Genomic DNA, 68,960 nt, shown 5'->3' with positions numbered 1-68,960 from the left:
CCCTGAGGCTCACAGGATTGGGAACCACATCCAGCTGGATGCAGGATCCACATCGGCACAGGGTCACGTGTGCATGTGAACACATAGACACACAACTCCAACATGCAGACATGTATACCTTAATTCCATCTTCCAGAGATGTCCCTTGGGTGCTGCTCCCATCCCTCTGTCTGGGGACCGAACTGAGCAATCCCAGTGTCCCTGACATGGATGTAAATAAATAAATAAATAACCGAATGAATGCAGGCGCCTTTCGCATTTCAAAGCTGGGAGATTTTTCTTTTCCCTTCTTTTTTTTTTTTTTTTTCCTCCCCTCCTTCGGAATGGCTTATCTCCATGAAATTAGTAATTGGCATTTCTTTCTGAAGCCGGGGAAAGCGCCAGCAGCCGGTAACACCCACGCGACACTCCATTCTCTGCGAGAGGCCCCGCAGCCAAAGCAGCGAGGCTAATAAAAATAATAACAAGGAATTAAAGGGGAGGGGGGGAGAAAAGAGGCAGAAAGTGCTGAAATCAGATTTTACTTTCCCTTTTGCCTCCCTGGTGTTTTTCGGGCGTGTGAAGCTGGGTCGGGTCGGGCCGGGCAGCCGAGGGCGGCGGGCGGGTTTCGGGCACCCTTCGGAGGAGGAGGTGAGTCAGGGCGCTGAGTGCTCCCTCCCGGCCCCGACCAGCCCTTCTCCAGCCCTGGGTGCAGACGCGGATTTACAAAACCCCGTTTCATCTGCGAAGCGCCCTCGGGGCATCCTCCTCCTCCCCCGGAGCTCCCGGCCCCGTCTGGCACGTCGGGGCGGCAACCCCGAGCCAAAACAGGTTTTGGCTGCTGATTTCCAGCTGCTCATTAGCGCTGGGTTCTTCTGGTTGGCTTCATTACGGTTTGTGTTTTTTTTTTCCATGTGTGCCAGCTCATCCTGCCCTGGTGCTGGTGCTTGGAGAGCCAAACCAGCGCCTAAAGGGGCTCCAGGAGAGCCGGAGAGGGACCTCGAACAAGTGACAGGACAAGGGGGAATGGCTTCCTACTGACAGAGGGCGGGGTTACACAGGGTATTGGGAAGGAATTCTTGGCTGTGAGGGTGGGGAGGCCCTGGCACAGGTTGCCCAGAGAAGCTGTGGCTGCCCTTGGATCCCTGGAAGTGTCCAAGGCCAGGTTGGATGGGGCTTGGAGCAATGTGGGCTAGTGGGAGGTGTCCCTGCCCATGGCAGGAGGTGGTGCCTTCTCACCCCAACTGTTCCATGATTCTATGAAATAACCCCAGCCTCCTGGGGTTGTCCTAAATTATCCCAGGTGGGTCTGGGGTCAGGAGTATCCAGAGCGACCCCCGGGCTGCTCCAGCATCCAGTGCCTTGTCTGGGGGAGCTGAGAATGGAGGAGCGGGGCCGTTCCCGGGCAGGGTGTGCCCGGTGCCTCACCGAGGGCTGCGGCAGATCCCTATCGTACATCCCAACCTCCCGAAAACCAACCCGGCCTGCCAGTGCCGGGCGAGCTCTGCGCGTCCCGGGATCCAGCGGCACTTCCCTGCTAATCCCCTTTGAGCTGCTGATGCCGACCGCGCCCTGGGCCGATGGTTATCACTGTGGGAGATCCTGGGTGCAGCCCCACGCCCCGGCCGTGCCGCAGCTTCCCCGTGTGCCTCCCGTCCCTATTGCTGTGTCCAAGGCTGCTGCAATCCCTGACGGAGGGGCGGGATGTCAGCCCTGTCCCGCTCGGCTGCTCCGCTCGGCTGCTCCAGTCCAGCGGCAGAGACACTGGGGTGGACTGGGGGGTTAGAGGAGGGGGCTGGAGCCTGCACCCCTCCTGATCCCGCTCCTCCGCGGGGTCCCGGCCCTGGCTCTGCTCCCCGGAGCGGTGATTCACTCGCGCTGCTCCCAGCGCAGCTCCCTGAGCGGGTTAATTACCTTAATAAATAGAAATTCCAGTGTGAATTAGAGCACGCTGTGGTTTCCAGCCCGGGCTTTAACCAGCGCCCCATTTACTGCTGGAACCCGCTGCTGACACTGCGGGGGGTGGATGGGGCTGGGCCTGGGCACGGGGGGGAACATCCTTGGGAAGGAGCCACAGACTCCCTGTGCCCTGCCCATGCTGCACACCCCCTTCCCATCCCCCCCATCCTTCTCCATCCCTCCCATTCTTCCCTATCTCTCTCCATCCTTCCCATCCCCCTCATCCCTCCTCATTCCTCCCATCCCTCCCACCCTGACATCCCTCCCATCCTTCCCCTCTCTCCCAGCCATACTGGGTGATGCAGGCACCCAACTCCCAATGCAAAGCATGGAACACCCATGGAAAAGTCATTAGGAATTTGGGTTTCATCCAGCTGAGTCCTGGGCCACGTGCACCCCCAGCTCTCAGGATCTGGGCAGAGGCTCGGTGGCATCCCGGCAGCATCCCAGTCCCCTCCACCATCCCGGCTCCCCGCAGGAGCCAGGCCCCGGCGAGCCACTGCCATTTCTATGGTTTTTTTATCCTTCTTTTCTCAGCAAAACCAAAAGCACAGAAATTGCGACGAATCGATCCCGGGCCCTGGAGTTTGGCCGGGTCCCATTTGCCGCAGTGTCGGTGCCCGGTGCTCGCGCCGGCACCTCCATCATCCCATTACACGGTGACACGGGGCCGGCACCGCCGAGGAGACACAAATTACCTCATAAATCACCTCTGGGATGGAGAGCGGACAGAGCTATTAGGCTGCTCCAGAGTGGGATAGAAAGAGCCAGGGATGGATCCGGGCTGGAAAGGCTGGAGAGGGCGGATCTGCACCCGGAGCTGTGTTGTTGCACTGGGCTTGGCTGTGCCTGGATGGTCCATGGACAGTGCCTGGGTTATCCCTGAGCTGTGCCTGGACACTCCATGGGCTGTGCCTGGATGTTCCATGGGTTCTGCACCGGCTCCATAACATTTATCTCCTCAAAGGCTCTGGAAGCCAATCCCCGGGCACGTGGGCTGGGAGGAGGTTAACGGGGCTGGGGGAGTTTTTATCTGCCTCTCCCTTTCCCCGAATCCTCCTTGCAAGTTCTCATGGCTTTAACGAGGAATTCCGAGGGCTCAGGAATGAGCCTGCTCCAAACCATCAGGTCTTTGCGGCCGTCCCTGCACAGCCCTGCTTTCGTTGTGGGATTATAATTAGCAACTACAATGCCATAATTATGCACCACTTAACTTCTTGGCTTTAATATCTGTGTGAGGCGGCTTGAAAGCAAGTGAGCAGGATCCCGGTGCTCCGTCGGGGAGGGGGGAATGGGGAGGGAAGGAGGCATTTCCAAGGGGTGTCATCCTGGCGTGCAGCTCCAGCTGCCCTCTCCCAGAGCCATCCCTATTGTTCTCGGTGAGAACGGAGCGGGGCCGCGGCCGGAGGAGCCCTCAGGCCGCGCCGGGGCGATGGGCAGAGGAACAAAAGAGGGCTGCAGGAAGGAAATGCTTCAGAACCTTCTAAAGGCTCCTCTCAGCAGCAGAAAGGCTTTTGATTTTTATCACTTTTGTTCTTTCAAATAACCTACCCTTAACCTTTTTGTGTTTCCCTTGCTGGGACAGCGAGATAGTGCTGGGGCTGCTCGAACTCTTGGCTCCAGGGTGCTGGTGGGGAAGCCTTGCATCTCTTTTTGGTGTCCCTTGCCTTGTGTCCCATCCGTCTCTTCACCTAGAGAAGAGTCATCTCCGCTGCACCATCCACATTTTTGGAGGCCCTGCCAGCCCAGGGTCCCCCCATGGTCCCCTGCCCTCCTCTGCCCCTGGGATAACTTGATTTTGGGTGGGTGCTCCTCTGAGTCCACCACGGCCATCGCCCCCCGTGTCATTTAACTCATCAAAAGCTGCCCTGCAACTCATTATTCTGGATGAATTAAATTGTTTGTAATTGATAAATTATGCAAAAGTGCCTGCCAATTCCGAAATGTAGAGCTGATATCAACCCACCCAGGGGGACTCGTTCTAATTTTATCTCAGCCCTGCATTGTGCCTTGCCTGCTTGATGTATGTTGTATTGATTTAACAAGGCTCCTGGGAATTAGGCTGATTTTCTAATTTTATCCTCTGGATGAAATGAATCAGATCTGAATACAATGAGGGCATTGTCTGCGGGGGGAGCGCGGCGGGCGAGCCAAGTGTCCCCTGGCCCCATGGTGGACTCTGCTCACCAAGGGGATCCTTGGGGCCTGTGCTCATCCCGGGGTCATCCCAGTCCATCTCCCAAGGACTAAACCCACCCTGGTCTCCCCTGGGTTGTTGCCCCCTCGCTGATGCCCTTCTGGATGTGTGGCCCCCCCATGGCAGATGCTCCCTGGGCTTTTCCTGCCCACCATCCCCCCAGAGCAGGAAATGTGAGATTTCTCCTCAAAATAGAATCCTGGAATCCTGGAATTGCTTGGGTGGGAAGGGACCTTAAAGCCCATCCAGTCCCACCCCCTGCCATGGGCAGGGACACCTTCCACCAGCCCAGGTTGCTCCAAGCCCCGTCCAACCTGGCCTTGGACACTTCCAGGGATCCAGGGGCAGCCACAGCTTCCCTGGGCAACCTGTGCCAGGGCCTGCCCACCCTCACAGGGAACAATTCCTTCCCAATATCCCACCTAAACCCCCTTCTTTCAGTTTAAGTAGCCCTGGTTTTCTAGCAGGGAGTGCTGCTGGAACCTCTGTGGTGCTCTGAGGATGACACTGGCCTGAGCAGTAATGTCAGCATTAAAAAGAAGCTCAGGAGAAGATTAAAGCTGTATTTTTTCCACGCTTATTCCACTCTACATGGTAATAGTCTATAAAGGGGATAATGGAAGAACCTGATCCATGGATCAGGTACATCTTTGCAATCTCCATCTTAGAAATTCTCATTACAGTGAATTCAAGGGTGTTCCCAGTTCCCTGGAGCCTCCCCAGGGCAGAGGGATGAGACTCAGCCCATTATCATCTCCCACTGGGAAGGCTTTCAAAAAGCAGCATCTGATGCCCAGCACAGCTGTGCTCTGCCAAGAATTCCCTGACCCGCCCTTTCCCCCCTCCACTTATCAGATAACTGGGACAATTAGGAGATCATGACCATAAATAATGTAGATTATGCAAGAAAAAACAGTGGTTGGGATAACACATCCTGATTCAAAAGGCTGGGAGAGACCTTTGGCTCCTGGACGTGGCTCAAAAGGCTGGGTTTGGAGGAGGTGGGTGGTTTGGAGGATGAAGCACCAGCCAAGGGCACAGGCTCTGGGGGCTTTGCTTTGTCCCTGGCTTCCTGCTGGGATTGTGGTTGAATCTCTTCAGGGCTTGGTTTTTGTAGATATTTACCAGAACTGGTGGAAAAAACCCAGGATATCTGGGTGTGGGGTCTGTGTTCAGGCCTTGCTGCAGCCCAGACTGTGGGACCATCCCCAGACTTCTCGCTCTGTGGCCCCTGTGGTGGTTTGGGCTGGAGGTGCCAGAAGCTGATTCCTGGCAAGCTGGATGGGAATGCTGCTCCCAGGCAGTGCTGGGGGGGAGCTGGGAGGTCCCATCATTGAAATACAGAATTTTTTAGGGCCCTCTTACCCCATCCCTGCTGGGGAGAGCAGAGCCAGAGCTCACGGAGCTGGGCAAGGTCCTGGTCTTTCTCCTATTGCTGAGCATTCCTGGGAAGGTTTTATCCCTGGGATAGCGGGTGCAGCCTGGAAACCTCTCTGGGATTCCTGGCTGGGAGCTGCCACCCAAGAGGAGCACTGGGAATTATAGAATCCTGGAATGGTTTAGGTTGGAAGGGACATTTAGAGGTCATTTAATCCGAGCCCTGCCGTGGGCAGGGACGCCTTCCACTGTCCCAGGTTGCTCCAAGCCCTGTCCAACCTTTTCCAGGGATGTGGCATCTACCAGCTGAGGAGTGTTCGGAGTTCTGAGTCGGGATGGCATCTGCACACTGGAGAGAATGTCAGGGAGTGCCAGCAGGGAACCAGCCTGGCAGTGGGAGGAGGAGGATCTCTGAGGTTCACCCACCCCTTCCCCTGCCCAGCCCAGGGGACAAACAGGGCCCCGTCCCCCTCTCGGGGCAGTCAGGGCTGTCCTGCAGTGTCCCCTCTCCCAGGCCAGGGAAGGGAAGGGGAGAGCTGGGCAGATTTTTCTGGTTGGGATGATAACCACGGAGGAGCCAGCGAGCACATTGTCTTGCAGGAATTCTGCATAACTTGTCTGTGCATATGGCACAGCGGCCCCGAGGCAGCCCAAATCAAATTAAAATTAATATATTTTTTTTTTAAACTCCTGTTTTAAATGAATATGCATGTTTTGCTTACAGCCAGGACCAGCTCTTCTCCCTCTCCTCCCTCCTGCCCTCCAAACCTTCGGGGCTTGTAACTGGCCTGTTGTTCATTATGTATTTCCAGAATATGGGAATATGCTAAGGCAAAAATACATATTCCAGTGGTGATTTGGCTGTTGGGAAAGGGGTTGGCAGCAGGAGGAAGACAGGTTTGATGCCTGGGTGGGGAAGTCCCCGAGGAGCTCCTGTTGGAGCTTCAGGAGGGTTTAATTCAGGAGGGATGGTGGTTCCCGCTCCCCATGGGAACGTTTGCTGAGTCAGGGACGGGTCCCAGGGATGTGGAGGGCACGGAGCTCCCCGTGCCCTGTGCTTCCCAGAACAGCTCTGTGCTGGAAACCTCTCTGCCCCCAGATCTGGAAGCCCTTCTCCCTCCACATGAGACCTCTGCTAAAGACCATGGATGGAGCAAGTGATGCTCCTACATCCCTGCAGGCCGGCCCTTCCCCTTCCCGACACAGCTCTCAACGTGCCATTAGGGAAACAAAAGTGCTTCTCCCGCTTGATAGCCGGCCTTTTATTTTTGGAACCGATCCTTGCAATCACAGGCACACGGTCCCAGCAATCAGGGAGAAAAGCACTTTTCTTTTGCAGGCCCAATTACCCATCCTATAATTGACATAATTATTATCTTTCGCTTTCCTAATAATATTTATTGAACACCACAAATCCTCCCTGGCAGTGGAGCTGCTCGGGGAGCTCAGCAATTTTCCAGTCCTAACAGGGTCCTTGCTGGAAGGAGGGATCAATATGGTGAAATATATGGAAGGAATTCTTGGCTGGGAGGGTGGGCAGGCCCTGGCACAGGTTGCCCAGAGAAGCTGTGGCTGCCCCTGGATCCCTGGAAGTGTCCAAGGCCAGGTTGGACGAGGCTTGGAACAACCTGGGATAGGGGAAGGTGTCCCTGCCCATGGCAGGGAGTGGAATGAGCTGAGCTTTAATATTGCTTCCAACCCAATTATTCCAGGGTTCCGTGGGGCCGTGGGGCTGGATTGGTGTGCTGGATGAGGGAGGCTCCCTCCTCCTTGCAGAGCCTGCCGGGGTGGCCCGTCACTCATGGCCAGGCACAATCCCCTGGTGCTTTGGGGCTTTTGTTTTTATTCCACGGTAAATAAAACTCTCTGTGATCCTGCTTGAAAGATGTCTGGGAGAAATTTCCGCGTGGTGGGAGGGGGGGGAAGGGAGCGGTGATTTATTCCCTCCTCTCCTGGTATAAAAGACACCGCGCTGGGCCTGCTGAGCTGGGAGTGTTTGTGTAAATCTGTCTGCTCCAAACACCTCCCAGAGCTGACTGACGGCCCCCTGGAATTCAGCACACAGCTCCAAATTTCAATCTTGCGTCCTGCTGGGAGCTGGGTACAGGATCTCCTGTGCCAGGGCTGGATTTTGGGGGTGTCTGTAACACAGTGGGGGCACTGCTGACCCCTGGGTGGCTTCTCCGGTATTCCCACGGGATGGAGGCACTGCCTGGCACGAGGGGTGTCTGGTGGAGCCTGGGGGTGCTCAGTGAGGGGCTCGTGGCCGTGGGGCAGCCTGAGGGGTGATGACCTTCTCCTCGGGGGGTGATTACGAGGCCAGTGGGTTCAGTGGACTCTGGGACATCCCAACGCTCTCCCGTGACCTCGGGGGAAGCCCAAGGGCTGGTGACCCTCCCCTCAGGCTGCCACGTTCCCCCAGGTAGGAGTGATTAAGGTGCCCGTGGGTTCAGGGTATCCCAGATCTCTGGGACATCCTGGTGTCCTCTACACAAGCTCCCGACTCCCAGCTGCCTTCCCACATCCCAGGGGCTGGTTTGGGGGCAGAGCAAGGCTGGTTGGCAGCCTGAGCTTGGGGCAGGATGCTCAGCCCGTCCCTCAGGGGCACGGGGTGCCACCGAGATACCCATCCCAAAAATCCACCCTCTCCCACCCCTGGATCAGCTGAGAGGGCACCGGCTCCCGGGACTTGCCCGGCTCCCATCCCATTCCCTTCTCCCCTTTCCCGTTCATCTCCCGCTGAATCCGTCTGCCACAGAGCCCATATGTTTGCCTGGAGACGACGAGGTTTATTTTTTTTTCCCCCTGAACTATAAATAGACGTTTCAGCACAACTCCTTGCTGCCAGTTATCCGTCTGCACATCAACATTAACATAATTACCGCCGTGAATCCCTAATCCCGGCAGCGGCGGCAGCAGCTCGTGCAGGTTCGAGCGGCGGATCCGCTTCCTAAACGGGGGTAATTTGGGTCTTTAGTGAAGTGACAAATCTGCGGGCGAATCACAGCGGCGGGTTGGGAACTTCCCCGAGTTCTGAGCCCTGATTGCTCCGGAGCAGAACGGTGACAAGTGAGATGGGAACAATGAATTACATCAGCCCCGGCTCCCAGAGGAGGGGATGGATCACAGCCGGGCGAGCGCTGTCAGGAGAGCCCGGCATCAAATCAATCTATCAATCCTTCATCTTCTTTGGTTTGTTTGCAAACGTCCCTGAAGGACGGGGCTGTAATTGGGCCGGGACTGGCAGGGGGATTTCTCTGCCGTGTTTTCCAGCTGCCAGCTCTGGCAGCGCTCTGGGGAGCTGGTTTGGAGCCTGGCACGTCCTGGGGGTGATGCCTGGCCACTCACCTGTCCCCAGGACACGCTGCCCAGAGCTGTGCTCACACCAGTGTTTGCAGGGCTTGAGCCTGTCCCCACATCACCTTCCCGAGGCAGGAGCCACCAGCAAAGCACCGCTGCAAACCCACAGCAAGCCCTCACCTCTCCCTGCCAAATCATGGAATAATTAAGGTTGGAAAAGCCCTCTAAGACCATTGAACCCAACCATCCCCCCAGCACTGCCACGCTCAGCCCTAAACCCTGTCCCCAAAAGCCACATCCACGTGTTTTTTTTGGAATGTGGTATTTCCAAGAGATGCACGTCCCCTTTTTCCCAGGGAAGGGGATGTGTTTGCTGTTTGCAGGGGCTGTCAGGGGAGAGCTGCCCCTCTGCAGCCCCTCTGATGCCCCTGGGGCAGGAGGCACTGACCTCCTCAGGACAGGAGGCTCCGTGCCTTGGCTTTTCAGTGCCAGGGATCCCACCAGCTTCCAGCTCTCCTTAGGGAAAAGAGTTCCCCCAAACCCTGAGTGCCTGTGTGTTCCTTTCCCAGCCTGTGAGTGATCCAGGCCCTGGTTAGATGGTTTCAGTGGTTGGATGACTCACGACCTCATCACATTGTGGCAACGCTGCTGCAGAGCTCCCAGTGCAAATTATGGGCTGGCTCCCCGTAGCTGAGTGCCCGGGGACTCCAGATAGGGCAGAGAGGGTGTTTGTGTGTTCAACAGCTTTGGCTTCAGCGGGAGGGGTTGGGTTTGGGGTTGCTTTGTTTTGCCCGAGGAGGAAAGAAAGGGTGGAGCCTCAAAAACGGCCTGGGCTGTGCTGCTGGGGATGCTCCACTGCCTGGGTGGGACATCCCCGGGCTCTGCATCCCTCCCAACAGCACCCGAGCAGGGGATGTGCATCCCCACTGCACTGCACTGCCTGCAATTCCTCTGGGATGTGGGAATGGCAATTAAAGTGGGAACCTTCCCCACTCACCCCAAAATCTGGCCTCTGGGCGAGCTGACGTAGCTCAGGCAGCGTTTGCAGCACGTTCCCCACCGTGGGGTGGGTGGGCTGCCGGGAAGAAACCTGCTCAAATCATCATCACTTTGATTCCCAACAAAGGAAAGGAGCCGACTGAGTTAAATGCCTTCCCTCTGATGTGCTGTTTAGTTATTTTGCTTTCAAGAAAAAATAAATCCCCCCTCAGAGTGTTTACAGAGCTGATTTGGTGCTGCAAACACGAGCTGAAATTGGAGGGCAAGGCACTGTTGGAAGAAAAGGGAAGACAACCTTGGAGCTGCCCCGAGGTGGGGCAGGAGGGGCCCTGGGAGCTGGAGCCCCTCGCTGTGGGAAGGAAACATGAGGCTGGGTTTGGAGAGCTGCTCCCCCAGCTCCTCCTCTGCCTTCCTGGGCTTTCCCCTCCCTGCCCCCTCAGCGCCGTGACCCCGGAGCTGCTCTCCCCGGGGTGATTCCTCCCATTTGCATCCTCTCCAGCTGCTTCCTCGGGCCCCAGCACCGCTGCTCTGGGTGGGGGGCTGGGCTGGGGACCCCCCTCCACCCTCTGCCCGTGTCCAGCCCCCCCCCGGCCCGGCTGCCTGCACGAGGTTTCACATTTGCATTTTGTTTGCATCTGATTTTGGTTGCATTTGGGTTTTGTTTGCATCTCCTGCTCCTGCCTCGCTGGTTCTGGGGGGGGAGCAGGGACTGAGCCCCCTGCCAGCAACCACCCCACGTGCAGATGTGCCAGATGTTCCTCCCCAGTGTGGGATGTGGGGCTTGTGACAGTGACAGCAAAGGGAGCCCAGGAAATGGGTCTGAAAGCAGCAGTGCTGGGCTGGAGGCATCTCTGGCTGGGATGGATTATCCTGGCTCAGATAAGGGAATGTCAGGAGCAGCACCTGCTCCTCCTGCCCCAAAATCCCCAAGATGTGAGAGAGCTGGGGGGGTTCACCTGGAGAAGAGAAGGCTCCAGGGAGAGCTGAGAGCCCCTTGCAGGGCCTAAAGGGGCTCCAGGAGAGCTGGAGAGGGACTGGGAACAAGGGATGGAGGGACAGGACACAGGGAATGGCTTCCCACTGCCAGAGGGCAGGGTTAGGTGGGATATTGGGAAGGAATTCTTGGCTATGAGGGTGGGCAGGCCCTGGCACAGGTTGCCCAGAGAAGCTGTGGGTGCCCCTGGATCCCTGGAAGTGTCCAAGGCCAGGTTGGACGGGGCTTGGAGCCACCTGGGCTGGTGGAAGGTGTCCCTGCCCATGGCAGGGGGTGGCACTGGATGGGCTTTAAGGTCCCTTCCAACCCAAACCATTCTGGGATTCCATGAAATCCAAAGGAACTTCCTGTCTGGGGGCTCAGCAGACCCTCATTTCCAGGACCTCCCTGCAGCCCCTGCTGGGGCTGTTGGAATTGAACTGCCCAAATCTCCCTCTGTGCCTCCCCGTCCTTCACACCCACTCCCACCAGGGAGCCGAGCCATGGGGAGCCATGGGGTGGGAGGCAGGGCTGCAGGCAGGGGTGCAGGCAGGGGTGCAGGCAGGGATTATAATCACGGAGCACTACAGGGGCTGAGGGTTATTTTCCCTCCCCAGGGCTCCTGTGGCTGCGCCAGCATCTCTGACAGCACAATCCTCTGCCTTGTGTCATCATTATGGAAACGAGCTGTAAATCTTCCCTTGATGTTATGTAGATCCGGGATGCTTTGCCTCACGGGAACAGCCGGCGTTAGGAAATAGGGTGTTGAACACAGAGATTAACATACTGCGAGCATTAATTTGGGGAAGGAGCTGCCCGGGCCAGGGGGCCGCGGCCGCTGTGGCCGTGCCGGGCTCTGGGCCACGCCTGCCGCCTTCCCGCAGCTCCCGGGCTGGATCCTCTCCCCGCGCCGTCACCTTGGGGCTTTTTTTCCCTTCATTTCCTCTGGCAGGGCCGCGGAGCAGCGGGGGGAAGGCTCCTGCCAGGCCAGGGATGCTGTTGCACAGCGAAAGTTGCAGTTTGGGTATTTTCGGCGCAGTTCTGCTGACCCGCAGACACCTTTGTTGGCCGCAGCTCCCAGACCTGTCATCTCCCCACCTGCTCCCGTTTAATCCTGCCCATCCCGACCGGCTCTGCGTGTCGGTCCTGGCGCTGGGAGTGTTCCCACTCACCCCCTCGCTCTCCTCCAGCAGCCCTTTAATCTCGGGGAATATTTTTTTTTCCCTCTGACATCTCTGCCTCTCTTGTGAAATGCAAATTAATTAGATTCTAATTACTCACTGTGTGCTGTTGCTGTTTCCCTCTCGTGTTAGGTTAGTCGAACATCTTTGTTGTCAGCTGTGTGTTGTATGTATTCAGCCCATTAAAAGTGATCCTTGTTCAGCGGGAGACAGGCAGAGCAAAGAGACAGTTCCCCCCTCCCGCTGGGCTTTGTCAGGAGCAGCTTTGTCAGCACTTCCCGGCAGCACCGCCAAGGAAAACTCGGCTTTTTTATTGTTCCCTTTTTCTCCTGTTTTTTGTAGCCCGGTGAGTTAACGAAACATTTAGTGAGCTCCCTCAGGGCCTGGCTGGGCTCTGCTCCACGCTGGGTTTGTGCTGCCCACGGGCTCCTGTGCACTGGGAAAGCCACGCTGGGACCCCTGACTGAGACCTGGAACTCCTGCCTGGGACTTGGGATCCCCACCTGGGACCTGGGACTCCTGCTCAGGACCTGGGACCCCCTCCTGGTACTTGAGAACTCTGCCTGGGACCTGGGACCCCTCCACCTTGTACCCAGCCCCAGCCCAGGTCCCTCATCTGCCTGGTGGGGGCTCACAGGCAGAGGTGGGACCCTTGGTGGGACCCTCAGTCCAGGGGTGCTCATCCCTGGGGCCCGTGAAAGGTCCCATCTCCACCCTGGGAAGCAAACACCAACCTGCATCCTCTGGCCTGGCTGTGTCCCATCTCCTGTCCCCTTCCCTTCTCTCCTGACAGACCCACAGGACCAGCTGTGTCTCCTGTCATCCCTCTGCTCTCCTTGAACCACCTTGGCCCCATGGAAACGGGCATCTATGGATACTTTGGAGGCTGCAGACACAGCAGCTCCCCCAGAAAGTGCTCTCTTTGTGCCACCACGATGGAAAACTCATGGAGGGGAGGGCAGCACCACACACACCCCGTCCAGCAAGAGCCACCTGAGAAATGCAGCTACTGCTCTTCATCCTGTGCTCAGGAATTTCCAGCAGATTTACACCTGGATAGTTGATAACAGAGACCATAATAACACCAGGAATTCCACACACAACATGTGGCACAGCCATGAACAGGGGAATGATGTTGGATAGAAATGCTCCTCGTTCCCCACGGAGCTCCGTGAGGTCCATGGGCTCACGGCTGCTGTGGCTGGGATGTGGGAAGAGGTTTCTCTGGATTGATCCCACCTACAATTCCCGGCTCAGCACCTGCACCAGGGAGATGGATGTGAACTGCAGCTCCCTTGGGTGCCTGTCTGATGTGTTAACAATCCAACAAAACGTGGCAAACAGGAGAGCTCAGCCCACGCCCGGCGTCGGAATAAGACACAAAATTCCTATAAATTGAGTGTGTAAGTGGGGAAGATGAGGGGAGAATGACACAGGGAAGTGGGAGCATCGGCAGCACTTCTTTGGCAGCCAAGACTGGGGTGGCCTCCGCTGCCACCTCCATCCCTGCTCCCCCACACCATTCCAGGGCTGCTGGTGGTTGGGGGTGATGGGGATATTTGGGGGTGATGGAGGTGTTTGGGGGTGACACCGGTGTGGGCACAGCTTGCTGGCAGTGTCAGCAGCCACCACGGTCCTTAGGGTGAGGTGGGAGCCATCCTGGTCAGTGAAGGCTCTGTGGGAAGCTGGGATGGGGACATAGGAGTAGGATTTGGCCCCCAAGCCAGGGATCACACTGCCGCCCCATGGAGCAGCCAGCAAGCATCCCTCCTGCCCCACTCCTGGCACACCTTATTTCCCTGTTCCCACAGGACTGGGCTCCTTCCCACCGGAATGTGGCACTGGGCAGGGAAGGACCAGGCTGGGACCGTTCCCTGCTCCCTGTTCCAGCAGCACCTCCCTACCCTCGGCAGTGGGAACCAGCCCTTGGCTCGGGGACGCTGATGGAGATTTGCATCGGTCCATCATTAGGCTGTAACTCTCATTTAAGGCAATAAAGGTGCTTAATTTCACAGGGAAAACTTAATGGAGCACTCAGTTCCCATGCGCTGCTTCCCTGACATTTTGCAGTCTTTGAAAGTGTAACTTCATAACGGCCAGAATCCTGAACCCCCGGGTCCTCCTGAGCCCCCAGCAAACAAAATAAAGCTGCTTGGAAAGTAAAAAAATAAAATAATAAAAAAAAAAAGAGCAGGTGTTGTGGAAAAGTCAGAAGATGCAAATCCTTCCTTCTCATTAATTATTGTATTTATTCCACGATTCCACCTGTCCGTGTGACGTCTCTCCCTCACGGAGACTTCTCACAGCAGATTAAAGTGCACTTTTATCATTATTCTGAAAGGCATTTCATGAGGGAACATTAGTTCTCCTACATTATTCCCGCGTGTTATAAAAAGTGTCTTTTTAAAATATTAGACAGCAATCGAGGTTAATTTAAACCACATCAAACACGCTCGGCTGGTTTGCTGCAATATCCCCCCCAACGCTCGCTCCCGGGTGCAGCGGCCGCGGGCACAGCTCGGCTGAGCCGCCGGATCTCCGGGCTCTGCTCCCGAGGGAGAGGCAGGAGGGTGATGGTGATCCGGGCTCTGCTCTGCAAGCTCCACACAGAGGACACAGGCGGGTCTGGAGCATCGGAACAAGCTTCATCCAGGTGCCCGGAGCCCGGGGCTGCACCCCCTGGAGGGGTGATGGAACTCGTCCAGGTGCCTCCTCCGAGCACCACAACACCTCTGGACCCCACTGGAGCCAAAACACTGCTGGGCTCTCGGTGCCAAGGCCAAGGCAGAGCCAAGGGTGGTATTGGGACAGGGCCAGGAGTCCCTCACCATCCCCAGGAAAGCTGAATCCCTTTCCTGCCATGACTTCCATCACTGCTGCTGCTCCCGCAGCCCAGGCTGTGTCCCCCCGAGGGAGATGCTTGGACTTTGCTGGTGGAACAAGTTGCCCAGAGAAGCTGTGGCTGCCCTATCCCTGGAGTGTTCAAGGCCAGGTTGGACGGGGCTTGGAGCAACTTGGTCTGGTGAGGGTGTCCCTGCCCATGGCAGGGGGTGGCACTGGATGGGCTTTAAGGTCCCTTCCAACCTCCACCACCCTCTGATTCTGTGATTCTATGACCCATTTTCATCCAAAGTCATTCCTCCAGGAGCCAAAAGTTTATAGAGCTTTTAAATATAAACTGTTCCACCCTTATCACCTCAGTGAACAAGGACTTTGCAGATCCTGTGGTCATTCCGAGCCGCAGCGTTTTATCACTTCGGGCAGAGCAATCTCCCCTTCCCGCCGCCCGAGGGGCCGGATCCGGCAGCGCCTCACTTGGCATTCCAGCCACATCCTCCTCGAGGAGGACCTATCAGCCAGATACCTGAAAACACATTTTCAACTCCAGTGAGCAATTGACTTTCAAAGCTTGTGATGCTTGTCAGCCGTGTCTCCGAGGGCAACAAACAAACTCCGGAGAGCGGTGAGCCGGCTGCTGCCGGAGGAGGAGAGCACGGAGGGAGAGGATGCTGCTTGTATTTTAACACTATTTATGGGCTGTGCAGCACTCGGAGGAGGAAAAAAAAAACCTGCAGGAACTTTGTTCTGCTTTGCTTGGTGGTGTCTTGTTATAGGAGCATCTTCCTGGCTCTGCAGCTACCTGGGAGATGTTGTATCCATATCCGTATCCATACCCATATCCATATCCAAGACCTGAGAGTTCCTTCCAGGGCCTAGAGGGGCTCCAAGGGAGCTGGAGAGGGACTGGGGACAAGGGATGGAGGGACAGGACAAGGGAGAATGGCTTCCCACTGCCAGAGGGCAGGGTTAGGTGGGATATTGGGAAGGAATTTCGCTGTGAGGGTGGGGAGGCCCTGGCACAGGTTTTCCCGAGAAGCTGTGGCTGCCCCTGGATCCCTGGAAGTGTCCAAGGCCAGGTTGGACGGGGCTTGGAGCAACCTGGGCCAGTGGGAGGTGTCCCTGCCCAGGGCAGGGGGTGGAACTGGATGACAATCAAGCTCCTTTCCCACCCAAACCATTCCAGGATTCCACAATCAGGCAGCACAGCTCGCAGCTCATCCCTCCCATCCTTCCGAGGTGTGGGGAGCACAGTTTTCAAGGCAACGCTTTCATCTGGTAAATAACTTGTTATTAATTTGCATGAGGGCCAAACTCCTGAGCCGTGTCTGCTTCCAGGCTCTGCACGGAGCAGACACGGCCGGGGGAACTCGGAGCAGCCCGGAACCAGTCGGCCCTGTTTGGGAATGCCGGGACTATCCAGGCTGCTTATTTAAAGCCTTAAAAAGCAACCGACTTCCTTGAAGTCATTAAAGTCTAACCTTTAAACTCCAGGAGTCTAATGGTTCAAGCCAAGCATAATGCTGAGGCACATCTGTGATAAATCTGCTTTTAATCTCCACAAAGTGCTTTTCGTGGATTCCAACGTGAACGTATGAGGTGTTAGATGAACACACTGAGTGCTAGTAAAATACACCCGATTGTAATCTATTACCTTTTACACAAAGCAGCATTTAGTTTTATTAACTATTGAAATATACTGAAAACTGTTAAAAAAGCACCGTGTAAATCTCTAAGATTCATGCTGCTTGATTTTATAGAGGCCTAATTCCTTGCAAAAGTAGCAGGAGAGTAGTTCGGCCAATGACTTAATCGTTTGTAGCTGATTAACAGCAACCTCCCACCTAATTCCAGGGAAGGGCTGGATAATGAGGGGCCAAGCGCTGTGCGGGGATGGAGGGGGCACTGTGAGAGCTGGTACCTGGCCCTGACACCCCATTGCACCCCAAAGCCCCTCTCTGCAGGGGCGGAGGGGCTGAGGTGCAGCTTCACCAGAGGGTGTTTAAAACTGGGATGTCCCTGGCCTCAGGTGTGTGCTGGGGAAGGATCATGGAATGGTTTAGGTGGGAAAGGATCTTAAAAAGCTCACCCAGTTCCACCCCCTGCCATGGGCAGGGACACCTCCCACTAGCCCAGGTTGCTCCAACTTGGCCTTGGACACTTCCAGGGATCCAGGGGCAGCCACAGCTTCTCTGGGCAACCTGTGCCAGGGCCTGCCCACCCTCCCAGGGAAGAATTCCTTCCCAATATCCCATCTGCCCCTGCCCTCTGAAGCCATTCCCTTGTGTCCCATCACTAGGACACAAGTTCCTCAGGTGCAGCAGTGGAGGATCCCACCGTGCAGCCCTGGTTGGGGGTCAGGGGGTCGGGGCTGCCTCCTGCCCACCCCTGTGCCCCGGGAAGGGCCTTCCCAGCCCGTGGCTGCCCACGTGTGCCCCGGGAGTTTCCAGGGGCAGCAGCAGGATGTGGGGTGAGTCAGCGCCAGCCGCAGTGGGTCGGATGGGGGGTCTGGGCTTCCCCTCCCGCCGCTGCCCCGGCAGGTGATGAGGAAAACCCAACCCACACACGAACCATGGGACGTGCCCGGGGCCACCTCCCAGCCCAGCGCTGCGTGGGGGGAGCTGGAGCCGCTCCCTGTGCTCCCAGCCCAGCTCAGGGGGTGAGGGGCTCGGCTGGGGGGCACAGGGGGGGTGTCCTGCTCCAAACTGGGCGAGGGGAGGCTGAGGACGTTTGGTGTTTGAACCTCAGCCTGAGCTCAGGGTCACACTCCTGCCTGAGCCATCAACCCCCAAAAAGGCACAGCAAGGGGGACTCCTCTCCTGCAGACACGGGTGCAGCCCAGCAGAGCAGCCCCCTGCCTGGCACACGCGGGGACAGGCTGGTACCCCCGGGACACAGGGATGGTGATGTCCCTGTGAGCCTTGGCTGCAAAGCCAGCGCGGGGCCGTGGGTTTCATCTGCCCCCTCGTGTGCCAGTGTCTGAGCTGAGCCTGTGGGGGAGGCTCTGGGACTGCCAGAGCCACCACGGGATTTGTGCCCCTCGGCCATCTCAGTGCTGCCCATCCGTGATTTCCCAACAAATCCTGGCAGCTGCCCACCTCCGCCTGCACCATGGGGATCCCAATCCAGGGTTGATCCAGGGCTGGGCCTGGGGCTGAGCTTTGATGGGTTTGATCCAGGGCTTATTCTGGTGCTGAGCCAGGATGGGGCTGAGCTGGGACTTGTCCTGGTGCTGATCCAAGGCTGGTGCTGAGTCAGGATGGAGCTGACTGGGGGCTGGTCCTGGTGCCGAGCTGGGATGGGGCTGAGCTTGGATGAGGATGATCCAGGGCTTGTCCTGCTCCTGCTCCTGCTGCTGCTCCTGCTCCAGGGCTGGTCCTGGTGCTGAGCTGGGATGCGGATGAGCCAGGGCTGATCCTGGTGTTGATCCAGGGCTGGTCCCAGTGCTGAGCTAGGACAGGGCTGAGCTAAAACTCATCCCAGTGCTGAGCCAGGGCTGGCCAGGGCCTCCTCAGCACACAGGGAGGTTTGGATTCTGGGACTGAGCTCCTCTCCAGCTCTTCATCTGCACTTCTACAGCCAGCGGGGCTAATTGTCAGGAAAACACGCATTTGAGGGGAAAAAAAATCCTGTAAGCCACAGCAAACCATAAACATGGGAATAATTAAAAGATATGCAAGGCCAGAAAGTTAGCACAACAGTAGGTGATTTAAATATGTGCACGGGGAGCTCTCACAGTGCTTCCTGGCCAGCTGCTCCCCGAGGGCTCCGGAGCAGGGCAGGGAACGTTTGTTGGGGTGCCAGCAGCACGGAGCAGGGCAGGCAATGTTTGTTGGGGTGCCAGCAGCACGAGCAGGAGCTGCACAGCCAGGCATGGAGGTGGCAGGAGGCAGCTCCACACGGATCTGCCGGGGCACGGCTTTATTTTAATAAAAAGCTAAATTGAAAAAGGTTGTTGGAAAGGCTGTTCCAGATCTAGAGGGAAATAACTCCGGTCCAGGGCTGAGGAAGCCAAAATGTGTTTTGGTTCTTTCCACTTTTGGAAGAACTGTCGGTAGTTGTTGGGTTTTTTTTTTCTCTTGCTCTTTCTCTTTCCTCCCCCTCATATGATTATTCAATTTGCCATGAAAGCTGGGACCAAACCAAAATCTCCGTGCCAAAACCTCCGCACTTGGAGAACATTTGGACCCTGAGCTGGAGCTTAAATTACATCTTGCACATGGCCCCAGCCGCACTGGATTAAAATCCAAGATATACACGAGTTCCTGGTTGTTGAAACCCGGCTCTGAAGGAGCTGCTTGCTGCCTGGGGGGTTCTCTGTCTTCCCAAACCCAGGAAAAAAAATACCCTGGTGCTCCGGGACGAGTTTCCCGTGTCGGGACCCCCGCGGGTGCTGCGGTGCCGGGGTCACAGCTGCCCTTTGGGGGCTGTTGCACTGTTTCTGCCCCAGTGTGGAGTTGGGGGTCCCTTATTGCTGGGTCGGGCAACTGCTCCCTCCTCTTCCTGGGAAGGAAACCCCTTTGGCAGCTCAGCCGGGGGTGGGCGGGATGGGGAGGGAGCAGCTCCTGCCAGCACCAGGGAGATGGGGAGATAAGGGCTGGCACTGCTCGGCTGCACCGCGGGGGAGCTCAAAGCCCTGGAGCAGCCACAGCCCAAAGGCCGGACACGGTGACAGTGGGCTGAGAACACCCCTGGCCTCGGGGAGAGGTGTCTGCCACACCCTCGATGTGGCCAGGCCAATTCCCAATGGGATCAGCCTTTCCCAGCAGCGGGATGGTCCTCTCCAACTCCATCGTTTCCCTCTCCACCCGGGGGCCTCCTTTTCCATGGGATCCCTGTGAGACCCAGGCCATGGCCACCAGAGTTCTTGCCCTGGACGCTCTCCTTTCACACTTTCCAAATCCCCTTCTTCTCCCTCCATTCCCACGCCTCTTCCCACTCCTTTGCATCCAACGCAGCCCACAGACACATCCTCCTCCCGTGGAGCCTATGCCCGGGGAGCTCTCGGCCTCATTTTAGCCCGTACAAGGTGTTCCAGCGATTATTGCCCCTAAATAATGTGGTTTAACAATTAACAGCTTGTTTAAAGAGCATTTGCATTTCCCCGCTGCCGAGCAGGAGGCTTTAATCTCCGCACACAAACAGCGCCGTGTCGGGACAAGCTGCGGGATCTCCGGGCCGTCCTCGCCCTGCTCCGCTGTCCCTCGCCGGGGTTTTGCCGTGGATTATCCCACGGTGCTGCCGAGCCCGGGCTGGCCGGGCCGGTGTCGCGGGGTCGGCAGGAGGGGCCGCGCGGTGCCGGCCCTGCCGCTCCACCGACCTCGGGCTCCTTTGAACGCGCCCGTTTCAATTATCCCTAATTCCCGGCGGTGCGTTAGAAGCCAGACGGCTTTGAAGCTGGGAGGGGATCTGCGCCGTTTCCAGGTGGGAGCAGCGCGGCCGCCCCGGCCACATGAAAAAATGAGATTTCTGCAGCTATTAGAGAAGTGCCTTTTAATGATTTAATGAAACAGCCGCGCAGAACGTGTTCTCTCAGATGTCCAAACCCCAGTGCAACAAACGACCAGATTCCGCCGATGCATCATCAGGGAAGGATTTTCCAAGGCAACCTGGGATGTCCATAATGATGGAGCTGAAAGGGACCCGAGAAGGTTCATCACTGCTCCAATTCTCACTCGGAGCTCACCCCGCTCCATCCTTTAGCGTGTGTAGAGACAAGGGAGCATCTGAAGGTGGAACAGCAGAGCCATAATCCCATTTATTTTGGGGATGTCTGGTGTCCTTTCGCAGGCACTGCTGATAAATGCTGGGTCAGGCCGCATTGTTCTCTCTGAAACCAAGAAACAGAAGCATTAATCATCCACCCAGGCATTTATCGTGGTTCGGGGGCATTCATTTGATGGTCTGTCATTTCCCTTTGGTTTGGGTGTTGTGGAGTTGTATTCAAAACACCCTCAATTAGATGTAACTGATGATATGGAGCTGTTTGAGGGACCGGTGGTGCCTCAGAGCAGGAGGTTCAGGAGACCAACACAGCCCTCAGAGCAGCCACCTCTGACACCAGGGAGGAGCAGGGGGCAACCAGGCTTCCCTTGGAATCACAGAATCCCACAATGGTTTGGGTTGGAAGGGAGCTTTAAAGGCCTTCTAGTCCAGCCCCCTGCCATGGGCAGGGACATCTCCCTGCTTGTGGCTTCCCCATCCCTGGAAGTGTTCCAGGCCCAGTTGGATGGGGCTGGAGGCAACCTGGGCTAGTGGGAGGTGTCCCTGCCCAGGGCAGGGGGCGGAACGAGATGAGTTTTAAGGTCTCTTCCGACCCAAACCGTGCTGGGATTCTATAACACAGAGCTTGATCCCTCTCCATGCATCCCGGCAGGGAGCCAGGCAGGCCACAGTGCCCAGATCAAAGGTGCCCAGAGGGGAGGGAGAGCTGTGGCCAGTTCCCTGTGCAGGGCAGCACTGGCAGCTCGGGGATGAGCGTGTCCCAGCCTGTGCCTGCCGTGGGCTGGCCCCGGGCACTGGGCGAGCTGTGGCCCGGTCATTAGGGGTGGGCTTGGCTCCTGGCTCAGCCACGGCCTCGTTGCACAACCCGTGTGGAGCAGGTGAGGTCCTGCCCCGCTGGTTTGGCTCCCGAGAGCTGCTCCGAGCGCAGAGCACCCCGTAATGACCCGGCTGATCTGTGGCTGCCCGGGGAGTCCCAGCCCAGTGGGCAGATCAGAGGAGCTGCCTGCAAACAGCTCTGTCATCCCCTCAGCGCTGGCTGCGACACCCTTATCTCTCCCAGACTGGGGCAGCTCCTCAGCACAGGCTGCCCGGGGTGCCCACGGTGCCAAGGGCACAGCAGAGCAGCAAACACCCATTAGGTGCTGGGTGGTGCCTCCTGAAGCGACAGTGACCACAGCAAAGCCTGGCTGGAGCATCGGGCTGAGGGGCAGCACAGGGCAGGGCAGGAGCTGTGTGGGAACGGCCCAGGTTGGGGCATCGCTGTGCCAAGGAAAGAAACTCATGTGGGGAGAAAAGTGAGGACCTCCCCTGCCCACCACGGCCAGAGAGCTGGAGAGGGGCTTGGCATAAGGGATGGAGGGACAGGACAAGGGAGAATGGCTTCCCACTGCCAGAGGCCAGGGTTAGATGGGATATTGGGAAGGAATTGTTCCCTGTGAGGGTGGGGAGGCCCTGGCACAGGTTTTCCCGAGAAGCTGTGGCTGCCCCTGGATCCCTGGAAGTGTCCAAGGCCAGGTTGGACGGAGTTTGGAGCACCCTGGGATAGTAGAAGATGTCCCTGCCCAGGGCAGGGTGGGAAGGAGATGAGCTTTAAGGTCCCTTCCCTCCCAAACCATTCCATGGTTCTATGATTTTAAACGCTCTGGGAAGCCCTGTCTCCTAAAGACCTGCTCCAAAACAACCCAGGGAAAGGCAGCTGCTGTCCTTTCAGAGGAGGCTGATTTACTCCATCCCTGGGATGATTCACTGGGAGCTGGTCTGGGCTGTTTGGTCAGGGCCGTTTTGCAGGCTGGGCTCAGCTCCTGGGGCAGCCTCACCTCGGGGGCCCTGTGCACAGCAGCTCCCAGTTCCTGACCTCTCAGCTCACCCACTGAGTCTGGGGGCCTTTTGGGGTGCAGGGCTGCACCCTGGCAGCCACTCCCAAGGCTTTTCCCCTGGGAATCGAAGCACACCCAGGCTGGGGTGAGCCGTGCCCCACACTGAGCCCTGGAGCCGCCCGAGCCCCTCCCGTGGGTGCAGAGCAGGCAGGTGGCAGAGCCAAAGCCCCCCATGGGACACTCCTGGCAGCTGCCCCGTGTGGGGCCGGCAGGGCTGCTCCAGCCCCGCTCCGGGAGCGCCGAGCCAGGGCCGGGCTCGTTAGGGATGCCACAGTAATGCCTCTGTTCTTCCCAGAGCCCGCAGCGCTCGCCCCGGCTCCAGGCAGTGCCCTGGCTGTCTCCAAAGAGTGTGAAGCCCTTCTAAAACTTTCCGGCTGGCTGACAAAGTCCTCGGTGATGCGGCGGCCCCAAGTATTTGCTTGATCTTCTGTTGCCACACATTCTTCCGAGAACAGCCCGCGCAGCAACGCGCGCACGTCACTCCCCTCCCGAGAGCTGGCGGCCGCGCTGCCGCTATAAACCAGGGCTGACAAGTGTCAGACCTCCTGCCAAATCCGCGCTGACTGGCATTCTCATGAGTGTTGGTCAAACAGTAAAATCCATTCATTTGTCTAAAAACAAACCCACAGCATTCTCCTTGTCTCGGGCTGGGACAAAGCCTCTGCCTGTCTGCTCCCAGCGTCCTTCCGATGGGGGCAGGGGGCATCGCCCCCTCCCAGCCCCACAGCTGGCACCGGGGGGGTGGCACGGCCCCCCCGGGTGTTCGTTGGTGGGGGAGGTTTAAGCAGGAGCCCTGGCAAAGCAGGACATCTAAAGCTTGGGAGGCATTGCAGCGGGAGGCGGCGAGGTTGATGTTCTAGCACAAGGTTTGATCCCCTCTGTCCTCCAGCACTGCAGACCAGGACTGTGTTCCCAGCCCCAGGACAGTGTCACCATCCCCGGGACCCACCTCTGCCCCCATGGACTCCACAAGGCTTCGTTCTCCCCGGCCATGGCACACGGATCAGCTGGACTGGTGCTGCTGGGAATGACATGTGCTCCTCGTGTGTGATTGAAGCTGCTGAGGAGGGAGACGCTTCCCTTCCAGCCCAGCACCAGACTGAGCAGCAGAAATGTCTCTCCCTGGAGTGGGGCCTTCAGGAAGCTGTGGGTGTTTATCCCTTTTTTGCAGACGTTGGATTTGTGCTGGGAGGAAAGTGGGAAACAGGAGGTGAGCATTGTACAAACCCAGCAGCTCCCGAGAGCAGCTCGTGCTCAGCATTCGGCCACTGAGCGATGCTTTGAAGGCCTCTGGGATCCCAGGGGTGGGAACAGCCCTTAGTCCTGCAGCCCGGGTGGCTTTGAGGACCAACCCTCTGCAGAGACACACCGTGTTTTACTGGGCATGAGGAGGGGCCTCTTCATCTTCCCCCTCCTCCGTTTTCTCTTGCTTTGATGCAGCTCCTCGCAGGGATCCCGACCCCCACGCTGCTCCTGCCATCACAGAGGCACACGGGGAGCTTGGCTGTGGAAAAGCAGGTACCTGCCTGAATGTTTGATGTCAGAGCTGCCAGGAGAGTGATGAGGTGGCTTTGGAATCAAAATTGTCCCTTACACGGGGTCCTGCTCTTCTGCAGCCATTGGCTCAACCCAGCCTGGGGGGCTCTGAGGATGCTGCCCCTCACTGTGGCTGCACGAGGACCAAAGGCTCCCAGTGCTTTTGGGGGATTCCTGGGCTTCTGGACAGCTTGGAAGTTATCACTCCTCAGTGCTGACAGCCTGTTTTAGCCCCAAAGCACATGATTTAGGGTCGGGCTATAAACAACCATGGTTAACGGGCCAAGGAATGGGGTGCAGGGACAGAGGGTGCTGCCACTGTGCTGGCAGCCATGCCCTGCCTACCAGGGGATGGAAAGAGCCCCATTCCCGTGGGAGGCAGCACGGGCAAGAAGTGGGAGAGTGATTATTTCCCCCAAAGAGAGCCCACAAAGAGCCCAGCAGATCCCGGGAGCAGCGCTGAGCTCCGGCTGGGCCCCGGCCCGACGCGCTCTCGTGTATCAGTGGTGAATGTCTTCCTGTTTAAAAGCTCTCAAAATCACAGGGGCAGCTTGTTTTGACATTTGATTAGCCACAGAGAACAACTTGAGAGTGCTTGAGTGAGTGAGTGAGTGAGTGAGCAAACTCCGCAGCGGGGCTGGTGCTGAATGCTCCGGCCTGCTGGCGATAGCGGGCAGGGGAGGGTGGGCACCGCTCCAGGGGAAGATAAGTGGGCTGCCGGGAGAGGCGAAGGCGAGGAGAGGAAGTGGTGAGTGAAGTCAGCTGAAAACAGTTTTTTTTTTGCTCGCTCTGACTCATAAATTTCATTAATACCTCGGCAGCATCTCCCCGTCCCCGCACGGAGCCGAGCGCTGGAGGGGGATCCAGCAGCGCAGGATGGAAACCCACCATCAGCGAGGGCTCGGGCCGGGATGACCCTCTGTCCAGTGCGCTGGGGGCCTTTGCAGGCCCGGGAACCGCTCCTCTCGTGGATGGCAGAGCGATGCTGTTGCTGGAGCCCCGGGTGTGGGAGCAGCTCGCAGGCCGGGGAGCGGTGCCGGCAGGGTTTGGGGATCATCCCCGCTCCCAGCCGCCCTCCCGCAGTCATGAACTCCCAGGGCTTTGTTTTCTTTCTCTCCCCAGACCGACAACATGTTGTGTCAGGTTGGTCGTGACACTGCAGGGCTGTTTTCCTTTCCCTCGCTATCATCGCTATCAAGTAGGAGTTAACAGCTCTTGTTTATACAATGACTATCTGGCCAGAGGCTGATTTAATACCTCCCACTTCTTTTAAGTGCAAATAGACTCTAATGTGTGTATTAGGCTACTTGAACGGCTGTTCTGGTGAAATACTCGCTTTCCAAATAACTTATCTACAGTTAATGCCGAGCAGAGGAGAAGAGCAAACTTCTTAAGAATTTAGCAATAAGAAAAAGAAAACAATCCGTTTAATATTCCGCTCTTCCCTTGGCTAAGCCTTTGGCCATGCCGAGCTCGCTGGGATTTCACAGGCAGGATCCCGAGATGGTTTATGGGTCAAGCCCTGATTCAGCTCCTCCCGAGCATCCCGAGCCTGAGCCCAACCGCTCTTGGAGCGGGCGATGCCCCATCTGGAGAGATGGAGATGCCACCGTCCCGCGTCCAGCCCCGCGTGGGTACCGGCCGCGACATCCCACGTTCCTCGCCGACCCCGAGCCACTGGAGCGTGGCAAGCGGCGAGGTGGGAGCGGTAGCCACGCTGCACAGGCAACCGTCTGCAGCCACGCTTGGCAGGAGAGACAAAGAGTAACATCATCCCTGAGCGAAACTGCGGAGTTTCTGCTGAGTCACAGTCATCAGGGAATGGGGAGAGCAATTACAGCCGAAAACTGGGAAGGCATCCCAAACAAATTGGTTATAATTAACAAGTAGAAGAATAACACCAGTAATACCATTAGCAGGCCCAAAAGCCATTTGCAATATAATATCTATAATTAGACAGTGCACAGCAAAAGCCTGGGCTGAGCTGTTTGCCCCGGGAAGGGAGGGCAGGTGAGACTGCGGAGCAGAGGGATCACGGACCGGGATCCGGGGGCAGGGAGCACCTGAGAGAATCCAGGGGCATCCGTGAGGATCTGGGAGGATCTGAGAGTGACCTGGCTCCGGCCGCGGGGACCGGGGGAGGCTGGCAAGGGGACAGCCCAACCTGCTCTGCTCTCCCACCTCCCTCCGGGGTGCAGCCTGGCACTTCATATCCCTGAACATTCCCATCTCTGGAGGTGTCCGACGCCAGGCTGGACGGGGCTTGGAGCACCGTGGTGTAGTGGAAGGTGTCCCTGCCCATGGCGGGGGTGGAACGAGATGAGCTTCAAGGCCCCTTCCAGCCCAAATTGGAGCTGCGGGGTTCGGACCGAGCTGCGATCCTGGGCGTGACCCCTCCTCCAGTTCCTCCTGTTGGTCCAAACTTCTTAGCTAAAACTTTGCAAATCCAGCCCTTTGGAGCTGCCTCTGCTGGACTGTCCCTCCCTCCAGCACCATGTGCACCCATGGGTGCCCCTCACCCACCTCCTCCCACCCCCCACCCCAAATTCAGGGAGACAGGGGAGAAAAGTGTTGCTTTTGATGCTGAGCCCCTCGGTGGGTGCCGGGAGGGGTTCTGGGGGTCCTGAGCCGGTTTTCTGCCCCCCCGGGCCCCCAGTCCTGCTGCAGCAGCCGCGGGCGCTGGGCTGGGCCGGGCACAGGGATTGCTCAAGCAAACCCGCCGACGAGGGTGAGGTCAATGGGAGTTTTGCTTGTGAAAGGACGGGGTAATCGGGGCCTGTTGTGGCAACACCAGCAACCGACGCTCTTCCCGGTCCCGCCTGCAAACGTCACAGAGTCCTGGAATGGTTTGGGTGGGAAGGGACCCCAAAGGTCCAGTCCGGCCGTGAACAGGGACATCTTCCACCAGAGCAGGCTGCTCCAAGCCCCATCCCGGTGCTGGCTGAGGATGCACGCGGCCACCGCCGCGGAGCTGCTGGTGCCAGAGCAGGATTGGAGCCTCTCTTGCCGAGGGGCCGTAAAACCTCCCTGCCAAGAGCAGATAAAGCCCAGCTCCCCACAAAGCCACACATCCGGCCTGGGAGCTCTCCCTGCTCGCCGCGGCCGCTCATTCGTATGCGTTTCGCTGCCTTCCCAGCCCTGAAATCCTTGTTTAGATAAACTTGAAAGCTAAAGGAAATTTGGCAGGCAGGGTCCTGCCCTGCGCGGAGGGCAGATAGTGTCACCTGCAATGTAAACACACACCATTGACCGGGGTTGGGACCGGCTTGTCAGCGATAAAGTCACCTCTCGGGGCGGCTCCCGTCACGCCGGGCGAGCTCGGCTGCTCCCGGGGCCGGGGGGGGACACACGTGGGTGCATGTGTGTGTGTGTGGCTCTGTGTGCACACGTGTGTGCGGGCAGGATTCGCCTCTCCCCCGGCCCCTCCTCTGCGGCCTCACAGCAAATCCACATGGAAGCTGCAGCCGGACTTTCCCCGGGAAAGAGAGATAAAAATTTTGGGGGAAAATAGGTGTCCTGCCGTGGGTGTTTTGGACCCGTTTCCCGCAGGGAGGCTCGGGGTGACTGTGGCTGTGCAGATGTTCAGCCCCTTCCAGCTGTTCCAAACTTCATCCTGAGGGATCCTTCCTTATTCCCTGCAGCTGAACCACGGCCCCCAGGACGGCCCAGCCCCTGGGAAGGGGTGAGGGGGGCTCTGTCCACCCCCCAAGGGGCCAGGACCTGGGGGTCACTGGGGCCAGCGGGGGTGGCAGTGCCAGGTCATCATGTGTGGGAGGATGGGGACAGTGGGTGTTCCCCGCAGGGGCCCTTTGGGAAGGGGAAGGGCAGCTCAGATGGTTTCCCCGAAAGGGTGGCATTGCATTGGGGACGGGACAGTGTCACAACACCCTGTGCCCAGAAGCTGAGCCCGAGGTTTGTCCCCAGACAGGGTGGGGGAGGGCATCTCCTGCTTCCCTTCCCGGCTGTGAGACCTCATGGGGGGCCAGGGCTGCACGTTGGCATCGCCTGGGCACAGCTCAGGGACGGGGCACATCAGGGCCAAAACCACCCCTGGACCAGGGGAGGCACCACCCCATCACCCTGAAGGACCCCAGTGCCTCCTGCTCTCCCCGGGCTGCTCCACTGCCACACCCCCACGGGAAGCTGCCCTTGCCTGGCACCCAAATGATGACATTGGCCTTCAGTGAGTGTCCCCAGAGCCCTCATCCCCATCCTCATCCTCAGCTGGTGGTGTTGGCTGCCCCAGCTTGAGCAGAACTGGGAAGAAGACAAGGTGCCTCCATCCTTGTGTCCCTCCTGCCCCTCATGGCCCTTAGAGGAGCAACACGATGTCCCCAATCACAGTGACAAAGGCATCCCGTGGCTGGCTGGGAGAGGAGACAGTGGCTTCTCACACTGAGGCCTTTTCTAAGATCCTTAGGAAAAAAAAAAAACTCAGAAAAAGAAATTATGGGAAAAGATCACAGGTTTATAATTGGGATGTGCAAATATCAATTTAAGCAGATCTTAAATCAATATGAACCAGAACGTTTCCTTTCACCCCTAATCGTTCTCTTTCTTCTTTTTTTTTCTTCTTTTTTTTTTTTTTTTCCCAACCAGGTGGGTTTTAATAAGCTAAAATAAACCAGCTCCTATTTCAGCTCAGTCCCAGTGTGAGGAATATCAATTAACGAGAGACATCCTTGGTCGTTTGAGTTCACCACAACAGCGCAGGAGCTGCAGCTCGATGGGAATGGGAAGAAAATTACAACCTTTTCGGGGAAACCATTAAGTAAAAATCAGAATTTGTCCATAAGTACCACTGGGGGAGGGGAGCAGCTCAGCTAATGTGTTCTATTTTGAGCCGTGAAGTGAATTTTCAGTGCAAAATCGCTGCTTTCCATCGCTCTCCCCACGGCCTCACGTCCCCGGAGTTGGGACCCGGAAAGCTTCTGGGACAGAGGGTCTGGCTCAGCCCCACCCCTGGAATCACCCCACTTTTCACGCTTTTCCAGCTCAGTGAGGCACAGAGTGAGGATCATCATGGAATCACAGAACCCTGGAATGATTTGGGTGGGAAGGGACCTTAAAGCTCATCCCATCCCACCCCCTGCCCTGGGCAGGGACACCTCCCACTAGCCCAGGTTGCTCCAAGCCCTGTCCAACCTGGCCTTGGACACTTCCAGGGATCCAGGGGCAGCTACAGCTTCTCTGGGCAACCTGTGCCAGGGCCTCAGCACCCTCACAGCCAGGAATTCCTTCCAAAAATCCCCTCTAACTCTGCCCTCTGGCAGTGGAAACCCATTCCCTGTGTCCTGTCCCTCCATCCCTTGTCCCCAGTCCCTCTCCAGCTCTCCTGGAGCCCCTTTAGGCCCTGCCAGGGGCTCTCAGCTCTCCCTGGATCCTTCTCTTCTCCATTTGAACCCCCCCAGCTCTCCCAGCCTGGCTCCAGAGCAGAGGGGCACCAGCCCTGGGAGCAGCTCCGTGGCCTCTGGGCAGGATGGGAGGAAGGGCAGTGCCTGTCCTGTCCCCAAGGGCCTCACAGATCCAAGGGTTTCCAGGTGCTGCTCCCTGTGCTCTGCAGTCTCCCGGGACTGATGTGAGTGTGTGACACCAGCAGCACTGGGCACGTTCCTCCACTAAATAGCTGTCACCTTGGAAGCACTTGGCAGAGGGAACTGCCAGGGAGAGCACTTTGCAGGAGAAATAAGGACTGGTTTCACCACTAATATTTCCAGGGTTGCTCATTGCCATTAATTTTCTCTGCTCTCCAGCAGACGAGGCCTCAGGAGCCCCCCCTGCTCCGTGTGCTTTGGAGAGCTGTGCACTCACGTCCTCCCAGAGACTGGGCCAGGGTCTGCCTGCCTGGCTGCATCCAGGGGGGGCTTTGCACCCCGGGGTGCACCCAGTGGGTGCCCCGATGGGAACCCCAATGATGCTCCCGTGGGTGACTCAGTGTGCACCCTGCCGTGATGGGAACCCCACTGGGCACCCTATGGGCATCCCAGTGGACATTCAACTGCACCCTGATTTGCACCCCAGTGGGCACTCCAAGAGCACCCACGTGCCCCGTGCAGCGCAGGGACTCTGCAGAGAGCTGCTGCCTCGGCAGAGTGAAAGCAAAGGAAAGGCCAAAAGGGGGCAAAGTTAGGACATCAGGAGGGGGGGATGGCGGAGGAGGCGGGCAGGGCGCGGTGGCTCCGGGCCCGCCGTGGCTCCGGCTCCTCTCCGCGTTCCGCTCCGGGTTTCTCGGCGCGCCCGCCGCGCCGCGCGGGCCCCACGTGGGGCGGGGGCGGGGCCTGGCGGCGGCAGCCAATGAGCAGCGCCGGGCGCTGACAGCGCCTGTCACGTCAACAGCCGGAACGCGCCCAATTAGCGGCGGCGGGGGGGGCCGGGACACCCCAATCCCGCACCCCGGGGGTCAGCGGGGCGCTCCGCACCCCCCGCACCGGGCAGCGGGGGGCGCGGCGGGACTGCGGGGGGTTTCCCCCCCCCCGTTTGATTGTTTAAACGGCGGCGTGTGATTATTGATACCGAGGAGCCCCATCCGGCGCGGCGGTGCCGGGGCCGCTCGGCGCGGCCCGCCCGGCTCGGCGGTGACAGATTGTTTGAGCGGGAGGAAGCGCCGGCCCGGGCTAATTACGCCGCCATGGCGGGCGGGGGCTGCGCGCCGCGGCCCCGCGTGGCTTTGATTGACAGCGCCGCTCCCCGCGGCCAATCGCGCCCGAGCGGCGGCCGCCTCCGCGCCGTGATTGGCGGAGGGGCGCGGCCCGCCGCGCGGTCCCACGTGGGGCGGAGGCTCCGTCTGACGCGCGGGCGAGCGGCCATTTTGTGCGCCGGGCCCGCCCGGGGGGCCGCGGCCGCGCCGGCCCCGCCGCCCCCGCCCCGCCGGGCCGCGGGCCGGGCCGGGGGACGCTCCCTCCGCCGCCCCGGCCGGGGGTCCCCCGCGGGGGTGCGGGCGGGTGTCCCCGCGGCGCGGCGGGAGGCGCTGACGTGAACGCCATTACCCGTGTTGCTCGTTAAAGCCCCTCGGGCGCGCGCGGGGGCGCGGAGCGGGGCCCTCACGACACATCAAAGCGGCCGCGCGGCCGCCGGGGGAGCCAGGGCGGCCATGTCGGCGCGGGGGGGGCTCGTCCCGCGCCCTCTGCGGGCGCGGCGGGCCGTGAGGAGAGAGCAGGGGGTGACACAGCGGCTGTGGGTGTCGTGCGGACCCCGGCGCGGGGGCCCGGCCGCGTTCAGCCCGGGCCCGGCCGTTCTCGCCGAGGCCCGGCCCCTCCATCGCGGGCTCGGCCGGGCCGGGGGGACCGCGGGGGGGCGTGGCTTGGAAGGGGGCGTGGCACGGTAGGCGTGGCCCGCGAGCAGCCCTCTCGCGGACACAAGCTGGCATTGTGACGTCACGCGCGGCGGCGCCCAATCGGCGCCCGCTCTCCGTGCCCCCACGTGGGCGCGGCGCGCCGCCATTGGCCGCGGCCGGAGCGGCCGGCCGGGTTTTGTCGCCCGCCCGCCGCCCCGCTCCGCCCGGGCGCTGTGGCCGCACCGCGTGCTCGGCGCTGCCGCCCCGCTCCGGCCCCGCTCCCGCCATGGCCCCCGCGCCCACCGCCGGCCCCGCGGGACGCAGCTGAACGGCCGCCCCCGGGCGGGGGGATCCGCTCGCACTTCGCATGTCCGCGGCGCCCGGGAAGTCGGATGTGTACGGCCTTCCTCCCCCTCCTCCTCTCCTCCATGGCCGTCGTGCTCCGGCGTTAGTTCCTGGCTTTGCTTCCCCTTCTCCCGGCCGCAGGAATACCGCGGGACCATCCTCCCGCCGCCGCGTTGTTGTTGTCGCTGTGGCTTTTTCGTCTATTTATTTTTTTTTTTCTTTTTTTTGGGGTGATTTTGCTTTTTTTTTTTTTTTTTTCCGACAGCGAGTGCCGGAAGGAGGGGGGGGTGAGGAAGCGGAGGCCCGCGGAGCGCGGCGGCCGGGGGGGGTCGGCACCTGGCCCCGGCGGGGCGGGGCTGGGCTCGGCTCCGCGGGCGCCTCCCCGGCGGTGCGGGGCGGGGGGGGGGGGGGGTGTGTGCGGGGGGGAACCGGCCGAGCCCGCTCCCCCCCCACCCCCTCCGCCCTCCCTCCTCCGCCCCCCGCACGGACTTTCCTCTCGTCCCTTTGTTCAGTTCTCGGCCTCTCCGGGAGCGCTCCGAGCCCGGCGGGCAGCAGCGGCAGCACCGCACGTCGCGATCGCCGTAGCGAGGCACGGCACGGCTCGTCCCAGTGACCGCGCCCCAGCCCGGCCATGTACCCCCAGGGCCGGCACCCGGTGAGTCCCGGTACCCCCATCCCGACCCCCCTCCCGCACCCCAGTACCTCCCCCCGGCTCCCTCCCGCCGTATCCCCACGGTAACACCCCCCCGCACTCCCCGGTAACCGACCCCCGGTCCCCCCCCCCGCAGGCTCCGCACCAGCCGGGCCAACCGGGCTTCAAATTCACCGTGGCCGAGTCCTGCGACCGGATCAAGGACGAGTTCCAGTTCCTGCAGGCCCAGTACCACAGGTGAGCCCGGGGGGACCCCCGGCTGCCCCCCCCGCCCCGCCCGCCCCCCCCCGCCCGCGGGGTCTCACCCTCCGCTCTCCCCCCCCCAGCCTCAAAGTGGAGTATGACAAGCTGGCGAACGAGAAGACCGAAATGCAGCGCCATTACGTTATGGTGAGAGACTTTAATCAGATTTCGGATCAGCCTGTAAATGTCATTAGCTGGGAGCCTGCGGACGGGGGGGACCGGGGGACCCCCCCCGGGACGGGCACTGCCTGCCCGGGGACCCCCGGAGGCGCTGGGGGGGTGCTCGGTGCCAGGCGCACGGAGCCCCAGACGGCTGGAAGCGCAATCCCAAGTTTCCTGTTAACCCCTTTGTAGCGCTCCGGGGGGGCCGAGGGGGGGTTGGAGCAGCGCCCCCGGGCTCCGGGGGGGTCCCTCGGCGTGATGGGGGTCCCCCCCTTGCTGCTCCGAGGCGCGGGGTGAGGCCACCCGGGAGCCATCCCAGCTCACCCCGCTCATCCTTCCCGAGGGAAACGGGCTCTTTTGTTGCCTCAGACCCCTCTTTTTTAGCCAAATTTGCGTCGCGGGGCCCCCAGGTGGGCTCGGTTGGGTTTCTCCTGGGTTCAGCAGGATCAAGCACCCCCTTTCCCAGCGGCTCCCGGGGCTCCCAGCAGCTCCATTGGCCCCTGGGGGGGGAATAAATCCACCCCCCCAGTGAGAAGCTGGAATTTTGGCCAGACTCCGGGCTGTACCTGTTCTGCCAGGGCTGAGCAGACGCCTGTCACCCAGCTCTGCGCCTCTTTGTTTTTCTAAGTAGCTTAGGAGGAGAAAACAGGAGTCAAAAGGAGTGTCCCCTTGTTAAGTGCCTGCCAGTTAAACCCATAAACATCTGCTTATTATAAGGTGTAATTTCCTTGGCTACCAGTGCTTTAAGCCCAGTTTTGACCAGGATGCTTTTTGGTAATGACCTTATGCAAATACCTTCTGTGAAGTTAATTCAAATTCTTCTTGGCTGTTTTCTTTAATTGAATTTATTTGTATGTTTTTATTCCCCAGTACTACGAAATGTCCTACGGTTTGAACATTGAAATGCACAAACAGGTGAGTAATTTCCAGGGGGGGAAGTTGGGATTGATTGATCTCCTGTTGCCCTTTTCCTCAACCCGAGGTAAAATGGGCCCTGATTGCACTAAATAGGGAATAAGTGCTGAAGGCAGGGATGTGACTCCAGGTGGGAATCCCGTGGCCTGGCAGTTGAATTGGGAACTGCAGGTTGTTGGCAGGTTGGTGTTTTGTCTGTGCTGCTGAGAAATTCGGGTTTTAAGCGGAGTGTTTATGCGGAGGGGTGAGAACAGCCTTGCCTTCCGTGCTGGGATGTCGGTACCTGGAATAGCGCGTTCCCAAAACTGGGAAAACACTGATGTGTGCTGCGATTGCCTCTGGTTGTGTTGTTGGTACAACAGGACTGTTTCTAAGGTCATACCCTGATCTCCTCCGTGCTGTAGCGTGAGACTGAGGAGGGAATTATCTCCAGGGCTCCGATAGCTTACGGTGTGTTGCTCAATGTCACGGATTTGTCTTTGCATCTGGGAAATGAAGCAATGTTTGGGGTTGGTTGGTTGTTTTTTTTTTTTTTTCCCTCCCTTCCAGTCTCCTCTAATATGTAACTTGCCTGAAGGAAAAAATAGAGAAGGCCCCAGCAGAATGTGGTGTGGTACCTTGATAAGATTATCGTTAAAGAGCCTAAAGGCTGCGCACATGATGGTAAAACTTAAAGGAATAAAGTTATTATTGAGATTAGACCTGATTATTTGTGCTGCTGCTGCTTACTGGTTTTAGAAGGAGTTCTAATTAAGAACTTAAGGCAGATAGGAGTTGACATCAACTTTGCCGCTCGCAAATCAGCCCCATTCAACTCCAAAGTGGTTTTGCTTAATAGCAGCATCGCCCTCCTCTAGGAAGCGTCGCTGGGAGCTGATGAAATGCAAAGCAGCGTCTCTGAATCTGCCTCTCTTTTCTTCCCTTTGCCTTTCTGCGGCGCAGTCACAGGGCAACGAAAATAATTCCTGCTTAGTCTTCAGTTTTTTTAAAAATATCCTCTCCCGTGCAGATAATCCCGACTCCTCGCCCGCTCTCTGTGGCTCTGCCTGGACCCAGGCGGGGCAGGGCGGCCCAGGGGGAGCCCTGGGGGGCTGCGAGGGGCCGGGACCCCCGTGCTGGGGGAGGCCTCGGGCACTGTTTGGCCTGGGGAGGTCGGGAATCCCCCAGAACGCAGGGGGTTTGTGTAGGCCCGTGGTGGAATCCCGCGAGGAGGGGACGGTTGTCCAGAGGGACACGGACCCTGCAGCCGCTTCAGCGACGCCCCGAGGGACTGGAGTGATGCCCGAGGGATGGAGTGACCCTGGAGGCACTGGAGTAACGTGAACATGGGTTCTTTGGGGAGAGGAAGTGCCTCTTCCCACCTGGTTGCTCGGTGTTGAACGGCTCCGCTCTGGGAGATGCTGGGAGATGCTGGAATAATGCACGGAGATGTTGGGCTTGTTCTCTCCATGGAGGCTTTGGAAGGAGTTGCCGTTCCTGAGATGTGCAGTGTGTTTTCCCACCGGTCCGTGGATGGAACCCAAGGGATCAGTGAGGTCTGGCACCCTTGGGAGGTGCAGATGGATCACCCCATCCTCCGCTCCGACCGTGACCACGTGGGGCGTCTTCCCTTGATGTGTCCGTGGTGGTTTTGGGGGGTGACTGAGGAGCCCCGGAATTCCCAGGGATGGTTTTGTGCCCTGGGAGTTGCTGGGTGGTGGTGGCGGCCCGGGAGGCCCGGCGTGGTCAATGTGCTTCGCTGGGAGCTTTGCAGGGGAGCGGATAAATCCCGTCCGGATGGTTCCAGGCTGTGCCGAGCATCCCTGCCCGCTCCCGGTGACATGTGCTGCGTGCCGGGCTCGGCGAAGTTTGGGAGGCGAAGCCGCCTCGTTATTTAATTGACAGCAAAGCGCGCGGGGCCGGAGGAAAACAAAGCCCCGCGAGCTGCTCCCAGCGGCGCTTCCAGGCGAAAATGGGGCGAGAGGGAGCGGCGGGATGGGAGAGCCGGACCGCAGCGGGGGCCTGCCGAGGGTTTTCCCCCTCTTTCGGGCCGCAGCATCCCCCTGAAAGGCATCCCTGCCGCAGCATCCCCCCGCAAGGCATCCCGCTAATTGCGGCGTGGTCCTGCCTGCATCTGGTTGAGGGTGGCTGGTCCTGAACAAACAAGTTTATCAGCTGACCTGTTTAGCGGTTGACTTGTGTTTATCTGCACACAATCAAGTAGACTGAAGTGCTTGAATTATTCATGCAGTGTCCTGCCCTCCAGACTTGACTGCTTGTGATTACATCTGCTCCAGACAAACATTGATGGATACTTCATCTTTAAGCAAAAGGGGATTGTCTGTCTGTGGGCTTATATAACAGATTATCTCTTCTACGCTGAATATTAAGTGTGTGCATATGTGGCTGCGTGTGGGGTTGTTGTGTTGTTTTGTTTTGTTTTTTTTCCTTCCCCCCTTTCTTCTCGTTTTGTTTCTTGTTAAGTAAAAAAATGTACTTTCATAAACAACTCCATATGCAAGGAAATATTTAGGAAGTGACTTGGTTGCAGTGAATCGCTCCTTACATCAGTCTTCCTGCTGAACTAAGCTCCCTTACCCGGGCTCAGCTTTCTTAAACCCGAGTCCAATCATGAGTTTTCTTTTGAAACCCCGGCAAAACTTTTTTTTTTTTTTTTCCCCTTCTTAGGGCTAATTGATTTTTCCAAAAGAAACTTTGCTTCCCCTGTTGGCTTTGCATTGTTTCTGTGCAGATCTCCGTGGATAATCGCCGACTGCAATAACCATTCCAAAAGAAAAACTAATTTTGCGTGGGGAAACGGGACACCTCGGAGGACAGAACCTTTGTGCTGGGTTTTATTTCTTTTTATGGCTGAGAACCCTCCACATAAGCACTTCTTGTTTTCGTGCTTAAACACTTAATGCTTGGAACAAACCTAAACCCCCCTGACACTTCCAGGGAAGAGAGGCAGGGTTTTTTTTTTTTTTTCTCTAGAATATTCTAGGAACACAATATACTTTCTGTCATGCTCGTTAGCAAGGAGTGCCAGGTAATAATTTGCTAAATACTTCAGAAGCCGAGTAATTTGTTAGCTCTGCTCTCAGGTCTCCTAAGGTAGAAGGGGAATATTGTCAGAGCTTCACCTCTCCCTCCCCTCGGCTCTGCAGGTGGATTTTTGGGGGTGCTGGGTGCCTTTTGGGGGTCTGAGTGGGCTTTGCCCCCCACGTCCCAGTTGCCGGTGGTAATTCTGTAATGAGGGGTTGTGTCCTGCCCCTCCACCCCCCCTCCTGATTTAATTCTCATCAGCCTGGCTCTCCACTTTGCTAATAACGATAGCAGCCACAAATAGCTTTCAACATGCCATTGACAGCCCGGTTGGAGAGAGCACTTGAAATAGTGGTAGACAGCTGAAAGTACCCATAATTGTGCGCCGGAGTGAGAACCACACTGCTCAAGGGCCTTATTTTCATGTGCTTAAAGAGACAATATCCTGGTTTCAACAAATGCTGCTGGTGCTTCACGGCTGGTGTGATTTACTCCTCGCTTCTCCCTCCGCCCTCTGCCAGGGAGGGGGTTTGGGGGGGCTATACAGCCCGGGAGGGGGTGTCCTGGAGTGCCTAAAGGAGGGCTGGGGGGTCCAAACCCGTCTTGGAAACAATACTGGGGGGATGTGTGGAGGGATCTGTGGTTTGGGAGCCCAGGAGAAGCTGGGGGCTCCTGGGTGGCAGTGTTGTGGGATGGTGGGATGGTGCTGGTGCCGTGTTCTGCATCCCACAGACCATCACCTTTGGCAGCCCCACCAACCCCACTGCTCCAGGGTTTTAGGCATTTGGGGGGTGTGTGTATATTTATACATGTGTGTGTTTATACATTTGCACTTCCCCAGGGCAGTGGGCACAGCCCCAAGGCTGCCAGAGCTCCAGGAGCGTTTGGACAACGCTCTGAGGGACAGGGTGGGATTGTTGGGGTGTCTGTGTAGGGCCAGGAGCTGGACTGGATATTCTTATGGGTCCCTTCCAGCTCAGGATAGTCTGTGATATAGATATGTATGTTTTGGGGTGTTTTCCAAGAGGAGGAAGGGCAGTGCTGTGTGTTCATCCCTTCTCTTCATTCTTCATCCTGACATATAAATCCATAAGCAAGGGCAGGTGGAACTGGGGCTGCTGTGGCCCAAAATCTGTTCTGAGGCTCTGTCTGCCATGGCCTGGTGTGCACTGCTGTGATTCCCTTCCCTACAGAGGTTTGGGGTGCTTTGTGCAGGATGTCTTGGGGTGCTTTGTGCAGGGTCTTTGGGGGTGTTCCCCTCAGAGTGGTGGTTGTGGGGCTGTTTTATGAGGCACCTCCATCCTCCCGAGGACTGGGAGCCCAGGAGGGGTTTGGATCCCATCCTGTGCCATGGAGGAATGCTGGGACCAGCCTGGGGGTGCATCCCCAGGGCTGGGGCATCCCTGCAGCTCCTGTTTTCCTCCTCAGCTGTGTCCAAGGCTGATGTGTTTTGGCTCCATCACCCGGAGCAGTATCCGTGGGGTATCACGCAGGAACCCCAGCTTCCAGCCTGGAATTCTGCACTCCTGTGCTCTGAGTCATTTCTGAGGCAGCTCCTTTCAGCCCTGCTCTGTGACTGACGGGCCACAGGGTTATTTTTAAACTTCCCTCTGCCACATCCAGGTGTAAAGACGAGCGGCCGTGGGGCCGGAGCTGCTGGGCAGAGCCAGCCCCGAGCTATTTAACACCATGCCAGCCTGTTCCTGCTCCCAGAGCCCCATCCTGCCTCCTGACAGGCTGCCAGGAGCAGCTCCTTGTGCCCTCCAGAGCTCTGGGTGCCGGTGGTGGCTCTGGCCATTTTAAGAGCGGGTGGGGTGACAGGACCCAGCGGCCCCTCTCTTGATTTATCACCAGTGCAAATGTTTTCTCTGGTTTCCCCCTCCGTGCTGGTGAAACACCAGCCCAGAAGTGTTTCTGCTCAGGCAGGAGGTCAGATTCTTGGCAGGGGCAGGGGGTGAGGGGGGGTTAGTTGAGGATTTCAGGTTCTCCAACCTCTTGCCCTTTTTAACGCCCACCAGCATCTCTGTGCCCGGGTGAGTGTCCCTGAAGGTGCTCCCACGGACCCCGGGAGAGGCACCCAGCACCCGCTGAGCACCTCCCATGGGGGTTTGGGTGGGTGGGTACCTCTCCTGGGCGCTCCCCAGGGTGTTTTATCCCCACTCATTTGCAGCTGTGGTCCAGGGAAGATGCAGGGCATCGGAAGGGGATGCAGAGCCTGGGATTGCCATGGCAACCTGCCGTGGGGAATGGAGGTTTTTCTTGGCAGGACCAGCTCGGGGGGCTCGGGGGGCTCTGTCACTCTGGGAAGGTGATGAATGAGCCCTGTTATGGGGAAGGTGTCGGGCATGAAGCCCTTCCCTGTTCCCGACGTGCCGGAGGATCCCCTTTCGCTCCCGATTAAACTTTTAATGGGGACAACCAGAGTTTAATATTCTGTGGAATGGGAAAAGTTAAAGTGAGCAAATATTTAAAGACTATTGAATGTCATGTTTGCAGGAAACCTCACGGTTGTAAACATAATATTTTGGACATCTAATATCTTTCTGCTCACTGAGTCCCATGTGGGAAGTCTCTCCCTTTGCGGAAAATCTTTGTTTGAAGTTTGGGCAGAACTGGATTTAAATGTGGAGGAGATGGGTTGTTGTGAGCCTGGACCGTGTGATTCCCGGGGAAAACCCAGCACCTTCCCTTCCTCCTCCCTGCCATCAGCCTGTTTGGGTGCTGTATTTTTCCTGTCACGCCGACCCCACCCCTGCGACGCAGCCCAGGGAAGCTCGTGCTGGCACCGCTGTTTTCACCTCAAATAAGGATGGAATTTGTTCTGGAACTCACAGGAGCAGCAGCCGGGCTTGTTGCATCCAGAATCCAATGGGCTTCAGCTGAAGGAATAAATATTTAATGGAGCTGCAGTCTATATATAATCTAATCGATGCCTCAGTGCCAAAAAGCCTTCAAAGAGCTTTTGCTCTGCCTGGGCAGCGCGTGGTGGGAGCGCTGGGCTGGCTGGTGGCACACGGGTGCCAGCCTGGCTCCTTCGGACACGGTGCTGTGGCTGGGCTGGATTTGGGCAGTTTTAGCTTCCAGCCCCATTTTAGGGGTGCAGAGTGGTCCTGGGGTGATGTGTGAGTGTGAGGTGGTTAAACACTTGTGCTGACCAGAGCCTGTTCCTCGGGGCAGGGATCTCGCGCTGTCACGACATGAAGTGTTGCTGCAGTGCCAGGACAAGGGGAATGGCTTCCCGGTGCCAGAGGGCAGGGTTAGATGGGATTTTTGGGAAGGAATTCTTCCCTGTGAGAGTGAGGAGGCCCTGGCACAGGTTGCCCAGAGAAGCCGTGGCTGCCCCATCCCTGGAAGTGTCCAAGGCCAGGTTGGATGGGGCTTGGAGCAACCTGGGACAGTGGAAGGTGTCCCTGCCCATGGCAGGGGGTGGGACTGGATAATGTTTAAGCTCCCTTCCCACCCAAACCATTCCAGGATTCCATGAGCCCCAGCTGCCTCCTGATCTGTGCATCCTCACGTTGGGGTCCGTGATAATCCTGGTGACTGGTGTAGCTGTAGCTGGGGGTACCTGAGTCCAACCCCTGGTCACCTCCTGGTGCTCCTGCCTTGGCACGGTGTGCCAGCACGTTCTCCTGCTCTCTGGAATTGCTAATTAAAGCATGAGGTGTAACCCAATCACTGGGGTGCTTTCGGAGAAGAGGATGGCCAGAAATATCCCTGTGGCTCAGCAACCAAAAGCCAGCAGTGGGGGGTGTGTGGGGACCCCTCGGAACAGGACCCCGAGTTCTGGGGTCTGTGGGGTTGTTCCCTCCATGGGGGTGGCTCAAGACTGGGGGAGAGCAGGGTTTTCCTGGTGTCTCCTTGCTTATGGTCATCCTGGGAATGTCGGTTGTGCTCGTTGGGTTGGTCTTGTAGTCACAGCAGTGTGACCTGGCCATCACCCAGCTCCTCCCAGCAAGGGCTGAGTGTCTGTTGGGCATTTTCTCCCAAACTGTGATATTTGGGGATTTTCCTTGCAGTACTTGAGAGCTGGGCTGGATGGGCTTCGAAAGCCAAGCTGCTATAGGACCCATCCTCAGGGCTGAGCTGTGGGATCAGGAAGGTGAAGCTTTGGGATGGCAGGGATGGATTTGGGGGGCACAGAGGGGGCTCTCTGAGGGGGAGTGACTGCTGGCTGCCTCGGGAAGAGGCCCCTTGCCAAGAGGGAGGCTGGAGCGAGCCCAGGTTAATCACTTGTGTTATTGATAACGAGCTGCTCGGGGCTGTCGGAAGGAATTTCTGGGCGTTTGATTCCCTGCCAGCCTCGGCCCGGCCATTGTTGTGGCTCTGGATCCTCGGCTGCTCCGGCCCTGTTTGACTTGGAGCAGGAGCTGTTTTCACAGCTGCCCTGGCGGAGCAGCCGAGTTAACCCTTGGGAGCTGAGTGATCCCAGGGTAACCCTTGGGAGCTGAGTGATCCCAGGGAAACCCTTGGGAGCTGAGTGATCCCAGGATAACCCTTGGGAGCTGAGTGATCCCAGGGTAACCCTTGGGAGCTGAGTGATCCCAGGATAACCCTTGGGAGCTGAGTGATCCCAGGATAACCCTTGGGAGCTGAGTGATCCCAGGGAAACCCTTGGGAGCTGAGTGATCCCAGGATAACCCTTGGGAGCTGAGTGATCCCAGGGTAACCCTTGGTGGTGGGTCTGGGTTGTTCCCGAGTGGGATGTGAGGATGGCGAAGGGAACACCACCAGCTTCATGTGGGGTGGACAGAGAGCAGAGCAGGGACCCCCAGCCCTCGCTGGTGTCTCTGCCAGGGTTTCTCCTGGAGAAACTCAACACCCACCACAGTGCCAGGAATGGGAGGTGATGGCAAGAGCCACCAAAACCTGGATTTTCTGGGATCCAACCCCCAGCAGCTGCTCCAAGGATGAGGAGCTGTGCCAGTGCTATGTTTTCATGAAGCCAGGGAAGTGCAGGGTGGTGCAGCACTGCTGGGGCTGGTCCGTGACACTCATCCCATGATGGGAAGGGGCCTCAAGTGTCCCAGGGCAGCAGGGATGTGTCCCTGTGCTGCTGTGCTTGAAGGTGCTTTTATTGCCTCTGTTGGGAGCTGCTGCTTCCACTTGGAGGGGTGGGAGGGGACGTGGAGGGGGACAGGGAGGGGATGCACAGCACTGCTCCAGGAAGCCTCGAGCTGTCTGTGGGAGGCTGTTTGGTGCTGACTGTTGGGTTTTCTTCTTCCTTTTTTTCAGACAGAAATTGCTAAAAGACTGAATACAATTTTAGCCCAGATCATGCCTTTTCTGTCACAAGAGGTAAGGAAGTTTTCACACCCTGGGTGGGGAGTTGCTGCTTCTCCCAGGGGGGTTTCCCCAGGCGGGCAGTGCTGGGGTCCCTCGTGGGTCCCTGGGGGTGGGGGGCTGAGCGAGAAACGGGGTTCAGATCCTCCATGTGCATTGGAAAACCCTTGGGATGGGGGAGAGCTGGGCCCTGTGAAGGGGCTTGGGGGTCTCCAAAAAGGCTCTGAGGGGCTTCTCCACCCCCCTGCACCCCGTGGAGCTGGGAGGTGCTCCCGGGCATGAGCAAAATAGAGCCCAGCAGAGGGGTGAGCATCTCTGGAGGGGGGGTCCTGCCCCTGGGCTGGTCCCCCTATGCCCAGCTCTGACCTGGCCGTGCCCCTCTGTCCCTGCAGCACCAACAGCAAGTGGCACAGGCTGTTGAACGTGCCAAGCAAGTGACAATGACGGAGTTGAATGCTATCATCGGGGTACGTGGACTTCCCAATCTGCCTCTCACCGTGTGTATACCCCTTTTATTCCTATCATTTACCATAACCAGAGGCAATCCTGCGCTCAGGAGGGATAAAGCAGGGCAGCTCACACCCCCCCCCGCCATCCCATGGCCCTCCCAAATGACCAAAACTCCCCCAGTCTGGCATTGAGTGAGACAAGGGGTGGAATCTCCACCTCCTGCCACCTCCCGGGTGCTGGTGCAGCTCCAGGAGCCTCCAGCGACCAAATTGGATGTTCCCCATGGCCTGGGCAGTGTTTGGGGTGCAGAGCAGGACCCAGCAGCCCTCGCAGACCCCCTGAGCCCAGGCTTGTCTCTGCTGGGCTGTTGGTGTGGAATGTGCTGTGCCCTTGGCAGGGTTGTTGTCCCATGCATTGATGACCCGCTCCCGCTGGCCGGGCTCTCTCTCACAGACCTCGGGGAGGGTTAATTTAAGGATTAACCATTTTTATTGTTTCTTTGATTGATGTCACGGTCTCAGTCCTGCAGCAAACCTGCTCCTCACCCCGGGACATCGGTGTCCCCATCCAGCATCCCGGGCAGGTGGCTCCAGAGCTCCTCTGGCTTTAGGTCTTTGTTTTCCAGAAAATGCTCATTTTTAATGCTCTTTTTTTTTTTTAATAACTATTTGCACTTCTTAAGCTATAAGGATCTTTATAATTCTTTGCACTTAACCTGCTCTTCTCTACATTTTTCTGTATTTTCTGGGCAGCACCAAAGGTAGAATTGGGCTCTGAGCTGCTGCAGTCTCTCTGGAAATGAGGAAAGGTTCAGTAGCAGATAGATCCCTGGTGGTGGGGTTGGTGGCTCTTGGGAAGTGACCCAGGGACGGGAGCTGAGTTTTGGGGTGGCAGGCAGCACTGTGGAGCGCTGGGAGGTGAGCAGAGACAGGGAGGAGGGAGCCCATGGCTTTGATGAGCTGCTTGGAGCCGCAGGCAGGAGCCCCCAGCAGCTGGAGGCAGATATTGGAATTCAATTAAGGTGAATGAGCAGGGCCCGTGACCCCCATTTCCGAGGTAATTGCTTCCTTGGATCAGAGCGAGTGCCTCCTGTCATTAAGCAGCCAGCCCAGCCGTTTAATCGCTTTCCTGACGAACTTTCAGCAGGAATTATGGGCGTCTCCTCCCGCCGTGGCTTGTTGGGGAGGGACACGGTGCTGGCAGGAGGCTGGTGGGCAATTCCACGTCCTTCCATGGCTTGTAGGGGAGGCCAGGGCTCGTCCTGGAGCTGTGGAGCTGGTTTGGGTGCTGGGTCTGTGCTCAGGTGCCCCTCAAGGCACAAAACCCCAACAGTTTTTGGGTTTTTCCCCTGAAAAAACTGCACATGCCAGTTTGTTATTGGAGGGTTGCTGCTGGCAGGAGGGTGGTGAGTGATTCCATGTCTTGTAGAGGAGGTTCCAGGCTCATCCCAGAGCTTTGGAGGTGGTTTGGGTGGCGGGTCTGTGCTGCTGCACCTGCTCTGGTGCCCCTGAGACACCAAACCCAGAGGATTTGGGGTTCTTTTCTCTCCCCTCTGTGCATGGAGTGGTTTGTTATTGTAGGGCTGCTGCTGACAGGAAGGTGACGAGTGATTCCATGTCCTTCCATGCCTTATAGAGGAGGTTCCAAGCTCACCCTGGATATGTGGAGCTCTGTCTGTGCCGCTGCACCTGCTCAGGTGCCCCCAAGGCACCAAACCTAGAGGATTTGGGGTTCTTTTTCCTCCCCTCGTTGCACACAGGGGTTTGTTATTGTAGGGTTGCTCATGTGGACACGTCCCTTGTGTTTGTTTGCTCTCCTCGGGTGGGTGAGGGCAGCACTGGGGTGTGCACAGCCCCACCCCTGTGTCCCTGGGGATCCCGTGTCCCTGGGGATGGGTGGCCCTGCTGTCCCAACCCTCCCACCACGGGGAGCCCTCCCAGACTGCCCCGGCCCTCGGTGCAGGTGCTGCCTCACGCAAAACCCCACCAAATCAGGAAAACCTTTTTTTTTTGCCCCTTTTGAGGTCAAGAACTGTTAATTTTATGCATCTAGGCCATTGTCTCACAGTTCCTCTGCTTCAGGCTTGTGTGAAATTGAGCCCTTGATTTGGTTATAGCTCTGGAAATGATTAGACTACTTTACTAAATTTAACGCAAGTGGTGAACTTAAGTGGTGAACCATTAAATCGGTGAACAAAGGCATGAAGCATGATGTACATAATCCAATTAAAGCCACTCCACGGACCAGATATTCCTTGCCAGCTTTCTCCTAAATTTATAACCTCTTCATATCTTCCCCATCTTTGGCTGGCACGTGCTGAGGGACCCCAGGAGGAAGGAGACCTCTCGGTGTCTGTGCGTCCCTGTTGGCTCCCGCTGCCACCCCGGGTTGGGTTTGCAGGGTCTTTATCCACTGCCAGCTGCTGTCCTGGGACATGTGGGGACATGGATCCGTTCTGGGGTCCTGCCAGCAGATGAGGAGCCCCAGGGGAGTGTCCTGAGCAGGTCTGAGCTTGTGGTTCAGCTGGGGAGGTGTTGGGAGGGTCCCTGGTTCTGAAAGGCTGCTCCGGGTCCTTGTGCTGTGTCACTCGTGTACCAGGACCTTGATCCCTGTCCTGTCCCTGCCATCAGCACCCAGCCGTGGGTGCTGGGGAGTTTTTGGGAGCCCAAAGATCTCCTGCATCCAGCCCATTCCTGGGATATTTGCAGCAAGCCCTCACATGGTGTGTTTTTAAAAACAACCTTTTCCAGGGTTGGAATAAGGGCCGGGGAGGGAAGTTGGGCTTTCCAGCAGAGGACCCCGAGCGAGCACCACCCCTGTGCCGTGGAGTCCCTCGGGGCCTCCAGGATGTTATTCCTGAGGAATGTGCATCGACTGCTCCGTGGGCTGAAGAAGAAACGCAGCCATGGAGTCCCAGGCGGGCTTTGTGCCACTCCATGGAGTCTCCAGGATGTTATTCCCGAGGGATGTGCATCAGTGGAGTGGCGCGGATGGGAAGGACGGCGGAGGGAGCTGGGAGCGGAGCCTGGGGATCCTCCAGCACCACCCGGGGATGTGCACTGGGCTCGTTGGCTCATCCTCTTCTCCTTGCCCTGGGAGTGATCCAGCTGGGACACGGCTCCTTCAGCGGTGCCGGGATGGAGCTGTGCGGCCCCGAGGTGGGATCTTGGCGACTCCATGGAGCTGCAGTGCTGGATGGAGGGACAAGGCTTCCCTTGTCCCACATGGACTTCCCACATGGATTCTGCTCACCGGTTCCTGCTGCCAGAGGGAGGAAAACACCTTTCAGTGTTATTTTGGGCCACAGTGGGATGTTGTGTCCTGACCTTGGTTTCCACGCCCCCCCGGAGTGGGGCTGCTGTGAGGGGCTGTTCCCGCAGCTCACGGAGCCCTTGGATGGATTTATTTGTTGACAGCCTAAAGAAAAGGAAGAAAAACCAGTTTCCTGCTGTGCTGGAGGGTGAGGCTCTGGGTGCTGAGTCTCCTGCTCGGGGTGCTGCTGTGTCACTGTGGTGGAGCTGTGTTGTCCCCTGGGGCTGTGCTGGGGCCGTGATCCCCATCGTCACCCCGGGAATGGAGTGTTGCTGCCTGGATCCGGGATTTCCACGAGACCACATCCCTTTTTTGGGGCTCCTGGGTGAAAAGCTGCTGGGATGAGTTAAGCCATGCAGATGTTTAAGGTGGAGGTTGGAGATTGCTGAGGATAAAACGTTGGATCTCGGTGTGTTCCGGCCCTGCAGGGATGGGCACCACTGGAGAGCCTGCAGGAGAGGAATGTGCTGTGCTGGAAAACCATCTGGGACCATTCTCTGGGTGATATTCTCAAACAATGGCCAGCCCTGCCTCTGGCTTCAGTGGGTGGAAATCACATGGAATTGGGATTGTGAGGAGCCTCATTGATTTCAGGAAGATCTGAGGATCTGTTCCACTTGCTTTGGTGTTGGAGGGATGGTCTTGGCACGTGCGTGTGGCAGGAGATGGAGTTACTGAGGGAATCACCCCTCGTGGTGCTCCCTCACCCCACCAGCTCTCCTTGTAGGAGGACACTCCTGGAATGGTGATCCTGAGGATGTTTCCTGTCCTTGCCCTGCGGATGGAGCAGCCTGGGAGAAGCTTCCAGCTCCTGCTTTTTGAGGGCACAGTGATTTATGCTTTTCCTATACCAGAGGCCTAATTGCCTTTTCCATTTGGCTTCTGCCCCAGCTGGGACCTTGGTGCTGCCTGGAAGAAGCTGTTTGGAGATAATGCAGCTCCTGCCTTCGGCTCCCACCCTGGATCTCATCCTGGCCGAGGATTTCCCTCTCCATCACAGCCCTGGGAAGGCTCTCACCTCCCCTGCCCCCAGCGAGGGGCTGCTCCACCCTGCTGTGCCTGCAGTGTGACAGCCAGGCCCACCTTCTGCTGCCCCAGAAGGGGGCAGTGGGTGGGAGCTGTGTCCCATGAAAACTTGGCTTTGGTGTGGGAAAACTTACCACAGAATCCTGGGATGGTTTGGCTTGGAAGAGACGTTAAAGCTTATCCAGTTCCACCCTCTGCCCTGGGCAGGGACACCTTCCATAGACCAGGCCATGTCCAGCCTGGCCTTGGACACTTGCAGGGATGTGGGACACCTGGGGGTGTCTTCTTCCAGTTCTGCTGGAAATGTCCGTGATGGAACTGCTGGAATCATGGAGTGCTCCGTACCTGGGGATGTTTTTGGTGTATTCCTGCTGGTGTCCCTGGAGCTGGGCCGGGTGGCAGCAGGTCCTGCTGTTTGCCCGTGCCCTTTGGGTGCCCTGGGCAGGACACAGGTCGGTGCTTGGTGACACTGAGGACAAATCCTGAGCCGAGGTGGTCGTGGGGATCTGGAGGAGTCTGGGAGGCTCCACTGCAGCTCAGGTGTCCCCTCCCAGCCCCTGATTCCTGCTGCTGCCCAACTGTGACTTCACTGGGAGCTATGGGGTGCTGCTCGAGAGGGCTGTGGGTGCAGGCAGGAGGGTCCCAGACAGGAGTGCCAGCTCCAAGACCCTCCTGGCTGGACCAGGGGTGTCCTGGGAGCGAAGGAGCTGCGGGAGGGGGGGCCTGGGGACTCCTGGAAGCAGCTCCACGGATTTCAGCAGGTTTTCTTCCAAGTTTGTGTTTGAAATAGAATCGCTGGGGATGTGTTTGGTTTTCCTTTCCTCTCCCCAGAGCTGTAGTTGAGCTTTTTGCAGCTGTAATGGAGCAGGGAATCAATCCCCATGGCTGGATGAGTGTGTGCTGGGATGGCTGGGACTCAGGGCTCCCAAAAAACCCCTGGGAGCAGCTGGGAGCTGTCCCAGCTGGGCTGCAGCTCCCTGTGTGTGTGCCAGGGAATGTGGGGGTGATGCCCAGCCCTGTGGTGGAGTTGGGGGGGTCCCTCCATGATTTATCCAGTACAGGGAACAGCCAGTGATGTCGGAAGGGGTCAGGAGCACGGGATGGTGGGATGGGACTGGGCCACTATGTGGGCATTTTCTTCTCCCCTTCAAACACCTTAAAGCTGGTCCTGAGTAAATTAGCAAAACTTGCTTTCCTGAGGTGTCTGGGAGGATCCTGGCTGCTGGAATTTTCTCTATCTGGCTGGTTTGGCCTCTGCACTCTGGCCAGGGCTACTCTGGGTGGGATTCCTGTATTTCTTTTTTTGCTTTTACCTGCTGAAAACCCCAAACTAACCAGGTCTGCAGCAGTGCCGTGTTCCTGTGACTGAGGGACGATCCCGGGGCGGGTGTGCCACGCGTGCACTCCTGACATGGGCATTGTGCCTGGGCACCCTCTGTCCCTCCTGCTAACGGGGCTTCTCCTTCCAGGTGTCCCAGTGGGGCAGCTCCCAGGACATCACCCCGGGACACCGGGAATGTCCCTTCCCGGCACTGCTCGGTGCCCCCAGTGCCCCCCAGTGCCCCTCCCCGGCTCACTGGTGCTTTCATTGCAGCAGCAGCAGCTCCAGGCCCAGCACCTCTCCCACGCCGCCCACGGGCCCCCGGTCCAGCTGCCGCCACATCCCTCGGGGCTCCAACCGCCGGGAATTCCGCCGGTCACCGGCACCAGCTCGGGGCTGCTGGCCCTCGGAGCCCTGGGCAGCCAGGCCCACCTTGCTGTCAAGGATGAGAAGAACCACCATGACCTGGACCACAGAGGTGAGAGCGAGGGGCCAGGGGGCTACTCCTCTCTGCATCCATGGTGCCGGAACTCATGGAATCATCCTGGAATGGCGTGGGTGGGAAGGGAGCTTAAAATCCAGTCTCACCTCCTGCCACGGGCAGGGACACCTTCCACCAGCCCAGGTTGCTCCAAGCCACGTCCAGCCTGGCCTTGGACACTTCCAGGGATGGGGCAGCCACAGCTTCTCTGGGCGACCTGTGCCAGGGCCTCACTACCTTCCCAGTGAGGAATTCCTTCCCAATATCTGTCTAACCCTGTCCTGTGTCAGTGGGAAGCCATTCCCCTTGTCCTGTCCCTCCATCCCTTGTCCCCAGTCCCTCTCTAGCTCTCCTGGAGCCCCTTTAGGCCCTGCAAGGAGCTCTCAGCTCTCCCTGGAGCCTTCTCTTCTCCAGGTGAGCCCCTCCAGCTCTCCCAGCCTGGCTCCAGCCCTTGGAACATGTCTGTGGCCTCCTCTGGACTCTCTCCAGCAGCTCCACATCCTTCTGATATTGGGGGCAGCACCCTGACCCACACACAGCTCTGCTTCTACCTCCCCACCCCTCTGGACTGTGGGCTTCAGGCCATGGGATTGTGCTTTTAGGGATGCAGTTTTCCCTAAATGATGCTCAGACTTTGTTGAAGTCTCGCTGCAGTTCAGCGGTGCCTCAATGGGGAAGCAGCTTCCTTCTCCTCCTCCTCCTCCTCCTCTGTTCACCCCCAAACTCAGGGTTTTTTTCTAATTATTAGTGGTCAGACAGCTTTTTAGAAGATAAAATGATGTATGATTCCAGGTGCAAATGAGCAGTATTCAATATTTTCCTGGCAAATCCCCTTATCCCATACATGGAAGGATTTGGGATATTCCCCCTCATTCCCGTTTGCAGGGCAGGTACCAACAGCCCCTCTGAGCTGTCAGGCTCTGCTGCGGGCTTGGGGATGTTTTTCCTCCCTGAGAAAACAGTGAGACAAAATTATCCAAAGCAATTTATCCAGTTATGTTCCTTTTCCTGCATGGACTCAGATTGCCAGGAGATCCCAGGGAAAATGGGGCTGTTGGGCACAGATTAATGGCTAAACCACGTTGTGCTGCCGACGGGACTGTCGGAGGTTGTGACTTCGGGGACAAGCACCAGAGGCTGCTGCCATTCCCTTTGGATTCGGGGCATTTCCAGCTGTGTTTTGCCAAATGGACAAAAGGAAAGGGGCAGGAGGCAGCAGGGGCTGGATGAACAGGGGGATTTTAAAGCCAGTGAGAGCCCAGATAGGGCTTGAGTTAAGAACATGAGGAGCTTCTTGGTTTATTTTCTGGTTTGAGACTTAATTCTAACTTGCTTTATTTCTCTGTCTCTTCTTTATTTTGGCTGTGACCTCACCTCTGCTCCGACATCTCCTGACAGAGCGAGACTCAAGTGCAGTAAGTCCCATTGCCTCCTTTTCCCCCAGTTTTTGGTGGCTCCATGGTTTTGTTTTCTTTATCCCTTCAAACCCCATTTTGTAGGTGGGAGCTCCGGGGCTGCCTTTTGCACAGGTCTTATTAAATAATAAAAACCAGGCAGTGCAAAGCTCCCACCCTGCCTGGAAGAGCTGTGCTGGGATGAGTGGGGTCTGGGTTAAATCTCTTTGCCTGTGGCAGAGCCTCATGGTTGGGTTTTGAGTGAGCCCAGTCGGCTCCAAAATCCTTTGAGTGACTGGGACAGCTGTTTCATTCCTGATCCCTCTCCCATTATCTTGGGTCATCTCACCTGCTGGGGTGGTTTGGTTATTACACCATGTTAAGTCAGACTTGGAGGGTCAAGCAGTTCCCAAACCACCTGAATCCCTGGATTTTGGAGGGCACCTGTGCCTCTGTCCGTGTCCCTGACGCCTCAGGGCGGGTTCTGCTTTCCCTGGAGCAGGGATGGGGAGGCAGTGAGGATATGGAGGGGGAGCTGCCCTCTCCATGCAGCGGGGCCCAACTGGACCCCCCAGCCCTGGTGTACACAACACCTCTGGCTCAGGGAAATGAGACATCAGAAGGAATTTCTCCACATGGTTTGACCCTGTGTGCAGGGCCAGGAGTTGGGACTCCATGATCCCTGTGGGTCCCTCCCAACTGAGCATATTCTGGGATTCTTGGAAAGGGCTGTCAAGCACTGGAATGGGAGGTGGTGGAGTCCCCACCCCTGGAGGTGTCCAAGGAAGGCCTGGCCGTGGCACTCAGTGCCGTGGGCTGGGGGACAAGGTGGGCACCAGGCAGAGGGTGGACTCGGTGATCCCGGAGGTCTTTCCCAACCCCAGCGATTCCGTGTGAAAAGCTGCCAGGACAAAGCCCGGCTGAGCCTCGGCTTTGCAGCGATTTCCTGCCATCCCCGAGCCCACAAATGGGCCTTTTGAGAGCTGGGGGCGGGCGGGAAGGAAAGTGCTATTTAAGGGGGGAGAGGGGAATTGGGCATCATTAACCCGCTCCTCGGGCGGGCAGGGGGCCGTCGGAGGTGGGAACCTTCCCGATCCATAAGCCCGGAGCCGGGGTGTTCCCGGGGGAGGTTTAATGCGCCGTAATCAGCGTTAGTCATTCATATTTTCCCCAGCCTTTGCCTGTGCAATAAAAAATATTTAGTTCCTTGGCGCCGGGCCAGCGGCGGCGCTGAATGGATCGATGCCTCTAAATGCTTGACATGATTCTCCGGGAGCTGCGAGGGTTTTCAGCATGACTGCCTGGGAAGAAAGAGCTCGGTGTTATCCAAAGCTGCTTACTGGGGACCGAGGAGAAACATGAACTGCTTTAGTTCTCCCTTTCAGCCGGGGAAGAAAGGCAGGCACAGCAGCTTAGGGAGCGTTGCTGCTTAGCGGGGCTGGCAGGCTCGGGGAGGGTGGGGGGTTTCTCCTGCTGCTCCCAGGAACTGAGGGCAAAGGAAGCTGGGATGTGGGGAAGGGGCTGCGCCGTGGGGGGATGTGGGATCAGGGCCGGGCATCCTCTGGCGCTCGTGAGGTGGTTTTGTGCTGCCATTTTTCTCCCGGCATTCAAAGGGCTTTCCTGGGAATGTCGGCGTCTCCCGGGTTTTGCTGCTTGAAGCAGGGACAGAAGCCCCCACAGGCTCTGGGCTCTGCTGCTCCTGGTCACGTGGGTTTTCTGGGATATTTTGTGGATGTCCTTTGGCTCAGCTGCTGGTACCAGAGCCAGGATGCAGCAGTTCCTTTGTTCCTTCTGGATGAGGCCTCCCAGCTCTGCCAGTGCCAGAGGAAGCACCCACGGGCTCTGAGGCTTTCCTGGGAATGCTGGATCTCCTGGGCTTCGCTGCTCGAAGCAAGGACAGAAGTCCCCCTGAGCAGGGAGTCCCTGTGGACCCTGGGCTGTGGTGCTCCTGGTCACGTGGGTTTTCCTGGATGTTTTTTGGATGCCCCTTGGCTTGGCAGAGCTCAACTGCTGATGTTGGGAATGGGATGCAGCGGTTCCTTTGCTCCTCCTGGATGAGGCCCCCCAGCTCTGCTGATGCCCATCCATGGTGCCACCCCTTGTGCAAAGTCCTTCCCCTGCCCCGGGCTGGGGCAAAGCTCCTGTTCTCCCATGGGGAGCACAGGATGAGGGAGATGGGGCTGATTTTAGGGAGCACAGCTTTTCCCCACTCTGCACTCCCCAGTTCCCACTGGTGGATCCCAGTGAGGACTGGGAGCTGCTGGAGTTTCCCACATTTCCCTCCCAGGGTTTGCCTTTTTAGCAGCAACCACCTCTTCCATTTTTCCTGCTGTGCTTTTGCAGTGAAGGGGTTCAGGTGTCCATGAGCAGCCTCACAGCATTCCCAGGGCTCACAGTGAGGGTGGTGTCCGATCCTGTCACCTGCATCCTGTTCCCTGCTCCCTTGGGAGCCACGGGGTCTCACCGTGCTGCTGGTGCAGGGCTGTATGTGGCACCTTCTAAGCTGCTGCTCATGAAGTCCTAATTCCCTCTGTTTCCAACTTCAAAGCTTCTTGTGGCATTGCAGAATAATTCCGTGTCGCCCTCGGAGAGCCTGAGAGCCAGCGAGAAGCACCGGAGCTCCACGGATTACAGCATCGACTCCAAGAAGCGGAAAGCGGAGGAGAAGGACAGCATGAGCCGATATGTGAGTGACAGGGGACACGGGGAGCCCCAGGGACACGACCAGGCAGGACCTGGGGTGGGAGGCAGTGGGTTTGGGTGACGTTTTCCAGGTATGGTGTGGGTCATAGAACCACGGAATCAGTTAGGTTGGAAAAGCTCTCTGAGACAATCAAGTCCAGCTGTCCCCCAGCACTGCCAGAGCCACCACTAACAGTGTCCCCAAGTGCCACATCCACATGGCTTTTAAATCCCTCTAGGGATGGGGACTCCACCACTGCCCTGGGCAGCCTGTTCCAATGCCTGACCACCCTTTCAGGGAAGAAATTTTCCCTAATACCCCCCATAAGTGTCCTGGTGCTGTGGAGGGATGGTTCAGCTCCTCAGAGGGGTGCCCCCACCCTAGTTTTTGGGGCTCTCTGCGGGGTGTGACTGGCTTTGTGTTCCAGGACAGCGATGGTGACAAGAGCGATGACCTGGTGGTCGACGTCTCCAACGAGGTGAGTCCTTGTGGGCAAATCTGCCCCTCTGCCCGTGCCACTGGGGGGGTTTGGGGGTGATGCCTTAGGGGCCTCCTGGAATGGAGGAGCCGGAGGGAGCCACAGGGGATTCCAAGGCTTTCTCCTGCCCCACAGGATCCCGCCACCCCCCGGGTCAGCCCGGCCCACTCGCCCCCGGAGAACGGCCTGGACAAAGCCCGCGGGCTGAAGAAGGGGGACGCTCCCAACAGCCCGGCCTCGGTCGCCTCCTCCAGCAGCACTCCCTCCTCCAAGACTAAAGACCTGGGCCACGTACGTCCCGTGCCCTGCCGGGGCTCGCTGGGGGCTGGGGGTGCCGGCGCTCGGACCTCATCCCTTGTTTCCCATCCCTTCTCCCCCAGAACGACAAGTCGTCGACGCCCGGGCTCAAGTCGAACACTCCGACGCCGCGGAACGACGCGCCCACCCCGGGCACCAGCAGCACCCCGGGGCTGCGGCCCATGCCCGGCAAGCCCACCGGCATGGACCCCCTGGGTGGGTACCTGCTTGGGGTCACTGCTGTCCCCAGCACGGCTCCAGCTCATCCCCATCCATGGGAAACAGCAGCCTGGGGGGGATCAGGTTTATGGGGGGCCTAATCCGGGTCTGGCTGGGGTGGTCCCCGTGTCAGAGGTGGGGTGAGGAGGGAGGCCCAGCCATTGCAGCTCTGGGATGAGAGGACGTCTGGACATGAGGTGGGATTAGCTCGGTTGGTCAGAGCAGGGTGCTGGTAACAGGAAGATTGTGGCTTCAGTCCCTGCACGGGCCATTCACTGAAGAGTTGGACTTGATGGTCCTCGTGGGTCCCTTCCAGCTCAGAATATTCTGTGATCTGTGACGTGGCTTCAAGCTGTGCCAGGGAAGGCCTGGGTTGAACAGCAGCAATGAATTTCTTCATTGGAAGGGGCTGCCCAGGGAGGTGGCGGAGTCGCCATCCCTGGAGGCGTTCAGGGAATGACTGGTCGTGGCACTCAGTGCTCTGGGCTGGGGAGGGCAAGGCAGTGATGGGTCACAGGTTGGACTGGGCGACCTCAGGGGTCTTTTTTCCCCCGGCTGACCCCGTGGACGCGGCCGCGCTCCCCGCCCTGACCGTGTCCCGTCCCTCCCGCAGCCTCGGCCCTGCGCACGCCCATCTCCATCGCGGGCTCCTACGCCGCCCCCTTCGCCATGATGGGGCACCACGAGATGAACGGGTCCCTCACCAGCCCCGGCGCCTACGCGGGGCTGCACAACCTCCCCCCGCAGATGAGCGCGGCCGCCGCCGCCGCCGCCGCCTACGGCCGGTCGCCAATGGTGAGCTTTGGAGCTGTACGTAGCACTTTTAGCTCCTTTTCTCAACGGTGGGGAGGGCTGGGGAGGGTTTGGGGGGGACTCCCCTAGCTCAGCTGGGAAATTGAGGCTCCTTCTCCTCAAAACAAGCCGTCTTTTATATCAGCTGCTGTTAAAGGGGGCTGGGGGTGGAGATGCCTCCCCGTGGGGGAATGTGCATGTGCTCCTACATTGGGGTTCCTCCTTCCAGTTACTCAGCCCCCTTCCCATTACTCTCACTAAATTCTTGATCCCATGTTTTAAGGCAAAACAAGTCAAACCAAGAAGTAAAACATTGCCATTAATGCAGAGATGGGGGTTTCTGCAGCCAGAGTGCTGAGCACGACTTGGCTGCTCCTGTCCCTGGGGGTTTGGGGACAGCACGGGGAGGGGGAGCATGTCCCACCCTGCTCCTCGCAGCCCCAAAACCTTTGGCTAATTCCTCAGTTTTCCCCCTTCTGCCAGGGGAATAATAACAATTAGCTCTTGAGCAGCAAGGGAAAAGAGGGAGCTGCTCAGTGTCCCGTGGGCTCATGGGTGGGAAGGTGTTTGGTGTGCCCAGCTCGTGTTCGGCCTCACCCGTGTCCGTGTGTCTCTCGGCAGGTTGGTTTTGACCCACACCCACCCATGCGAGCCCCCGGCCTGCCCTCCAGCCTGGCCTCCATCCCCGGGGGGAAACCGTAAGCCCCTTTTGTTTTTTTATGGATTTGGGGGGGATCAGCACGGGTGAGAGGGAGGTGAATCCTTCACCCAGGGCTGGGTTCAGCCAAGCCCCGGGTCGGGGCACAGCGTGGCAACCGGACCACAAAGCCACCCGCTGCCCCCTGTGAAACCTCCCCCTCTGGGCTGACCCCCCCGTGCCCTCCCGTGGCAGAGCCTACTCGTTCCACGTGAGCGCCGACGGGCAGATGCAGCCGGTGCCGTTCCCGCACGACGCGCTGGCGGGGCCCGGCATCCCCCGGCACGCGCGGCAGATCAACACGCTGAGCCACGGCGAGGTGGTGTGCGCCGTCACCATCAGCAACCCCACCCGGCACGTCTACACCGGCGGCAAGGGCTGCGTCAAGATCTGGGACATCAGCCAGCCCGGCAGCAAGAGCCCCATCTCCCAGCTCGACTGCCTGGTAAGGGGCTGGGGGGGCTGCAGCGTCCCGGTGAGACCTGGGGGGGTCCTGCTGCTCCCAGGCGTGTGTGTCCCCTCCTCCCCCACCTCTAATGCCATTAATCATCTTCTTCTCCTTGACATCAACATCTCTTCCCAACATCGCCATCTATTTTTCCTCTTCTCCCCCTGTTACCATCCCTTTCCTCTTCCCTGTTACCATTTGTACCCCCATTACAATCTTTTTCTTCTTCCCATCACATCTTTGCCCCCCTTAATGTCTCTTTTCCTCTTCCCCCTTTAACATCTGCTTTCCTCTTCCCCCTTTATCATCTCTTTTCCTCTTTCCCCCTTTAACGTCTCTTTTCCTCTTCCCCTGTCATCCTCCCTTTCCTCTTCTCCCTATCACCATCTCTTTTTCCTCTTTTCTTGTCGCCCTCCCTTTTCCTCCTCCCCCCCTTTAACGTACCTCTCCTCTTCCCCATTAACATCTCTTTCCTTTTCCCCTCTCCCCCCATCCACACCTGCTCCCCGTCCCCCCCGTGACCACACCTTTCCCCCCCAGAACAGGGATAACTACATCCGCTCCTGCAAGCTGCTCCCGGACGGCCGCACGCTGATCGTGGGGGGCGAGGCCAGCACGCTGACCATCTGGGACCTGGCGTCGCCCACGCCCCGCATCAAGGCCGAGCTCACCTCCTCGGCCCCCGCCTGCTACGCCCTGGCCATCAGCCCCGACGCCAAAGTCTGCTTCTCCTGCTGCAGCGACGGCAACATCGCCGTGTGGGACCTGCACAACCAGACCCTCGTCAGGTGGGCGGCGTCTGCTCGGGCTCGGGGCCTTCCTGGGTGTGCTCTGCTGGGAGGAGCTCGGAGATCCTGGAATGGTTTGGGTTGGAAGCTCATCTTAAAGCTCATCTCGGTCCACTCCCCTGCCGTGGGCAGGGACACCTTCCACTAGCCCAGGTTGCTCCAAGCCCCGTCCAACCTGGCCTGGGGCACTTCCAGGGATGGGGCAGCCACAGTTGATATGGAATGATGGCAGGAATGCTCTCTTGGTGCTGCACCATCCATCTTGTAGTGCTCATCTTTAAGCAAGCCCAGTACACTTCATGCTGCAGCTCCTCAGCAAAGGATGCTCCTGGATGGATTTCCAGGCGTGTTTGCTGTGGATAAGCCTCACAAATGACATCTGAGCACCTTGAACCGACCTCCATGCTTTTCCTAGCGTTCCCTGTGCAGATTTCCGTATTTTTTTCTGGTTCAAAGGCAATTCCAAGGCCACACAGATGGTGCCAGCTGCATAGACATCTCCCATGATGGTACGAAGTTGTGGACGGGGGGCCTGGACAACACGGTGCGTTCCTGGGACCTGCGGGAAGGGCGGCAGCTCCAGCAGCACGACTTCACCTCCCAGGTAACGGGCTGGGGACGGCCTGGCCCTGCCATGCAGAGACCCCACGGAGGGGTTTATCCCTCCATGGAAAGCAGGGCAGCTTGTTTGGCAACTGGATCATGTGGGGCTGTGGGAGGGGGCTTTTCCTGCTGGGAAAATGGCCCTGTTGGCCCTGAGCGTGGCTGTTCCTGCTGTGTTTGGTGGAACCCAGGAGTGTTGGAGACAGTAGGAGCCGTGGGGGTCCCTGGATCTGGTTTCAGCTTCTCTGTCCTCATTTCTCCATCCCTGCACAATCAGGCTACCATTAGGAAGGCAGCACTTCCCATGGGATAGCTGTGGATGTAACAGGTTTCTGTGGGTGCCCTGTGGGTGGGGTGGCTGCAGGGATCAGGATCCTGCCTCCTCCAGCAGACCCTCCCAGAGCCCTGATCCAGAGGGGCAAAGCTGGAATCTCGATTCCATTGGCAAGTGCAGCAGCATCCAGGGTTCTGGAGCCATCCCGGCATTCACAGCTCATGTGGCTGCTCCAGACACATGGATGTGCCTCTCCAAACCTGCTGCCCCAGTCTGGGGCTGCCCAGCAACCTCCACCCTTGCCATAGATCCCAGAGTGGCTGGATTGGAAGGGACCTTGAAGCCCCTCTAGTTCCAGCCCTCCCTGGGGGGCTGTGGGCAGAGCTGGTGGGCACAGCCCCCCCTGAGCATCCCCGTGTCCCACTTCCCGCTGCAGATCTTCTCCCTGGGGTACTGCCCGACGGGCGAGTGGCTGGCAGTGGGCATGGAGAGCAGCAATGTGGAGGTGCTGCACCACACCAAGCCCGACAAGTACCAGCTGCACCTCCACGAGAGCTGTGTCCTCTCCCTCAAGTTCGCCTACTGCGGTAAGCGGCTCCCGCCCGGAGCTCCGTCCCTTTGGGGGTGGGTGGGGATCATGGAATGGTTGGGCTTGGGAGGGACCTTAATGAACATCCACTCCCACCCCCTGCCATGGGCAGGGACACCTTCCACCAGACCAGGTTACTCCAAGCCCTGTCCAGCCTGGCCTGGAACACTTCCAGGGATGGGAAACAGGGATGCCCACGAGGAAGGGATGGTGCGTGGAACGGTGGGGGGGGGCTGAACAAGGATGTTTCCAGTAGGATCCATCCCATGGATGATGCATTTGGGGGGTATCTCCATAAAACCACCCCAGCCGTGGTCACCAGTGGCCACGTGGCATCGTGGGAGGTTGCAGGGAAGCAGCACCTGCCCCGTGTGACTGCTGGGATGTGTCCCAATGGAGAGGGGCTGGACGAGCCTCTCTGGGGAATCTCCAGATTTTCCCATTTCTCCAGAATGGCCACTTTCTAAGGTCAAACAGCCAGAAGCCTGTGGGGCAGGGAGAGGTTGGCCCCGGGATCTGTCTGTAGGGGTGGCAATGGCAGTGTTTGTGCAACTGCTGACACTGTGTTTCCTGGGAACAGGGAAATGGTTTGTGAGCACTGGGAAAGACAACCTGCTCAACGCCTGGAGGACGCCCTACGGAGCGAGCATCTTCCAGGTAGGAGCCTCTTGGGAAGGGCAAGGAATGAGGGCTACACCCAGACCCCCTCTTGGTGTGATGCCTGGGGCTGCCAGCCCTGGAGAGAGGGAGGATCCTCTTGGGGTGGCCGGGTGGGTGCTCAGCCTGTGGGATGTGGTGATGCCACCAGCGTGGAATGGCGCTTGGCGAGCCAGGGAAACCAAACTGACGGATGCTCTCCCCTCCTCCTTCCCCCTTTTCCCAGTCCAAGGAATCCTCGTCCGTCTTAAGTTGTGACATTTCAGCGGATGACAAGTACATCGTCACGGGCTCTGGTGACAAGAAGGCCACAGTCTACGAGGTCATCTACTGAGCGTGGAGTTTCTGGGAGGGCTGGCAGCTCCCGGCCCCGCAGGACTCGGGAAGCAGCGGGGGATGCCACGGGGTGGCCCAGGGACCGTGCCCGCTCCGAGGGGGCTCTGCCCGGCGTCCGCCACACACGGATTTATTTGGAGATCTGCGACTCTGGCACACGTTGGAGCCCTTAAACGGATGTTTCTTTGGGTTTTAGGGTCGTGGGGTTTCTTTTGATTTTTTTTTTAAATTTTTTTTTTTTTTTTTTTTTTGGTTTTCCGGTTCTTTCCGTCTGCGCTTTGGTGGCACTATAAAGGACTCCTTTTTTTTTTATCGTGACTTTTTTTTTGTTTTGTTTTGTTTTGTGCAGCCTTGCATAAGACTTGTGAAAAGTGTAAATACCGGACTAGTAAATAGCGTTGAAGGGGGGTCCCTCCCGGTACACTAGTTGTGTATTTTTCGTCTGCTGTAATTGTATTCCACTGATGGTTTTGGTGGTGGCAATTTTATTATGGGTTTTTTTGGTGGTTTTTTTTTTTTGGTTGGGTTTTTTTTTTTTTTTTTTTTTTTTTTTTTTTTGTTTGGTTTTTTTTTTTTTCCCTCCTTCCCTCCCTGCCCCCTCTGGAAGTGTCGGTGGGGATGTGACTGTGCCGTGCAGGCTGAGAGGAGCTGTCCAGTGGTGCAGAGTTGTCCCTCCTGTGGTCCCCGTGCGTCGTTGGGTGTGTTAGTGACGGTGGGACGCCGCTGGAATCCCGGGAGCGCTCGGAGAGCCTCAGCTGCTGACAGGACATCAACACAAGTCACCTGGTTTGGGTTTGGGGGGTTTTTTGGGTTGTTTTTTTTTTTGTTGTTTTTTTTTTTTTATATATATGGATTTATCCTTATTTTTTCCGTGCTTGGATGTTTGAAGCAAAGGGGAAGCCCACGCTGCGGGACCGTCTGCGCAAAGCCCTTCTTGGTCTTCGGACAGAAGCAATGAGGAGTGATTTCAAAGAAAGCTTAGAAAATTCAGCTCAGGGAGCCACGAAAGATAAAGCAACTTATGTGTTTTGTATTCAAATGAAAGTAAAGAATTAGAATTGATAACCTTTAAAGAAAAAAAAAAAAAAAGAAAAAGAAAAAAATACAGATTTTTTTTTTTTGTGTTTCTTTTTTTTTTTTTTTTTGGTTTTGGTTTTTTGTGTTTTTGGTTGTTTTTTTTAAAGAAGCAAAAAGTTTACTAACAAGTAGGGTTTGTGTGTGGTGGGGGGGCCGGGGCTGGTTGTGGTCCTGTGGGCTTTATGGTCTTGTGTCTTCTGGTCTTTTGGAGCAATCCCCTCCCCCCACAGGCCTGTGTCAGCCTTTTGTACTAAAGGGTTAAAAAAAGGACAGAAAAAAAAAAAAGGACAAAAAAGAAAAAAAAAAAAAAAAAAAAAAGACCTAACGGGCAAATAAAAGTATTTGTGTAGCAGAAGTGCTCACCCTGTATTGTAGCATATGGAAGAGGATTTTTATACGACATTTTTATGGATTATTTTTTGCGATTTGAATCTGGTCCAAAATTAATAATGATTAGGGTTATGGGGAGAATGGTTTGGAGAGGGGGGAGAGGAGGATGGAGAGTTGGTACCTGGCATTGCATCCCTCTGAGGAGCCTCTCTCCCAGCCCTGCAGCTGCTCCGGGTGTGGACAGTTGAGCTGGGGTTGGAAGGAGGAGAGATCTCATGGGAAATCATTATTTTTCCCATCAAAATAAGAGGTTTTTGAGATTTTTAGCCCTTTTCAAAGTAAAAATAAGGGAAGGACCCAGGCACAGGGTGTGTGTGGTGTGTGGGATCAGTTTTGGGCACTGATGATCCAGCAAAGGAAAAATCAAGTTCTTTAAAGCTGCATTTAGGGCGAGTGATTTTAGGGTGGTTTGGCTCAGATTAATGACTCTGAAGGTGTTCCTGGTGCCAACAGGAGGGGTTCAGTGATGCCCCAGGTGTGTTTTGGGGCTCAGGTTGATCCTGGGGCTGGTTGGGATCTGTGGGGGCAGCTCTGTCCATTCCCCTGTGCCCCCAAACCTGGGCACAGCATCCCCTCTCCGTGGCCTTCGGAGCATCCCCATCTGCACAGATGGGATGTGTTGGAAAGGTTTGGGGGGCTCTGACCTCCTCCCAGGGCAAAACCCTCCAGCAGTGGGGTCACCCCCAGCTTTGTGTCCCCCCAAGTCACTGGTTTGCAGGTCGGTGCTTGGTTTTCCTCCCCAAAATAACGAGAATAAAATCCAGGAACTGCATGTACCGGAGCTGGCCGAGCGTTCCGGAGTCAGGCTCTCAACTTTACACCAAAGTATGTAGCAGAATCTGTACAGCTGTTAATAACTACCACTGATTTTTGTAAAAAAGGGCGAAAAAGAGAAAAAAAAAAAAAAAGAATAAAAAGTAAATGTACTGAAGCTCAACCGAAAGCAAAGTGTCTCTAAACCCTCTGATCCCTGAAATCCTGCACTGAGGGGTTGATGAAAGCACGAGAAGGGCTGGGGGGCTGGGGGGCACAGGGCCTTCCTCATCCATGGGGTGATGATGGAGGTCCAATGGAGGAAGAGCCGAGCTCAGGATTGATGGGAGAAGCCCCCTGGATCCCCAGCCCTTGGCATCTTCCCCCTCACCAGGTGCCAAGGGATGGGCTCCACCTTGGGCACCCCTCAGACATCCCAAACCCCATCCTCCCCTTTTCCATCCCAAAGGCATCACCAGCAGCTTTGTTTCTGCTCCTGCCAGGACTTGGGGATGCAGGGAAAGGGCTGGGAATGGGGCACCCAGCACCCGGGGGGTGCCCAAGGGACTGGGTCGGGCAGCTCCCAATCCACGGGCTGCGTGCCCTGGCATTCCTGTGCTCCAGCCCGGGCACCCCTGACAGAGACAAAGCACTTCCCTTGAACTAGGACATATGTAGGGTCCTCCGGGGGCTCCGGTGATGTATTGGACATGACAGGGCCTGCTGCGAGGGAGAAATAAAAAGCAGGAGCAGCACTCTGCCCGCTTGGCTTGCCGATAATGTGCAGCGGGAGAGGGTTAGGAGTGCATTTCAATCTGATTTTAAGCTGGATGGAACGAGGGGCTTACACAGGGGACCATTAAAAGATCAAAATCGCAGGCAATCCTTTGTTGGAAGATTTGGATTCCCGGCGCAGGGGAGCGGAAGGGACCCGGCCCGGCCCCCCCGCGCCGCCCCCTCGGCACCTGAGCGGCTCCAGCTTCGCCTTTCAACAGTTCCCAGCAAACTGTTGCCCTTTGCAGCTCATTTGGTTGGGCTCCAGCCTTCCCAAGGGCTGAGGGAGGAGGTGCTGGAGCCGGCCGTGCTCTCTCCCGTTCCCGTTTCTGCAGCTGGACTTTTAAAGCATCCCGAGCCCCCACACTAATTTTTTTTTTTTTAAATTATATATTCATAAGGACCTTTTTTAATGTGCTTTTAGTCAGGCTTGGATGGTGCTGTGACACACTGGGGTGTGATGGCAGAGACTTTACGCAGCAGCTGGAAAATCCAGTGGGAGTTACTGCGGGATCCACCCAGGATGCCAAGGATGTGCAGGTTGGCCATGGCCTGGCATCCTGGCAAACGGCACCTTTTGGGGGGCATTGCCCACTTTTTATCAGTGATTCCCTTCTGTGAGCATCGTATTCCTGCAAGGAAGGGATCCTGTGGAGGTGGGCAGGGATTTGATCCCAGAAAATGCTGAGCATCAAAACTGAGCCGTGACCCTTTTGGGGTCCCCCTGGAACCTTTATCTTTCTGGGTGTCCCCTGCAGCCCTCACCCTTTTGGGGTCCCCCTGTCCCTGCCACCCTTCCCGGTGCTCCTGCCGTTGCTCCCGGCTGCTTTCCCACGGTGATGCTCATCCTGGAGCCTGAGCTGAGGCCCAAGGTCCCACGGGGAGGGTGCAGTGGCTGGGTGCAGGTCACTGGGTGCAGGTCACCACCCCGTCACCCCCGAGCTGGGCACTGCCCCCCTCCCCCTCCCGGCTCTCGGGGTGCAGCCGGTCCATGATCCTTGGGGAAATGGGAATTCCCAGCTCCCAGTGCAGGGCCTGGGCTGGGGAACGAGGTGGGGCTGTGCTGGGGACACCACAGGGCTCCTGTGCCACTGGGGGGGGGCACGTGTGTCCCCTGCCCCGTGGTGACCCTCGGGGATGCCATCCCCAAGGAGCCTGCCTGGAAAAGCTGCTTCTCCCACAGTCTCTGCTCCCTGAAGGGCAGTGCTGGGAAACAGGCAGAACTGTGCCATGTGTGCTGTGCCATGTGTGCTGTGCCACGCTGTGTGCTCTGTGCTGGGTCATGCCATGCTGTGCCATGTTGTGCCAAGCCATTCCGTGCTGTTCTGTGCCATTCCGTGCCATGTCATGCTCTCCCATGTTGTGCCATGCCCTGTGTGCTGTGCCATGTGTGCCAGTCCGTGCTGTTCCGTGCCATTCTGTGCCATGCCATGTTGTGCCATGTTGCCCCATACCCTGTGTGCTGTACCATGTGTGCCAGTCTGTGCTGTTCTGTGCCATGTTGTGCCATGCCCTGTGTGCTGTGCCACATGTGCCAGTCTGTGCTGTTCCGTGCCACTCTGTGCCATGTCATGCCATGTCGTGCCATGTGTGCCTGATTTGTTCCATGCCTTTCTGTGCCGTGCTGTGCCATGCTGTGTGTGCCACACTGTGCCACGCCATGCCATGCCGTGCCCAGCCCAGCAGTGCTGCAGGCCACACCGGGCTGTGCCCCGGGCTGTGCCCCAGGCACATCCACGTGCTTTGCCCACCGTTCCCGCTCCCCCTTCCCGCTCCGTTATCCCGGGCTCTGTGCCCGGCTCGGGGAGCAGTTCCCCCCGGGGGTGCCCAGGGCATCACCCCCAGAGCGGGGCACCCCGGGAGCCCTTTCCCACCCCTTCCCATCCATCAGCCTCCCGCTGCCGCGGCACCCAATGGGTTGCCGGGCTGGGAACACCATCCCCGGGCTGGGAACAGATGGCAGGAGGAGGCTCGGGGACACCATCAGCTGTTGTTATCGCTGGCTGATGACACGGAGTGTAAATTCTGTTGGCACTACTCCCTTCGTCTGTTCTGCCTCTGCATCCCACCAGTTTTAATTACTGTAATTGAGTTATAATGAATGATTGTGCGCTGCCATTGTCTGTAATGTGGCGGGGAGGCTCCGGTGCCGAACACACTCCAGCTAACGACGAGCCCCTCCTCGAGCTTTGTTTATCTGGTTGAAGGGTGTCATCACTTCAAATGGCACAGATAAAACAGCAACAGAGTGGCTGCCTTTAGATGTTTATCGTTTTTCTCTTCTCAGGCGCTGGTGCTTCACTGAATCCCAGTGGAAAACTGCAGAAAGAGATAAAAACTAATTTGGCTTAATCCCTCTTGGAAAAAAAAAACCAAACAACCGGAGCCAATGCAAAAAGCAGAACAGCACAACAGCAAAAAATCAAACCCTGTGGAGCTTTTTCACGCTGCAAAAATCATTAGTGGGGTTGGCACACGGTGCCCGTGGCAGGAGGGGGGCAGGAGCCTCTCCAGAGGGGGCTGGTGGCACTGGGGGCTTGGGACAAGGGATGGAGGGACAGGACAAGGGGAACGGCTTCCCAGTGCCAGAGGGCAGGGTTAGATGGGATATTGGGAAGAAATTCTTCCCTGTGAGGGTGGGCAGGCCCTGGCACAGGTTGCCCAGAGAAGCTGTGGCTGCCCCTGGATCCCTGGAATTGTCCAAGGCCAGGTTGGGCGGGGCTTGGAGCAACCTGGGCTAGTGGGAGGTGTCCCTGCCCATGGCAGGGGGTGAGATGGGATGGGCTTTAAGGTCCCTTCCAACCCAAACCATTCCAGCATTCGATGATCCACCTACCACAAATCCCACTGCTTCCCTGGATTCCCCTCCCTGTCAGTCCCACTCCCATCCCCAGGGCTGTCCCCACCAGCCCCTGATGCTCCAGGGTCTTGTCCTGTGGCCAAACCTGCTCAGGGAGGGCTCTATTTGCTTTAAATCCTCCCCTCCATGACCCACTAAAGCAGGATGAGCCACCCCACGTCCTACTGAGCCTGGAGCATCCCTGATCTCTGCCTGGGAAAAACCCTCTGGCATTGCCCATCCAGGATTCAGGACCGGCGAGATAACTGTGGGGGGGGTTGGGGGGGTTTGGGGGGGTCCCTCCCTCAGACAGCCCTGTGTGTGTGTGCACCCGCTCTCGCAGCCCCGTTATCATCTCCCCCCCGAGGGGCTTCTGGGGGTTTCTGGCTTTTATGTGCAACAATAAAAACTTTCATTGTAGCAAAACATTGGCTGGTCAAAATTAGCCTCGTTAATTCCAGGGAATTGTTTCATCTCAGCTCAACAGCAATAATGAATCTTTTTTTTTTTTTTTTTTTTTTTTTTTTTTTAAACAAGATGAATTGGTGAACAGCCAAACTTCCTCCGGGGTAATTCCTGCCTAGTGTTGATCCCGCTGGAATTTACCTTGGGGGGAAAAAAAAAAAAAAAAAAAAAAAAAAGAGGGGGGGAAATAAAAAGAGGAGAAAAAAAAGCAAGGTTTGAACGGCTCGAACGCTGCTTTTCATAACAACATGTTATTTAGCTCAGCCATTTACTGACAGCGCACAGATGGAGCCAAGGCTTTTACACAACACGCTCCCACAACACTCCCCTCCCGAGCCAGCTCCAGCCGAAAAGGAAAACTGGGAGCACACAGGAGCCTTGTTGTCCCCGTGGAAGCCAAGGGGCACCAGGGCAGGGCTGCCTCGAAAAATTCCCCCCAGCTTGGCCTCTGCCCCGGAAATCAAACCCCAGTGCCGTGTTTTGGGCAGGATCCCGTGGGAACCTGTGGAGCTGAGCCCCTTGGACACAGCCTGGGGGCCCTGGATTTCCAGGAGGGGTCCTGGTTTGTCCCAGGGGCTGAGCAGTTTTTGTTCATCAGAAAAGACACAAACCTGACCAAAGCACTGCTGGGGCTGGAGGTGCTTTAGGGAGAGTTTTGAGATTTTTATGCTTTAATGAGGCTTTTCCTGCATTTTTGGGCCAGGAGAGCACCCGGTGGCCACCTCACTTGAGATATTGGTGGCAGAGGTGGTGGCATGTCCCCTTTTCTTCCCCTTGGGGGGCACTGCAAGGGGCTCTCAGGTCTCCCTGGATCCTTCTCTTCTCCAGGTGAACCCCCCCAGCTCTCCCAGCCTGGCTCCAGAGGGGCTCCAGCCCTGGGAGCAGCTCCGGGGCCTCCTCTGGATCTGCCACAGCAGCTCCACGTCCTTGTGGACAAACACAAACCTCCTTAAAGCTGGGGAGTGTGAGGTGGGCTGGGGGACAGGGACACTGGAGACCCTGGGGGGGTGTGGCAGCGTGGGCAGCACCTTGTGCCACCCCAGGAGCTGCTCCCTGGCCCTGGGCACACCAGGAACGCCGAGGGAGGCTGAGGAGAACAGGCTGTGACTGATGGATAATTGGGATTTCCTGGTGTGGTTTGACAGCACCTGCTGGGAGATTAATTAACGGCTCACTTAAGCCCCAGAAGGACTAAAGCAGACTCTGCTGCCAGGTCTGGGTCACCCAACACCTTCCCCATGGCACCACGGGAGCGCTGCTGCGGGCAGGACACGGGAAGAGCATTCCTAGTGGGAACAGGGACATGTGATCACATGCAGGCAGCTCAGGGGGGAGGTTTTTGGGAGAGTTCCACCTCCCTGGGAATCCAGGAGCTCTTCTCCAGGCATCCAAGTGAATGCCCCAGCAGCTGGAAGTGCTTTATGGCAGCTGGGCTGCTCTCAAGGCTGCTGAAGCAGTTTAATTACATTTTGACACTAAGAGCTGTTTTATTATCCCAATTTTTGTTGTATAACCACAACATGCAATGGATTGCAGAGGCATAATCCATTAATACTCACTTGTGAGGATTTGTAGCTTTGGACTTGTGGCCTTATACCTTCCCTGCAGATAAATATATTATCCCTTGGGATTGGGAATGGAGGGGGCAGTGAGCCCACAGAGATGATGTGTTTGGGAATGCTCATTACTGTGATCCCAGAGTGGGGGAGACACATCCCTGCTCTTCCAGATCCTCTTGGCAGGGGGGTCACTTGGTCTGGGGTGCCACGAGGGGCTGAGGGGGCTGGACATGGGCACAGGCAGCTGCTCCTGGTGGGATCATGGTCCCACACCCAGCACTGGGTCTCTCTCCTTTGATCAACCATTTACTTATGTGAAACAACAGCTTTAATCCCTCAGCCCTCCGGCCAAGAGGGGTGAGGGGAAGGCAATGGGCTGGGCCATCTTCCATGAGCTGCTCAGTTCCTACCACAACACTTCTCTGGTGGCTCAGGACTAGAAATTAATGGAAATCAATGGAAAGGTGCAAAACAGCAAAGCAGGGATGAGCTAATCCTTGTCACGAGGTCACCAGGACTGTGCCAGTGTCACGGTGTCCCTTGGATGCTCCAAGAGCAGGTTCGGGAGCCCCTGCATGGCATGGCACAGCTTGGCACAGCCCTCTGGCCCAATGCTCCTGGGCACAGCAGGGAGCACCAGCTGCCCTCGGTTGGTTCTTCTGCAGGAGGCAAAAGAGTGAAAGTCAGCGTGTTTCTGGAAATGCAGTTCCCCGGAAGGATAAAGATGGAAGCCAGGGAGGTTGAGCTGCAGTGTCACAGCTCAGGGGTGGCTCGTGCCATGGCTGGTGGCCGTCCCACAGGGGCTGGGGGGACACAGGGGGCTGGGGGGACACAGGGGGCTGGCTGGGGGGCTGCGGTGCTGCTCGGGGAGGACACGGCCCTGGGGGACAGGGCAGTGCTGGGGGTCCAAAGGCAGCAAAGCCCTTGCTGGGGTGGCTCAATCCCACCCATGGCTTTGCTCCGTGCAGGATCCAAGAGCTCCAAACATTTGTGGGAACAATATCTGGGAAGGGGAAGTCCCTGCTTCCTTGCAGGTCCCCCGTGCTGGGCTCCCACCCAGCCCAGCTGCCTCCCAGGATAAACTCTGGGGAGAGCTCAGAGCCCCTTCCAGGGCTTGAAGGGGCTCCAGGAGAGCTGGAGAGAGCCTGGAGGGACAGGACAGGGGGGAATGGCTTCCCGCTGCCAGAGGACAGGGTTAGAGGGGATATTGGGAAGGAATTCTTCACTGTGAGGCCCTGGCACAGGTTGCCCAGAGAAGCTGTGGCTTCCCCTGGATCCCTGGAAGTGTCCAAGGCCAGGTTGGGCGGGGCTTGGAGCAACCTGGGCTGGTGGAAGGTGTCCCTGCCTGTGGCAGGGGGTGGGATGGGATGGGCATTAAGGTCCCTTCCAACCCAACCCATTCCAGGACTCCATGACCCCCCTCTGTGCTGTCCCCAAGGGCCCATCCCCTGGGTCACAGCCCCGGTACTGCTCTGCAGCTCCACCCCACTGCCTGACTTCCCATAATCCCCACAAGCAGCTCAGAAATTCCTCAAAGCAGGAGCAGAGCTTTGCAGGCTAAGGGAGGACAGCAGGGATTAACCACATCCCAGCCTGGAGCAGCTCCCGGCCCCTGGAACTGCCCAGACCCCCTGGCACAGACAGGGACCTCTCCCTGCTTTAGCCAGCATTTTCCTAAATAAGTTGCTCTCCCTTCCCCCCCTTTCCTAACACTTAACCTCGTGATCCTCCCTCTTGGAGCACAGGCAGTTCTGGCACACACTGTGCAGACCACCCTGGGAAGCAAATCCTGATAATTTATGGAGAGGCTCAGCTGAAAACACGCCGGGTGGGTGTTTTTTTCCCTTCCCCCTTTTTACATTTTGTCCTGACCATAAATTTTTAACGGCATTTAGAAAACATGAGCAAATCATCAGTGACATTTTTATAACCTGCCTAATATTTGAAATTAAAGGTTCTCCCCAGAAGTGCCTGCTGGGAGCTGGGTGCAGCAGCATTCCCAGTGCCAGCCAGGAGGAGAAGGAATATCCAGGGGTGTCCAGGAGCACATCTGCCACCAAGACCCCATAAACAGACCAGTTCTGGGGGGACACGTGGTCTGGGATTTGGCAGAGCAGCTCGAGCTGGAAAGAGCTGGTCCCTGCATGTCCCCACCCCCAAACAGCCCCCACATCCACAGTTCCAAGTTTCCCGTGTGCCTGCACCCAGTGACCCCCAATCCACATTTCCAAGATCCCCATGTGCCTGCTCCCAATGACCCCAAATCCATGTTTCCAAGATCCCCACGTGCCAGGAGCCTCCTGGCCATGTCCACAGGTCTGGGATGGGAAGAGCATCAGCAACCCCAAGGATTCAGCACAAAAACTGCTGAGAGCTTTTGCCCAAAAATAAAAACCCAAATAGGGATTCTCCTCCTGAAGG

At 57.6% G+C, this 68,960-nt stretch overlaps 1 protein-coding gene across 7 annotated transcripts; it reads left to right on the top strand.

The window, feature by feature from the left end:
- The first annotated feature begins 31,495 nt into the window (after positions 1–31,495).
- LOC113994646 (transducin-like enhancer protein 3) lies at positions 31,496–59,105 on the top strand. 7 transcript variants are annotated; one of them, XM_039385353.1, is made up of 21 exons: positions 31,496–31,660; positions 32,071–32,213; positions 32,347–32,447; positions 32,537–32,600; positions 33,486–33,530; positions 41,790–41,852; positions 42,230–42,304; positions 48,223–48,424; positions 49,826–49,842; positions 52,388–52,507; positions 52,932–52,982; positions 53,118–53,273; positions 53,363–53,495; positions 54,112–54,293; positions 54,912–54,988; positions 55,183–55,432; positions 55,976–56,223; positions 56,680–56,827; positions 57,537–57,687; positions 58,270–58,346; positions 58,573–59,105. In XM_039385353.1, exons 2-21 carry the CDS (start codon positions 32,190–32,192, stop codon positions 58,678–58,680), a joined length of 2,292 nt encoding a protein of 763 aa, XP_039241287.1. In that variant the 5' UTR covers positions 31,496–31,660; positions 32,071–32,189; the 3' UTR covers positions 58,681–59,105. The 7 variants fall into 7 exon arrangements, with proteins under 7 accessions (XP_039241287.1, XP_039241285.1, XP_027589741.1 ...); XM_039385351.1 differs by having other exon boundaries at positions 54,112–54,308; XM_027733940.2 differs by having other exon boundaries at positions 48,220–48,424.
- The last annotated feature ends 9,855 nt before the right edge of the window (positions 59,106–68,960 follow it).

This window comes from Pipra filicauda, unplaced genomic scaffold (genome assembly GCF_003945595.2).
Source record: "Pipra filicauda isolate LSUMZ 115617 unplaced genomic scaffold, ASM394559v2 scaffold406_size631624_pilon, whole genome shotgun sequence".
NCBI classification, from domain to species: domain Eukaryota; kingdom Metazoa; phylum Chordata; class Aves; order Passeriformes; family Pipridae; genus Pipra; species Pipra filicauda.
This window is presented reverse-complemented; position numbering and strand designations above follow the sequence as displayed.

What these genes read in the sequence shown, in the direction of transcription:
- LOC113994646 (XM_027733937.2), top strand. Translation starts at nt 32,190, where the DNA reads ATGTACCCCCAGGGCCGGCACCCG. An exon ending in ACCCCCAGGGCCGGCACCCG is followed by an intron (nt 32,214 to 32,346) that starts GTGAGTCCCGGT and finishes CCCCCCCCGCAG; the next exon opens with GCTCCGCACCAGCCGGGCCA. An exon ending in TGGTCGACGTCTCCAACGAG is followed by an intron (nt 52,983 to 53,117) that starts GTGAGTCCTTGT and finishes CCTGCCCCACAG; the next exon opens with GATCCCGCCACCCCCCGGGT.